The sequence below is a fragment of the Xenopus laevis genome, chromosome 8S, assembly GCF_017654675.1.
Source record: "Xenopus laevis strain J_2021 chromosome 8S, Xenopus_laevis_v10.1, whole genome shotgun sequence".
NCBI classification, from domain to species: Eukaryota; Metazoa; Chordata; class Amphibia; order Anura; family Pipidae; genus Xenopus; species Xenopus laevis.
In genome coordinates, this window is record NC_054386.1 from 75,222,156 (window position 1) to 75,294,244 (window position 72,089).

A 72,089-nucleotide genomic window follows, 5' to 3' on the forward strand; every position below is an offset into this window, starting at 1 on the left:
AAGGGTCAAAAAATAATTGTTTGCCTTCCTCTGGATGAACTAGCAGTTAGGGAGATTTTATTTACTTTATGCAATGTCAGTTTTCTTTATGCAATGTCATTTTTCAACCTCAGTTAATATGATAAAATAAGTACAGTTAAGGAGTCAAAAGAGATTCATTGGTAGGCCTCCAAAAATGGTCAGATTCACTTGTAGCCAAATGTAGTTATTAGTATTAATAATGTACTTACAGGGGAATGTAATAAAAGTCGCAAAGAGCAAAACAATTCGCACCAATAAGACTAAAAATCCACATCACGCAATGTAATATTGTTCCTTAAACTGTTATTGCATTGCGAATTTTAATTGCGCATTGCGAATTTTAATTGCGCACTCATAAGAAGTGCTTGAAGGTGTCGTAATCTTTTGGAGCAAACATAACGACTTTTTCAGTAAGAAGTTTTATTACATTGACTGCGCATTGGCGCAAACTATAAAATTCGCAAACGGTCTTTCACTGTCGGAAGTGGTCGCTAAACCGTTTCCGGGCTCGCAAAAGCTATATTAAATTCGCACAAAGCAAAATTTGTTCGCACAAAGGCATAACTTTTCGCATTGCGAATAGTTTTTCCGTTAGCGATTTTTATTACATTCCCCCGCAAATGTATAATTTACTTGCTATTCAGGAGTCAGAAAGGATTTTTTTTCTTACTCTAAACTAGACATAAAAAAGCATTTTGGGATGTACTAATTGTGTTTATTTGGGGTAAAGCTTATGTGGCAAAATATCTTATAGTTTTTGTTCCGTTACATTTAAGTATTAAAGTTTATAAATGCATTTTTACTTTTTATATAGCTAATCAGAAATGACCTTTAACTTGATAACACAGCCACTAGTATTCAAACGCTCATCTGTCAAATTCGTATATTCCATGTTTTTGCTGTCTTTTTTATTTGTGTCAGCACAAGAATCAGTGAAGAACTTTCCCCCATTCCTTTACTACTTCTTTTCTATTTCCTTACAAATATATATGTTAGGACAAGAATCCAATTACATGAACAGAAAAACTCACTATCAGCAATTCAATTTTTCGCTGCGCCACTACATTAAAGTTTCAGCATACAATCATGCATTGCCATCTAGTGGTTACAATGTGCATTGCCATGTTCACCAAGATGTTATACATTTGTCTCCATTTTTGATTGAGTTTACAGGATAGTGTTTCACATAATGTTTTACAGATACAATATAACAATTGTCAGGCAGCAAGGTTGATATCAGTCAAACTGTATGTCAATTGGGTGTCATTAAGATATTTTAGTTCAGTCATTCCTGCACCACCAACTCACTGTGAACCCTATGCAACATAACAGGATTCATCCAAATCATATAAAAAAACATATATCTTAGCCAAGCTGTAAAGTATTGTATATCCACATCTGCTCTGAAGCCACTTACATAGACAACCATTTCAATCAACTAGACTTTATACATTTTTCTTTTTGACTGTGCTATTGGGCCTTTTTTGCTGCACTGCAGTTATATTATTTAGTTGCTGTGAATGTTGAAAATAGCCGCCAGGAGCATCTTTCTTAATTGTAATTTCTTTGCACAATGTTTAACTGCTCACAGAAGTGGTAGATGGGTGAAGTGGAACATCTCAACCGCAAGGAAGTTTCTGAATTTCAGAATGGTTTTGTGTTTGAAATATTTTATTTGGTTTTCACAATAAACCATAAAAATCAATATGATAAGAAATGGTATGCAGAATAAGAAGATTAATACAATGACATATTATACAGAATGTATCAGAATGGTTTTGATCACTCGCTAAATACCCTAATCCATGCTCCCACTTTTAAGTCTTTCTATTTCTGTGTAAAATAATGAATTTAGAATATACCACTTTATATAGGGCCTCTTGTATTGTAGTCCTGCCTCCCAAGCTTCTCTCCTACACTCAGAGTCAGACTGGGGGGCCCGGGGCTGCTGTCACAGGGCCCCCCTCTGGATCCCCTGCCGGGTCCCCCCTCCAAAATTCCCCCCCACACACACCGCACATGTGCATGTTTGCATGTGCACGCTTTGTATTGCCGGAAGCTGCCCCAAAAAGGTAGGTCGCGGCAGGAAGATTTGTGCAGGGAGCGGGTCTGGCCCGGCCCAGTCCAACCCTGCCAACACTAAACTTTTCCACCCACCAGACAGGCACAAGCAGGCTGTGGGCAGGAGGTATTTTGAACACCAGTCCCCTCCATAGATTTTTTGCAGGGGTCCTGATGGTTTCCAATTATGCCACTGACAAGCACTAAAAAGGTGTACATTTCTGTACACCTGAATTGAAATTCTAGAATTTCATAAAAATCACATTTTCATGTAATAATGTATTATGTCTGTTAAATCAGGAGTTTTGCACATAAAAGGGTTTTTCCGTAAATTGTTATTGTCATGAAAACAGTATGGATATGTGCAGCCTAGTTACCCTCAAGTACTGTTTTATTATTACAGAGAAAAAAAGCTAATAATGTAAAAAGTCAGGTTTCTGGATAGGCATTGAAAGTATTGACTGGAGACTGATTCTACAGCCACTGACAGGATCAAACTGGCCCACCAGGATACCAGAACAAAATCCTGGCGAGTAGTGATGGGCGAAACGGCACCGTTGTCTCGTTTTTGATGCCGGCGTATTTTTTCTACGCCGGAGCCCGTTTTTGACGGCGGCAAATTTTTGACGCGAATTTTCGCGGGCGTTTCGCGAATTTATTCGCTGGCGGCGAATCGCGCGAATTCGCGCCTGGCGAATAAATTCGCCCATCACTACTGGTGAGTCCCCAAGCTAGGTGATGTTTCAATAGTGGAATGTATAGTAAACATTATTCATCACTATTAGCTCCTTACTAGTGGTGTGCATTTTTTCTGAAGACCTGTGAAACATGTTGAGTGGGTTTGGGTTGACTAGCTACGAGAGCAGGTTGTGGGAAGGTTCCTCTCCCTGCTCTCAATATACTTTGTCTCAAAAGCCCTAGCCAAAGATGTAACTGCCAGAAAGCCCATGATCAGCAATGATATCAGAAGGGCAGGTCAATGTGGGTTTCAAAGCTTCTTTTCAATCCAAACCTATATATCCCTACACCTTAATACATTCCTGGTGATGACAACGAAAATATGCAAAAACAGCACACCTTCAAAAAAAATAGAAGAGCTGCCCTACCACAGATCATGGGGATAGACATGCTAGACAGTAGGGGCACTAGACAAATATCTGGGGTCCAATAGGCCCAGCGTTTGGCTCTCAGCCATAACAAGGCAGACAAGTTGGTAGCCCATGGTGAGGGCACATTTCACAGATAACCAATTGGTCCCAATGTACAATTTGTGCTGCACAAATCAGTAACTGACAGCCAGGGTCTCATATATAAACTATAGACATACTATAAGTTCCCCAAAAGCAGCACCAACATGGCAGGTCACAGGGCAGTCATGCTGCCTGCCTTCCTCCTTCCTCTGTTCCGCATGCAAGCAGAGTCAGCTCCTCATTCATTGAAGCAAGGGATGAGGTTTTACAGGCTCACGGCTGGAGGAAGCCCTACATTTCCCCAAAGCTGTACTCCTCTACTGCCCCTGCTCTACCAGAATTCCTACACCCAGTTCCTTGGCCATAACGTACCTCTCTTCCCAAGCCAGCATGGGACTACAATGTCAGAATGGCTGTCCAAGCCCTTCAAATAGCACCAAATATAGTGACTTGTAAAGACTATTTGAAATGAGCCAATCTGTTGCTAAGATTTCTTTAATTTTGACTTCTTATTGCACATAGAAAAAGATAAATTAACAACAGACTCTTCTTACTATAATAAAAATATACTTACTGATGTACAACATAAGACATTTTATTCACCACTACTTGTAGCATCAATCATGCCAATGCCACTACTAGTAAAGGATCTCCTTGCAATTACATTGCTAAGATGTACTTTGGGCTAGTCTGCATGGTAGATTATTGCTTTTAAATGCACATCATTGTAAGTAGCAACTCTTTCAAATTATTAAAGCAGAATTCCCTATAAGTAACCCAGTGATAGCAGAATGACTTAGTGGGAAAAGAAGCATTTCCCGATGCTATTTAAACAGACTGACTCACCCACTCAAATATTTTCTGTTAACACAATCTTACATTTTCTGGTGCCTGCCTGATTCCATGGCACTGTTAATTTTAGCACTAAGATATCATAAGATATGAAATCTTTGTTGCTAATTGTGCCATATCCAATTTGCTTATTGCATGTAAAATAGCCTGTTAATATAACCGCACGTTTCAATGTCCCGCCAAGTTAGCATTACAAGAAAGTTCTTCGGAAAGATGACATCATTCCCAATTCTCCTTAGCACATAGTAATGGGTCATAATTAGCAATGCTGTATTTTTGCATTAGTGATTTTACTAAATGATTTGTTAGGTCTGTATTTAATGTTCCTTCTCCAGCAAGGAAAATGAACTCTACACAGCGGCAACACTTTGGCAGAGCTCAGTTTTCATGAAAGTCTGTTTTTCATTCTCACTTTTAAAACTGCTTACCAGATCCCCTTTAATAAAATGAAAAGTCTGAAATTACGTTTCTGTTTTTTTGAAGGTTGAGGGAATATGTATTTACAGATGCCTGGACTACACCCATAAAGACACATCAGGCCACCAACAAAAACAACAATGGTGTGATCTTACCATATGAAAACATTCATCTAGCAGACCGTACTGGCAGATGGTAAGGATACTCTAGTTAGCTGAGTATGGCCATAGAATGTTTAATGAGGTGGTGTACTTACCAGTAATTCCTAATTATTGTTCACTGTTTGGAGGACAAACAGTGCTCACTTTAAGTATGATTTGTCACTTAATCTCTTTTGTCCACCAACACCCAATTGGAACTCTGGTACTTTTTTTGCAGCTGGATTGACAGAGAACCTATTCACTTTAGAGATTAGAGCCTATGAGGTACAGGCAAGGATAAAGCAGCACCATAGCCAAGAAGAGCAGGCAAATGTAAAAATCATAAAAACAGTCACAAACAGATTTGGGTGCTATTATGTCTGCACCCTGTAGCCATTTTGGGTCAACGAATTAAGCATGGAATAGGATTTTAAATTACAAAAGGAATCCAAAAAAAAATGGGTATTGAGAAATGATGCAGTGTCAAAATGCACAATGGTGTCAAGGTACACACCCTCATGTGCACCACAGCGTCTAACGGGCACACTTGCAGGGAGGCATCAGGGGACCAGTAAGCCAAGAGATAAGGGAGTGTCCCTTCCCCTTCCTGTGCCTTACAGTTATATAATGAAACAGTGATCTACATGTGCATCCTCAGTTACAGCTTGGTACAGGCTCCAGATTTGTGTGGCCAAGGTACACAGCACCATAAGCTCACATTCCTAAGCACTTACGTTGTAAGACAATTTCACAATAGTTGTGCCAGGCCCCCATGTTATTGCACAGTGATATCATTGCACTGAAAATATATTATTATTAATACAGTTTATATTATTATAAAATTTACCAGGGCATATATTGCCTGTTGGGCATTCATAAATTTTGGGCACTACTGTTGCTAGTAATGTTATAATGGGTTATAGCAGGAGTCCAGTGCTCCCCCCTCACAACAGGCAAATGTTTCATGACAGACACATTGTGGTCCCCAGCATTTCAGATGATCCGAGAAATGTACAGGTATGGGACCTGTTATCCAGAATGCTTGGGACCTGGGGACCTGGTCGATCTCCATACCTTAAGTCTACTACAAAAATCATGTAAATAAAACAATTGGTTCAGCTTTCTATAATGATTCATTATATTTTAGTTTGGATCAAGTATATGGTTCTGTTTTATTGTTAAAGGGATCCTGTCATCGGAAAACATGTTTTTTTCAAAATGCATCAGTTAATAGTGCTACTCCAGTAGAATTCTGCACTGAAATCCATTTCTCAAAAGAGCAAACAGATTTTTTTATATTCAATTTTGAAATCTGACATGGGGCTAGACATATTGTCAGTTCCCCAGCTGCCCCAGTCATGTGACTTGTGCCTGTACTTTAGGATGGAACTACTTTCTGGCAGGCTGTTATTTCTCCTACTTAATGTAACTGAATCAGTCTCAGTTGGACTTGGCTTTTACTATTGAGTTTTGTTCTTAGATCTACCAGGCAGCTGTTATCTTGTATTAGGGAGCTGCTCTCTGGTTACTTTCCAATTGTTCTTTTGTTTGGCTGCTGGGGGGGGTGGTGATATCACACCAACTTGCAGTAAAGCAGTAAAGAGGGATTGAAGTTTATCAGAGCACAAGTCACATGACTTGGGGCAGCTGGGAAATTAACAATATGTCTAGCCCCATGTCAGATTTCAAAATTGAATATAAAAAAATCAGTTTGCTCTTTTGAGAAATGGATTTCAGTGCAGAATTCTGCTGGAGCAGCACTATTAACTGATTCATTCTGAAAATTTTTTTTTTCCCATGACAGTATCCCTTTAAAGAGAAAAGGGTAGTCATTTTAAAAAATTTGGATTATTTGGATAAAATAGAATCTATCGGAGACATCCTTTCCATAATTCAGAGCTCTCTGGATAATGGGTTTCTGGATAATGGATCCCATACCTGTACTTTTATATCCTTCCACATACCACTTTGAGGCTCAGTAAATGCAGTCTTTTAAAATTCTTAGAACAGTTTGTAATGTCTTTTTTAACTATACAGAGCACAGATTCCTCCATGAGTAGTAGCAGAGATCCAAAGAAGAAACAGAGATCCTACAGACACTGGAACATCCAAGCCACCAGCAGTAGTGTGTAAAGATTTGCAACTGCACTTGTGGCATTGCTCATAAATGAGCCCTATTTATATTACATATTTCTAAAATTACAACTTCTTCAAATTTGTTGAAAGCTAATGGAACATTTCATTCGAGGAAACATGCATAGGAATAAAGATATAGGATTACAAAAAGTATCGCAGAAATTCATTTAATTAACAATATTTATTAAGTTTAGAATATGTTTAGAATACTTTTAGAAACTATAAAAACAATACAAAAGAATTTTATACTGAAAATGCAACGCTTTCCTTAAAATACATTTATTAAATAATCTGCTTTATATTCTATATCAAACAATAACTGCACTGCAGTAATAACATTAATGTAACAATGTTCCAAAATAATTGACTCTTCTCTTGGGATGTATGCTGACTTAGTGACTATATATATGTTAAAAAAGAAAGAATCCAGGTAATGAAAGCATCAGTTCAGCCTCATAGGTCCATCCATTTCCAATACCAACTCTTTGGCCTTATGCTGCAGCTTCTTTGAAAAATGTCTGCAATGAATCAAATTTCCTATTTTCAGTTTAATGTTTTGAAATACCATGAAATATACAAAATTTTTCATCAAAAAGACAATGTTTTCCTTGTTACAATTGCAATACATGATTTAGGGTTTTTCCCATAAACACCATATTGATTTAACATGATGACTTAAAGTATGTGGCAATGTAATAAACTTTGCTAAAGAAAAAAAAAATATTGTATGTGTAATCCTGCAATTTTTCCTTTGTGATATTTTAGGAACCTCTGTCTCATTATCCATGAGAGAGGAAAACATTGCATTTCATATTTTGTGCACAGTGTAAGTAATACAGCTTTTAAATGCAAAAGTTAAGGTCTAATTTGTCTGAGCCACAAAGCATCAAATGGTTACATAGAGTGCAGTACAAAAATATACAAAATGATGAATTTGTATTACGCATGAATAATATTTAAAATGCTAATTATTTCAAAAGGTTCTGGATCAAAAATCAGTTCATTAAATCAGTTCAAGGTCATAGATAGAAAATGAAAGAAGGCAGTTCTCAGTAGATTTACTTTGTATTAGTCAGGGGACTTTAACTATCAAAGTTAAAGGGATTCTGTCATAAGTCAATAGTGCACCTCCAGTAGAATCCTGCATTGAAATCCATGTTTCAAAAGAGCAAACCGATTTTTTTTTAATTCATTTTGAAATGTGACATTGGGCTAGATATGTTCTCCAGATGACCTCAGTCGTGTGACATGCTATGATAACCATCACTGCACTGAGATGGCTGCCTACACAACAATATTACAACTAAAAAAGAACATGTATTGGTTCAAGAATACAATTTTAATGGTAAAATGAATTATTTGCACAGTGTAATCTAGTAATAAAAACTACGCCATAAAAATAATGACAGAAGTGACTTACTTCCATTAAACTTAAGTAGTTTCTTTGGGCTTTGAATGGTTTCTTTGACACAAGCTATCATGAGGCTTATTAACCAGGAGATCCTTTACCAGATCATTGCATACTAAATGCTTAAAGGACCAGTAACATCAAAAAAAAATTTAAAAAAAATTTGTTAGAATAGATAAAAAAAAACCCCCACAAAGACAAATTAAACTTTTTATTAAGAAATAACTTACCGAAATGCTGCTTGTGCTCCTCTTCAGAATCTGATCGGGCAATCTATCGTGCACGCTCGATTTTTCCTCCCTGCCTTCCTTATAGGAGATAGCCAGGGAGGAGAAATCGAGGGTCGCACAATGGATCGTTGCCATGTCACTTTTTCTGAAGAGGAGTTTCGGTAAATTATTTCTTAATAAAGACTTTGTGATTTGAAAGTTTAATTTGTCTTCGTGGTTTTTTTTCTTTTTATTCTAACATTTTTTTAAAAAAAAATTTCTTATGATACTGGTTCTTAGACCACTTTCTGTAGGAACACTGGGGACACATCAGTGTTTTGGACACGATTGCATGGCTATGATCCAGTTCAGCTGGCATTAGAGTTATGCAAAGAACATTCATTTACTAGGCCACCATGTCAGAGAATTCCACCTGGGAAAGTGTATAACATCTTTTGAAGATATGGGGAGGCACATTTACCAAGGGACGAATTTAAAAGTCATGTGAGTTTTTATATCTCCCATAAACTTCCATTACCTCAAAATTCAACCAGTCTAAATTTATTATAAAAATATAATTTTTCGATTCAGGTTTTTTTCTCCGAAAAATACTTGAATGTCAGGAAGGCGGCAAACAACTCAAAATTGATCCCTGGACATCTCCCATTGACTTAAACAGCAATTTGTCAGGTTTTAGGTGGCAATAGTCGAATTTGAGTTCTCAAAGGGCTAGAGTATGATAAATCTCGAAAATCTAATTGTTTAAAAACTCGAATTGATTTTGAATAACTCCCTAGTTGAATTTGACAGTTTAGACCATTAAAAACTGTAAAATCTGAATTTCGAATTCCAATTTTCAATTCGACCCTTGATAAATCTGCTCCTTAGTCATTCCCTACTATTTTGTATTTATTAGAATGTAATAATGTGAATAATTATTTGAAATGCTAGCCTGACCATATCCATAAACAAAAGTAATGTATCATTGTATCAGAAATGTATCAGAAATTGAGGAATTAAAAATAATTTTAGGATCAGTTGACATTTTTCTAATAATCCTCAAAAGAGAAAGTCTCTCAGACGTAAATACCATAGTTTAATATAATTAAAGGCCTATCAAGGCATTTATTTACCTTTTATTCCTAACAGCTAATGCTGCGGCAATGGTACAAGCTGTCAGTACTGCAATGCAGCCTCCAAAAATATAGAGCCCTTTCTTTGCAAATGTTGCTGAAAAATAAAATTATGTTATGCTTCATATCCTACAGTTTCCTAAAAGCAGTTGTTTGAAATTTGAGTAAAAAGCACAAATATAAAATTGTGTTAATGTGTTTTCTAATGAACCTTTACATGCACCATTTTTACAAATTCTTCTATTTTCTTTACTGGGGACAGGCTGAATAAATATATTATAAAATATAAAATATTCTCTTAAATCAATGTAGTGTTACGTGACATTTCTTCATGTTGTGCATGATTTGTGTTTTTTATTGTTGCAAAGGCTGGGATTTGTGCTCAGTTCTGCCTGCTAGGTACATCTTCCTATCCACCAAAGCATGTAGCCTCTGCAACATTGGAGATCCCACCCCCAGCAATACTACAGAGCACAAATAACAATCTGCTTAAAAATATATATGTAGGGGACAAGAGAAATCCTTCCCCTGTTTTCTGCCTATGTCATCATCCAGCCCAGTTAGAGGCTGGAGAGTGATCCTATTGGCTGGGCACCCCAGTGCATCATTGGGAGAGAGGGTGTGCCTGACTTTGGAGCAAAATGTACCGGGTCTCCCAGAGACTTGAACAGAGCCAGCTCAAGTAGCTGAAAGTAGGGATGTCACGGACTGTTCGCCGGCGAACTTGTTCGTGCGAACATCGACCGTAACGCAACGTTCGCCAATTTGGGTTCGCCTTAGCTGGCGTTTTTTTTTGCCATTTCTCCCCCAGACCAGCAGATACATGGCAGCCAATCAGGAAGCTCTCCCTCCTGGACCACCCCCACACCCCCTGGACCACTCCCCTTCCATATATAAACTGAAGCCCTGCAGCGTTTTTTCATTCTGCCTGTGTGTGTTTGGAAGAGCTAGTGTAGGGAGAGAGCTGTTAGTGATTTGAGGGACAGTTGATAGTAACTTTGCTGGCTAGTAATCTACTTGATACTGCTCTGTATTGTAGGTACAGAACTCTGCAGGGATTTGAGGGACATTTTAGGTTAGGTAGCTTTGCTGGCTAGTAATCTACCTTCTACTGCAGTGCTCTGTATGTAGCTGCTGTGGGCAGCTGTCTGTCCTGCTGCTGATCTCTCATCTGCATCTGTTCTTCAAACCACTGCCACCTAGCTGTGTGAGCTTTTTCACATTCTGTCTAAATATCAATAATAATACCGTCTCCAGAAACACCACCTGAGTGACATAGTGTGATTTCTGCCCTTTACAGCACAAAACGCAGCGCTGTGTCAACAATGGATTTTTTAGAAACATATTTGCCCTTGATCCCCCTCTGGCATGCCACTGTCCAGGTCGCTGCACCCTTTAAACAACTTTAAAATAATTTTTCTGGCCAGAAATGTCTTTTCTAGCTTTTAAAATTCGCCTTCCCATTGAAGTCTATGGGGTTCGCAACGTTCGCGAACCGTTCGCATTTTTGTCCGGACGTTCGCGAACATGTCCGCGAACATTTTTTCCGACGTTCGCTACATCCCTAGCTGTAAGTCTGTCAAGTTCAGAAAAGCTGTTAAATCTGTGCAATCTGTGGAGGTACAGATTGAGCCCAGCCTGTTCCCGGCCAAGCTGCTAGAAACTCAGAAGGAGAAAGGTGCCACTATTCAGATTGATCCTGTTGCAGAGCTGCATATAATCTCCAGTGTGATTGCCTCTGAGAGCACCCCGGTGAGTGAGCCACCCAAGAGAGAATACTGGCATGGATACAAGCGTGTATTTACCTGCTATGTGGGAGCTGCTGCTAAGTTCCAAAGGGAAAGGTACTTTTGGAAAATGGTAGTGCTACCTGGAGAATAAGAGCTCTGGGGAAGGGACATTTCATTTGAACTGTGTGGTTTTTAACCCCTTCAGGAGGATTGAGACTTTGATATTAAAAAGGACTGTGTTGGAGCAACAGTTAAGTACCTAATAGTGATTTAGCTAGTGTCCCATGTTTCACCAGTGTAGGAGTGCATGGTTAATTAGTTTGCCCAAGTTTTGCTGCAGTTTATATAAAGTTTATATTTGTTTTATTTGCAAACTGTGTGTGTTTTATTATTCCTAGTGGAATCCCCCTGTGGTGTGTTCTTCAGTGTTCCCTAGGTGGAGGCACTGCACTGTAATTCCAAGTTCCTGGTACTTTTCATACACAAAAAAGGGACTCAGGGCCCCTGGATTGCCATAGGTAAATTGCTATTTAAAGAGACAGTAACCAAATTGAAGTTAAAAAGTTGAAATCTTGTAAATGATCCTGATTCAAAATAACCGTATTACAATGAATAAATATAATATACACCACCTAATATGGGGAATGGCAGAACAGTGTATAGGGGACCATGTTTATTGGCCCCTACCCTGTAACACATGGCATAACAGAGAAAGATTGGTGTAGCAAGGGATGGTAAAAAAGTATAGTACAAACAAAATGAGGGTATTTTGTTTATATGATTGAATATTTTTCCCCCAGTATATTTCATTTTTCGATGTTAAATCCACCAGCCACTTAACATTTTCTCATGCATTATGCAAGTTCTCCAGAAATGAAACATTAAAAAAGATATGCAGATTGTATACCTTTCCAGCAGATTTCAGGGCTCCAGTCACTCCAAAAGCCATCAGCCGCACAAAACATATTAACTTTTCCTCTAACACGTGCACAAAATATATTGCTGGAGTTTGATTTATCAATGACACTCATTGTTTCTCTTTGCTCGGGCTCTGTCTGCAGTGGAAATACATTTTTAAACAAATGATATAATTATAATGCTGCTAATTTCATTTTGGAAAACCCATAGTATGGATTTCTCTGCTCAGTATATGGAAACAGGAACATGAAAAAGTAGGCATTTCTAAGGAAAACAATGTTATTGCTTTTATTGCAACTTAAGTTGATGTGATCTTGCCCCCTGGCTTTTTCAAATAATTTACGGCTCCTAATAAAAGTTAATTGATTTAAGTATTTAGCACATTTCTACAAAAGAAAAAAACATCTGTGATATTCATCTTTAGAAGTTCAACAGAACAATGTCAAATGCATTTGAATCTTAAGGGTAAGGACACACTGGACGATTTGTCGCCAACGTTTTTAAAAAGCAAATCGCGGCGACATATTGCTCGTTTTGTCTCTGAACAAAACCAAATGAAAGACGCCAGCTCCTGTGCCCACAGCGCGTTTGTGAATCGCCTGTAGCTCCAAAACGCACTGAGACCCTTTTCCGAGCGATTTATCAGAAATAGCATGTACTTAGAAAAGCACTGAAATCTCCTAGACACGCACACACATACAGATAAGTAGCAGCAATTGTATTCAAATCACAATGCGAACGCAATGACGCAAGAACGCAAGCACGTAAAGACGCCAGGTTACAGCGGGAAGCACAAACCGTTTCCGATTTGGGTGGAGCACGTACCGCACAGTAATGGGATACAAATCTCTCTGTGCCAATAGTCGTTGTGAATCGTCTGTTCAAAATAGACGATCGTCTTGTCGCCGCGATTTACTTTTTTTAAACGTTGGCGACAAATCGTCCAGTGTGTCCTTACCCTAAAGGGGAACTCTTGGTTCAGATAAAAATCGCCCAATCTCCTATTTGTAGTTACAGAAATCTTTTATCAATAGCAATGCATTATTTTTTTTCACTTTTTATAGTCAATACACCGTAAGTCTAAAATCTTTGTTCTCGGTCACTCAGCCTTTTCCTTCTGTATCGTCTTGGACTCCTGTTGCGGACATCTTCAGTGAAAGAAGTTGGCATCATTAATCTTCACATCATAACCCTCAGCAGGAAGCACGACCATAACCTCTGATAAACTTTCCTTAATCCCTCCCCTTCTAAGAGGGGACTCCTGTAGGCTGAATCTACTGTGGCTGAAAGTGCTGGCTAACCAGTAAGGATAACTGTGTGAAATAGAATCGGAATAAAGGAAAGGGGGAAGGCAGGCCATATCTCGGTATCACTCGTTCTCTCGTCCCCCCTCCAAGCAACAGTAACGTAACTAGAGGGGACGGGCCATGGCGCGGGATGTGCAGCCGGGCCCCCCGCCCTCCTCTGTACGCCTGGAATCGATTGGAAATGGTTGAGTGCTAGCTGCCAGGGGGACCCAAGGGGGTGCGAGCCCTGGCCCAATCGCACCCCCTGCTCCCCCGATAGTTACGCCACTGCCAAGCAACAATACCTATTTCTTTGAAATCCAACTGAAGAGCAGTGCGGGCTAAAAGTAGAAAGCTAGGAATGCTATCCTTAAAGATAAGTAGAGGCATTATGGGGATGTAGTTTTTGGTCATGTAATTTGAAAAAGTAATGATGATGTCAGAAGCATGATTACCACTCCTACATTGGAGACCTTTTGAAAATAAGCAGATGATCCTGCTAACTTTCTGCATCAGAAAAGAGGTAAAATCATATTTAAAGATTAAGAGGTTGGAATTTATGGATGCTTAATTTTATTTTACGTATTAAGGCCAGTGTATTGAAGATTTTTATCTGAACCCGGAGTTCCCCTTTAATATACTTCTGCTAGAATTTTGTTTCCAAGCATCCAATACCCTTCTTTCATTGCTGTTCATTCACTCCTCAATTGACTATATAACTGGGAGTGCTGGTCTGAAGATAATTGGTGTATATATATATATATATATATATATATATATATATATATATATATCAAACATATGCACTCTGAGCCAGTCTTTTACTAATGCGGGTGCAAAGCATTTATGTAAAGTTCAAAGGACCCGCACTCCAAAATTGGTGAAACAACCGCGATTTATTCTTCAAACTTGTGCATCCAGGATATATATCTCCTCACTTGAAATAAAAACATAGATATATACATATAGCCAATTAATGACAAAAAATTATGTATTTCCCTTATCCTTCCAAAATAAATACATTTAATTGACATTTCAGTTGACTGTAAAGGCAAACAAAACTTAAGACTTCTCTATGTAATGTGTCAACAACTACTACATTATTCCAGCAAAAAGACGTGTGATTCAAGATGAAAAAAGCTTTCTATACATATGCGAGATGTTGCCTATGTTTGTCTCTAGACTGAGTTTTCAATAATGAGTATGAATGATTCCAAATTCCTAGCATTGTTATTGTAAATATCAAAGGAAATGAGCCAAAACAGAAAACACACACATAAACAAAGTGGTTTAGAAAATGAAACTGAGAGCCAAAACACAGACCACAATAGTTCTTGATAATTTCATTTTTGGCTTTTCATTGTTGTGTAAACAGCTGTTGTAATCACTTTTTTATGTGTGCTATACAAGTTTAATGTAGATATGGCTAGAAAATCTGTATAATTATATTTAATATATATAAATAAAAGTAGTAGGCAATCAGAGCTTTACAATGTTCCTCTGAACATTCATTTTTAAGTGTAAAAATGTATGTTGAGGCAGTTTGTATATCATTTATGAGTCAGTGATTTGGAAACTCCAAATGCTAAACAGTAAAACAGTAGCAGCAGAAATAATTTAAGAGAGAGATCAGGTTAATTTGAGATTGTTACATAACCAAATTATCATTGGTAAATGCTAAAAGCAGTCCAGCATCTAATACAAATGGAATAAGCTTGAAAAATAAGTTATGTTGTAATTATGGACAATTCTAATAATTCAGACTATGAGCAGAGTAATTGGCAAATTTAAGAAAAAAGTTTTGTTTTAGTTCTGAAATCAGCTTCAAAAAGTGTTCTTTTGGATTTTTATCAATAATAATGCTAAATTTCTCACCAGCACTAGTCTGGGTAAATATTTAATTAATAGCGATCATAACTCTTGAGATTATGGGCCAGATTTATTATACTTACCCATATGTGGTTGGGTCTATCTCATGTTTTGTATTTTTTTTCTATGTTCGGGTGATTTACAATTTTGTAAAGGGAAGGGGGCTGCTCTTCAGCTGCCAAACCACTTCATATATAAAATTATTCTTGTGCTGAAAAATTGGTGACCTGCCAATATGGTGCATTCATCAAAAGGCAATCACATTATCACCCTGGTAACTATAAGCATGTTAGTTTGTCATCTGTGATAGGAAAGATTTTGAAAGGGGAAGTAAGGTAAAATAAGATACATTTCAAATCACTGTACTATGTGTTTGAGATTTTGTGTAGAGTAGACCTTTCCAGGCACACTTAATTGCCTTCAGATAGAGGCTGATCAGATAGGGGCTGTAGTGGATTGATTTATTATTTATTGTATTTATTTATTGTGTTGCTTATTCACCTTGAAATAAATCACTTAAGAATAATGTTGCCCTGTGATCCAAAGTAGGGAATAAACCAAAACCAGCTGCATAGCAACAGTACAGGAAAACCCTGGAGCTGTAATCGCAGGAGCTGCAAGACAAGGGATCCGAATGACCAGCAGTCAGATTAAACTGGTCTAAGTTAGAGATGGGCAGAATCATATGTACACATGGTTTCATTAAGGTATATAATAATGGGGTTCAGTGGGATGGCTCAAGGCAAAGGGTTAAATTGAGGAGTCCCCTTGTCAAGTATATTTTATCAATATTTGCTATGTTTGCATAGTACTATAATAATGTTGCAATGTAATTAGAGTACTTTGCTCTAACACAACAGCATATTAAAATAATATGCAACGAACTGGACTGCGTTATGTTTTGTTACTGGTTGAGTTCAGAAAGGTCAAATTAAAATATAAAATGTATAAGTTAAAAGTCGCTGATTTGATGATATCCTTCCTTTTCCCTAGTAGTGAAGGTATTTTCTTATAAGGGCAGTTATTGGGTGGAGAAGTGAAATGTTATTGCAGGTAACAGAGCAGGACTAGGAGTAAAAAACAGCCCGGGCAACACGCGCAGACACACACACAGACACACAAACACACACAGACAAACACACAAAGACACAGACACACACACACAGACACACAAACACACATAGACAAACACACAAAGACACAGACACACACACACAGACACACACATATACACACACCCCTCCCTCCCTCTCCCATTCCCTCTGTCGCCACTCTACCTGGAGCTTCTTCTTTGCAGAAACCGGGGGCAGGAACTCTCGCATTTTACTTGTTAATTGGCTGGCACCTCCCAACCCATCTACTGCCCAATGAGAGAGGCCCGGTGTAGCTGATGGCCAATCATAGTAGGAACACAAGACTGCTCAGTGTGTGTGTGTACGAGAAGCAGAGCAGAGGCTGTAATTTGCAAGTGTGTTGTCTACCCCTTTTAGAGAAGGAAGGCAGAAGCGCTCAAACCACCCGCCGTACTTTGATATCACAAATTGGAATCCCTTTCTACATAGCGGTCTGTTATCTCATTCATTACAAATTCGCTCACCGCTGTTTCAAATTGGCTCGGGTGCACTTGCCCCGAGCCCTCCGCTTAAAATATTCCAATATGGTAAAACTGTGGGTCACTCACCGCTCCTGTTTGGTGGTCCGGGTGCTGCGCCCCGAACCCTCAGCATGGGGGAGACATCAAGGTAAGAAATCAACAGCTTGGCACGCACTCCACAGGACTCCAGGTTGCGGTAAAAAACTTTTTACTTTATTGCACAAACATATATTATCCTAACGCGTTTCGTGTGTTACCACACGTAATCATAGGCATTAAATGACAATTACATACACATGGTTTAAAAAGCATTGGAAGCTTTCGTCATTTAAGACGTACTTCCTCCTTAAAATTTCTTAACTCTTTCAAAGCTATTTGTTGTGTTCTAAAGATTCCATTTTCTTTTACATAACGTTCTTATAAGTTATTTTCTATATAACCTCTAAAGTCTATATTTATTTTTGTTTTTCTCAACTTTACCATCATTGTATAGTATATTTTAATGTATCTTTTCCGTATTTTTTCTTAAAGATTAAATTGTTTCAATGAAATTACTTTACTTGTTTCAATTTTTGTTTTACTACTTTATGTGACTTTAAGTTTATAAGTTCTAACAATGTTTGGTAATTCTGAAACTTTTGTTGGAATGGAGGGCTATTATTTTGCGTTATCGTTTCTTTTATGTTTTTTAGAAAATCATTTTTTTCTTTCTCTCTGGTTTATGATTATAGCTTTTTTTCTAATATATTAATCTATTAATCTATTTTTTCTTTTTCTTTTCTTTTTATATTTACGTATGGCAGCTTACATCCCATCTTATGTTTAACCCCTTGGGTTCTCGTGTATCCAGTCAAAAGATCCATCTTACTTCTAGTTCCAAAAGTTTTTTTTGTTTGTTTCTCCCTCTGCTCCAATTTCTCACCTTATCTATTCCTTGGATTTGTAAGTAGGAAACATTTCCTTGATTACATTGGGAAAAATGTCTGGATACTGTGGTGGCGCTGCTTTCTGCCCCTATCTGACTTATATGTTCTCGCATTCTGTTTTTTAGGGGGCGAGTAGTGCATCCTACATACTGGATGCCACAGTGTGTACATGTTAACAGATATACAACATAACTTGTGTTGCAGTTGATAAAGCAATTAATACTATATTCTTTTTGTGTTTTTGTGCTTATAAATGTTTTTGACTTATGCATCTGTACACATGTAACACACCTTGATGCTCCACAGCAGTATGTGCCTTTTATTTCTAACCAGTTGCTTTTATTTTCTTTTCTTTTAAATTCAATTGGGGATAGAATTTGTCCCAATGTTGGTGCTTTTCTACTTACAAAATTATATCCTTGTATTAATACCTCTCTCAATTTACTATCGTTGTAAAGCATTGGTATATGTTTATTAATTATCTGTTTTATCTGAGTAAATTGTCTGCTATATGAGGTAATAAATAGTGGTTTTTCCATTCTTTGATGTCTATTTGAGTTTTTCGTTTTTAGCAAGTCCTCTCTAGTTTTTAATATAGCTGTTTTAAATGCTCTTTCTAGTTCTTGCATTCGGTAACCTCTTTGTAGGAATTGATCCCTTAGATTGCAAGCTTTACTTAAAATTCTGCTTCTGTGCTACAATTTCTCCTGAGCCTACAGAATTGTCCTATTGGTACTCCCTGGAATACATGTCTCGGGTGACACGAGTCTGCATGCAATAACGAATTTCCTGCGCATTTTTTGCGATATACTGTAGTTTGTACTTCACAGTTTTCATGAAACAGTTCTAAGTCTAAAAACTGTATATTTGTGCTGCTGAATGTGCACCCGTTGCTGAGTGCGTGCCAAGCTGTTGATTTCTTACCTTGTTGTCTACCCCTGCATAGCCGGCCACGATAACCATGATCGCTGGTCTGGTGGCCACAATGTGGCCCATTACTCCAGTAAAGGGAGCGGCCCTTCGGGCATTTGCCCGAACGGACAGATTGCCAGTCCAGGCCTGGCAGGTAAAGTACAGGTCATGCTTGAAAATCAATCAGAAGAAAAGTGCAGGTCATACTTGACCCTTGCTGACACCCTAGAAACACTGTGTGCACTGATATATTCAGTATATCAGCAAGTTCTAAGTCCTCGTCTGTTGCGCTGAATAGAAATCTCTTCCACTTCTAAGATTTCTACTTACATTGAGGAAACACACAATGCAGCTTCATCTGTATTGCACATTTTCATCAGGTGGACAAAGATTGTTTAAAAAGAGTAGAGAAGAGAAGAGACAAAGAACCTTGTTTGTGACTGCGAATTGCCTTCAACGGTTAATTTAACCCTCACTTCTATGGACTGTGTATCAGTTAACTTAGTGACCAACTTTTTCCACTTAGTTCATTCATCAATCAGTTAATACATATGTATAAGATTCACACCTTGTGCCAATAAATATAAAGTGCTTGTGCTTAAATAAATACAACCAATAAAATATTGATTGTCACTACACCGGCTCTGTGTATGTTTTATCAATTAATAATTCTATTAAAAAGCTAATAACAATTAATTTTTACAGATTCTTAGTATTATATCAATTACCTAATGAATTATAATTGATTAATTTAAATTATAAAGTGCCTGTGCTGCAGTGGTTGGTAAAAAACCTCTTAGTTTATATTTATCATAGTAATTAAGGTAATGAATATAGAAAGTGACCAGTGCTAATGATTTGTTAGTTTTAAAAAAAATTGAATAAATTGAGTAAAAATAAATTGGTGCTTCTCAATTGCAGATTTACCCAGCCGCTCCTTGAGAATAAGTGAGGAATTAAGAAAATAGATAGTTGGTGGAGTTGCTCCCAAGATTTCTAACTACAATTTTTTCTAGGTCCCTAGGAGCACCACAGTGGGAGAAGGCAGAAACTGAAGGGCTGTGGCTTCGTTTGTTAACCTTTTCTATCTTAGAAGAGAGGCTATTTAACCCTAAAAAACCGCAGACCATTCAGTTCTTGGAGAGAAAACAGATTCAAGGTAAAGTTGCAGGAAAGATACCTGTTTTTTAAAAAATTTCTATTCACCGAGGTGAAGTTATTATTAAAAGAAAATCAAGAGTCGTGTCTTGCCCTAACGCGCGTTTCGTCACAGCTTTCTCAAAAGGCAAGTATGAAAATGGTTTTTATAGCCGCATATTCACTTTCAGGCGGAGTCGCCTCAAAGTGACGTCACATCCGTCTTCTACCGCCGATCGTCACCATTACGTATGTCTTCAATCCAGTTTGGCGTGTGAGGGTATGCAAACCCTGGACGTCACTCTCCAGGTGGAGTCATCTTCAACTGACGTCACGTTTACCTTTTCCACCGGCCATCAGCGGCACTTCCGCCCTCATCCTCCCTCCTTATATTCATTAACTAAGTGGAAAAAGTTGGTCACTAAGTTAACTGATACACGGTCCATAGAAGTGAGGGTTGAATTTAACCATTGAAGGCAATTCGCAGTCACAAACAAGGTTCTTTGTCTCTTCTCTTTTTAAACAATCAATTCTATCCTTGGGTGTACTAAAGTTTTACGAGACACTTTAATAAAGAAAGTTAGTGAAACCCTATTACTACAGGTGGACAAAGATGTCAAAGAGGGTACAAGAAGCTTTGTTGCTCTGTAACTATGGTAGAAATTAATACATCCCCTGCATCTATATCGAGCTAATGATTTCCTTGTCTTGAGGAATTAGTTACCTATACAGGGGTTGTAAAGAGTTAAGCTCTCTTAGTATGTTGGAAATCCTCTGTGCCACATGGGAGGAACGTATTCATTATGATCCAGATGTGTAATAGTCATTCACTACTCTATATTAAAAAATGGATCCTTTCCACTTTTGACTCCTCTCAAAGGAGGTGGTGGATGCTCCTGGAGAACCTGAGCTAGAAGACTTTAGAAGATGCCTGAGACATGATGTAGGGATGGGCAAATTTTTTCTCCTTGTTTTGCCGCATAAATGATGCCAATAAACTTGTATGGCGTTGTGCGTATCAAAAAGATTTCGCAGTGCGACAAAAAAATTTTGACGCCCATAGACTTTAATGGGCGTAAGCGACATTTCGATGGCAGCGAATTTTCCATGAAACTAAACGGGTCAAATTCGCCCATCCCTGCCTGGAAGTGTGTGTGAGATTTAGATCAGGTTGGGGGCCTCTTCCCTATGCTATTCCTGCAACAGATATGTACATTGTTACACATTTTGATCATGTTAATACTATCTAAGGCAGAAAAAATATCAAATGATTAATATAATTGAGAAATTATTTAACAATGTTAAGTTTTGCAAAACTAAACAGTACATAGGCTACTAAAATCTTATATTCTTAAGAATAATAAAGTCAAACCTTCCATATATCATTTTCCTCTTTGTACTGAATTTCAAACTTCAAACATCTCAGAGGCACTGTTCCCTCAGGAAGTTTCCACTCTAGGAGCATCTCATTCGACTCAGTCTTAAAGACAGATAGCTCTTCCGGAGCTGCTGGTTTAACTGTTGGACAAATTTAAAACTATCCTTAATGTCACAGCACAAATAAAATAGTTAGAAACTATGTTCCAATATTTCATTTCAAGATATATATTTTCACACAGTCCACTGAGTGTAACATTAGTGCACTGTCAGGGATATTACAAATCATACTGGGGCAAGTTATGTAAAAAAAAAATTAAATGCTAATACTATGTAATTTAAATAATTAAAAAAGGTATTATATTATAACATGTCAATTACAGGCCACATCTGTTATTATGTTTTAAAGCAGTGCTGTCCAATTTCTCTGGTACCGAGGGCCAGAATGTTTCAGGCCTACATGGTGGAGGGCCGATAATAGAAGCCTGTGTTGAACACTGCCCCTTTTAAACCACACCCATTTAAACCACACCCATGTTTTCTCAATAACTTTTAAGACCATCTCCACATAAATGGTGGTAACACACAAAAAACAAATGGTTGGTGATCACTGCATGGATATCACAAACCCTATCAGGCTCACATCCCACAGGGTATATAGTAGAGCAGGCAGAGTATGGCACACCCAGGGAGCATAGGGCAGGCAGAGTATGGCACACACAGGGAGCATATCGCAGGCAGAGTATGGCACACACAGGGAGCATAGGGCAGACAGAGTATGGTGCACACAGGGAGTATAGGGCAGGGCAGAGTATGGCACACACAGGGAGCATATGGAAGGCAGAATAGAGCCAGAGACAGGCAGACACTTCAGGCAAGATGGACAGTTCATACTGTGCTACATACAGTGAAAAAATACTGGTGCCCCTTTAGCATTTTGTATGAAGTATGAACAGGTGAACAATGGGTCTGAGTGTGAAAAGTAAAGGGCTTCTGGGGTGTGACCAATAGAGGTGTTACAGATGTGAACAATGCAGGGGGATTACAGATGGAAACAATGCAGTGTACTGATAAATAGGGGGGAAAGTCTGTTCGGATTTGGGTGAAGTCGTTTTTAGAAAATAGTGAGAAATTTTCGGATTTTGATAAATAACCCCCATCATGTCAAACAAATTGAATTGCTTTTTATGATAAAGCAGTCGATATGATCTATTTCAATTATGTCAAAGTGTTTGATATAGTGCCACATAAATGTTTGCTTTTTTAACTAAGATCCATTTGTCTTTGTAATGTTGTTTGTACTGTACAGGAAACTGGATAAAGGATTGTGTCCATTCTAGTTCTGGAGTAGAGTTCTTAGTGGGAAGTTCCAGGGTTCTGTATTGAACCTGCTTTTACTTAATCTGTTAATTAATAACTTGCAGGAGGGCAATGGCAGTAGCATTACCTGTGTTACAAAATTATGAAAGCCAATTAAGTCCATCCAGGATTGTCATCCTTAAAGAGGGATGTGGAAAAACTGGTAATCTGGGAAGCTAAGTGTCAGATGAGATTCAGGGATTTTTTTAATGAAGTCCAAATTTTTTTGGTCAGACTTTTAAAGGGGGAAACACTTTTTTCTCTGAAAAAAAATCTAAAATTTTTCATGATTTATTAAACCCTGTCCGAATAAAAAAGTACTCTACCTCAAGCCTGCCGAGGTCATGTTAGAAGTCAGTGGCATATGTCCCATTTAAAATTGGAATATATCCTGATCTGCGCTGGATTTCATACAATAATCCAAACATTTTTGTGGTTTTCGGGTGAAAATCCAAAAAAGTTTTTCGCGTGTTAAATCAGAAAAAAAATGTACAATTTGGATTTTTTTATGATTTTATGGAGTCTTTTCCCGCATCAGATTTTTCATGAAAATGTATTGATAAATGCAGTAAAAAAATGTCTGCGGGAATTCGGTAGGAGGGGTTTTAACAAGATTGTGAGACATTTTGAAGTCTAATAAATAACCCCATCAGTGTTATTGAGTGTGAGGCTATGCATTTAGGTTTAAAATTAATGATTTAATAAATTATACAATTTGATATATTTGATGTTTTCATGTATGATTAAAATAAAAATGAGAGAAAACTTTGCATTAAAAATAGATTTGATGATACAATACCTATGTCTTGGAGCTGAAATACAAAGTATGATGGCCTTATTGGAAGTGACCCCGCAGTTCCAGTAACACAAACAAAGAAGTCTGTGTAATGTTCCAGTTGCTCACTTTGAAAAATACATCCAGTATTGATCCCATTGGTGCTCTGATAAGAGTCACAGATCATTTTGTGACTTAACCCTTTATGCCTAGAAAACAAAAGACAAACCTGTATGTAAAACCCAACTATTGTAAAATATAAGGAAATTATAAGTCACTAAAGCGACCATATAAAGTACTGTATATAAGGAGTGTGTCTGACTCCTCTCTCTCTCTATATTTGTGCATTTAATGACATGTCAGGCATATAGAGAGTTATAGGCCAGGTGAAAATATTTTATGAGAATATGAGCCTGTTTGGGAACTATTCCAAACAAATAGGATGTACACGCCACTATCGCATTAAGGGGGTTATTTATTTTGCTCTGAATATCCAAAATTCAAATACTTTGTGGTTTTCGGACTAAAAATAACTAAGAATTTTTCTGAATTTATTAAAGCCTGATGGTTTTAAAAGTCTGACTACAAAAAAACTGAATCTCAAAGCTCTCAAGGTCCTGTATAAGTCAATGGGGCAGGTCACAGTCTCTGCGCCGCTGTCTGAATAATTTCGGGGATTTTAGACCAAAAAGTCTGAAACCCCCGGAAAATTCATAGTATTTGCAGAAAAGTACGAAAAATCCATACTTTTCGGGCAAAGCTCCGAAGTTATCGGATTTTTGCCCGACCCATTTTTTTCAGGCTTTTTTAATGTTTAATAAGGTCCATTCGGGCAGTAGGAGTTAATCGGATTTCAATGTTAGAAATACTTAGAAAAATTTGGACCTTGTAAAATAACCCCCAAAAAGTTGGAAAAATTTCAAGTGTTGGTGAAATTGCATCAATTTGAATGCACTGGAATCACAAGGAAAATGTGATATGGTGGAGAAAAATTAAGGCTAACTGCACTATATACCACATAATTTCTCCTGATTCTCAAACTTAAAATGATCTCATCCTTAAAAGTCACCTGAGCTGCCTTCAAGCATACTAGTGAATCATTCCCAGATGTAAGTAACAGTAAAAGAATATTACCAGTACTGCAGTTCATAATTACTGGTAAGGTTATGCAGTTTCCCTGGACTCCATGAACACTTAAGCAATTCCCAGTTATAGTAAATGCACTGAAAATGTCCAATTTTTGATTCAGGCGTTCCTGTAAGCAATAACACATCACATTATTAACACATGAAATATTGTAATTTGTTACCCTCCGTTATTAACAAAGGTACAATAATTAGCTTATTACTTTTGTATTTGTATTATAAATAATTTTTTTTGGTTCCTAATTTTGATATATTTGAATAATAAGATTCAATCTAAATTATATTTTGAAAGTTGCCTATTTTTTTTCATGGGTTCAAGCAAGGATGCTGTAGTTATGCAGCCAACCAAAAATTGAATAAACAAATGAGAACTGTCGCCAGCGTTTGCCACTTCGATCCTTTAGTAAATCTGTCCCTAAGGTTTCTAACACAAGCACACCCTAGTCAATTTTTTCAGGAGCCAGTGAAAGGAACAGTAACACCAAAAAAATTAAAGTGCTTTATAGTAATTAAAATATAATGTATGTTTCACTGGTTTATTTCTTTCAGAAAAACGACTATAGTTTATATAAACAAGCTGCTGTGAGGCCCTGGGGGAAGGCTCAGGTTACATAGCAGATAACTGATGCATTCTGCAGAATCACATTGTATTCTACTATACAAGAGCTTATCTGTTATCTGCTAAGTAACCTGTGACTTTTCTCCTTTTTCAGGCTAAATTGCTGCCCCGTGGTTACACAGCAGCCTGCTTATATAAACTATAGCAGTTTTTCTAAATCAACACATGACTTTTACCAATGCAGGACAACAGTACAATATATTTTAATTACTTTAAAACACTTTTATTTTTTGGTGCTACTTTTCTTTAACTCTTCTGTATGTTTTTAAAGCCTAGGACCCCAGGCAGCAATGCTAGCCACCGAGGCACCATATATTGAGAGTTTGTTCTTCCAAACTGATATTTGCATTTATAATCAACACAATATCAAATTCACCTTACACTCAAGTTAGTGAAGCAGTATGTCAGTGATCTGTGTACATTTAATTGTAAACACTAATAAAAGAAAAAAAAAAGTAATTTCTCAAAAGCACCCCAAAATCAATGACCCATCCCATTCTAGGTGGTAGATTTATTGATTTCAAATTAAAGTTTTAATTGTGATTCAAGGTTTTTGCAGCAAAAATCATGAATATGAGTTTTCAAAACTGAACTTCTTGAAATTTTATTAATGGCAGTTATTTATTTGCTAGGCGCATTGAGAGTGAAATGTAGAATGTGATGTCACTGTGTTGTTTTTCACATTTGTAATGGATCAGGGTTTTTTTAATTGTTTTATAAATTGTGCTCATTTGAGGTGTTGCACCTTTAGGGTTTTTTTCAAATTAAAAAAAACATTTGAATTATGATACATCTGCCCCAATTGTACACACATTGAAATTTGCAAGCACCACTTGAAAGCTTTTTCCCAAAACAATTTTGTTGTAATAATTAATTCCAACTGATCTTGTATTTATAATTATAAATGTCAAATACAAAATAATAACATTTAATTTTGAGCAGAATGAGAGCAGATGAAGCAGGCTAAACTGAAGAATTTGGCATGCTGTCTACTTTACGTATACCAGATGGATCAATATTTTCTGCCTTTATATACAACAGTAATACTGAACAATGATATAAGCAAGCATAAGTAATTAATTCTCAGAGGAAAATTGAAGTGTATTACCTGTTACCGGGACAGAATAATTTGCTTCCCTCCAGTCGCTCCAGATCTGAGATCCGTTTATACAGGGTCCTTTTAGTTGGGTCCTGATTTTGACTGAAATTTCATTGCTGAGATTAAATGCAGCTCTGTGCTTAAGATGTTTTGTTCTAATAGACTTTACAAAAGATGGTAGAAGAAAGCATTGTTTAATTACTAAAAACTCTGCACAGTTTAATTTTCATAAAGGATTACTACTTACATTTCTCGCTTTCTTATTTTCAATCTCTGGTTTTACTTGATCCATACTTCTTGATCTATTCGTCCTTACTTACTTATAAGGGAAAAGTAGCTTTTCCCTGCTATCCCTGTTTCTTGCTTAATTCCATACCTCCTCTCAAAAATGTCACAAATACATAAATATATAAATATAGAATTTTTATTCTAATAATGACTAGAAACATTTTGTGTTATATCTTTGGCATGCTATCTTCTCACCAGTGATTCTTTCTTTATGGATTATGGCAAGTTGCAGTATACTGCTACTTCAACATAAGTTTAGTGAGTAGGGCTTCTGATTATAATTTTTGCCTACTGTTTTAAAGGGCATGTAAAGGCAAAAAATAAAATCCCATTTTTACTTTCTTTAATGAAAAAGAAACCTATCTCCAATATACTTTAATTAAAAAATGTGTTCTGTTTTTATAAGAAACCTGACTGTATGCAGTGAAATTCTCCCTTTATTTATTGCTGTGGATAGGAATTGTCAGATGGTCCCTAACTGCTGAGCAGGGAAACAATCATACTTATGAACAGCAGGGGGAGTCCCACCTTACTTCCCAGCCATGCAGAACTCAAGCAGCTTTGTTTATGACGATCCCTAAGCAGCAAAGACTACACTGAGCATGTGCATCGTCTTAGTCTTGCAAAGATGTATAACAAAATTACAAGATGGTGACCCCCTGTAGCCAACTTTGAAAGCATAAATTATTTGTTTGATTAGGCTCGTGGTGCAGTAAGTTCATGTTTATATTTAGTATACAAAATACAGCATTTCTAGCCTTATTCTATTTTAGACTTTACATGCCCTTTAATCACAAAAAAATCTATAATTTTTGAATATTTTGTTTAGCTAAACACGGCAGACCAGAAAATTGACTTAACTTCATGTTTGGTCCTCGCAAGGCAGATAATTAGCTTGCTAGTGCATCGATAATTCCTGGCATAAACTCCAAGCATAACTTGAGCTTTAAAGTACTGATCTGATCTCAGAAAATGTTTGCTTTCAATAATTTTTTAAACTACTAAAAAAAAACAAAAAAAAAACGGACATTATATTTATCGTTTGTGTGATTACATTTAGAGTTTATAAAAGCAGGGTAAAACAGCTTCCTTTCTCATAATTTATTCAGTGAAAAAATGAAGAAATTAGATTTAAAAAACTTTAGAATCTCTCCATGTTGGTTTGAACACTAATCGCCTGAAACTGTGGCTATTTTCAGAATCTGACTTACCTGAGTGCACAAATCTTAACAGTGGGGAGATTAAACAACTGCTCAGTAAGCAAATGGCCCAACATAGGAGGGCTTACACTCAGTAGTCCTTCTACATCAAAAGGGACACTCCTTTGAGCACTTGTTTGAATGGCTGCCCCCATTGTTGCACACCGCTTATTTATATAAACAATAGTAGTGTTTCTGAAGCAAACACGCCAGTTTTACCAGTGCAGGGCAACAGTACATTATATTTGTATCACTTTAAAACACTTTCATTTTTTGATGTTACTGTTATGGGAATTCTCTACCTCTCGAATAAAATGAAGTATCACTGCTTAATTCCATATATCATGATCTGGATGAATGAAAGCCTTCACAGACACATAACACATGATTGTATCTGTGTTGTATCCAAGCAAATTCCCATTTGACCAATAGTGAGCAACTGCCACTGACGTTACCACTCCCTGTATCATTACTTTACTGATAATGTTGGTAACTGACTCACTCTCACATTCAGTAGGGAATACTAAAAGTTACATTTATCAAGAACATGGTAAAGCTTTAGGAAGAATACCCCCCCATTATCAAAAAAATCTGCAATCATCTGCAGATGCTTTCTAGCCTTACACTGTAAACCACTATAGGATAAATGTTAAGTGATCTGCACACAAGCAAGAAACAATATCTTGAAATATAATAATATAATTATAGTTGCATTACTTTCCATCTATTTCCAGCTCCATTCTGGTACTGTAATTCGTATATAACCGCACAGTCTCCTTTTCTGTCAGCAGCATGCCATGAAATATCCAACATTCCCAAATATCCAGGATCATATATTTCCAGGTGCGAAGGTGGGTCAACTAAAAACGACATTCAAAAAAACTATAAGGAAACCACCAAATTTTAATAGCCTCACAAAAGTACAGCTGCTTTAAAGGATTTATACTTACCATAACCTTTACTTTAAATCAGTTTTATCTCAGTTCCAAAGGCAGCACTAACTGATGAGATTGAACTCTTTTTTTGATTGGGAAAAAAAGACATTTTATTTCCTAAAGATTTTTCCCTTCTTCAGAAAAATGTGTTGGCGCAGATGATTTTCTATAGCAGCATCATGCAGCCAAGGCTTACCTTGACCCTTAACCCAGCATACTTAAAGGAGTTAGTAAGGAAGCAAGTAATGCAGTTCCCGTTCTTTGGTATATGTTTAGTTTAAAAAAGTTGCCAAAGACATCTCAAAGTTCCCTTGAGGTCATGATCAAGAAGGATCTGATTTTAGGATAATTTTCTTGGGCATAATCTGTTAGGAATCTAACTAGGATTCTCCTATCTCCTACATGGATGTTGAAGAATCAGAGGCAGTTTAGAAAACATTTTCAAAACCAAGCATTCAGTATATCTCACCTGGAACATGTATTCTAAATAGTGATGGGCGAATTTATTCGCCAGGCGCGAATTCGCGCCGAATTTGCGCGATTCGCCGCCAGCGAATAAATTCGCAAAACTCCCGCGAAAATTCGCGGAAAAAATTCGCTGGCGTCAAAAAAATTTTTCCGAAAAACGGACGCCGGCGTCAAAAATGGGCGCCGGCGTCGGAAAAACGGGCGCCGGCATCAAAAACGAGAGATTCGCGAATTTTCCGGCGAAGCGAAACGGCGCAAATTCGCCCATCACTAATTCTAAACCTTGACTTGAGACTGGATACAGACGCCCCTGAACTGGTGTGAAAAGTAACTCAGAAACTTAACAAGTATGATCTACAACTGGCCATTGATCTTGGTTTTTAGGTCTTTGACATTTTTATTTGAATTTGGTTCCAAACCAGTGTGATTATGGCGCACACAGATGCATAATTACGCTGAAGCCAGAGGCTCTTGGGCTCTTTCTTTGAGGTCTCTGGTTTATGTGTCCCATTGGTGATTAAAATAACAACACAGTCTGTCTGGACTTTTGCAACCATTTACATTTGTTAAAAGTTAAAAAGGCATGGCAAACTGACTCCAACTGAAAAGAAGTGACTGGGAAAGATCTTAACTGTGGCGTCAATTTCCCTGTTTGGACATTCCTTCTGGTTATGTTTCAGAATCTTTCTGTAGTTAAAATACATTAACTGGTTGTTGCAGCTCTAAAGTCTACTCCTTTGGGAGAATGTTGTTTTTTGAGCCAATACATGGATTATGTTCCACTCATCTGAATATCTGCACTAGTTTATTAAAGGAACAGTAACACCAAAAAAATGAAAGTGTCCTAAACGAATTAAAATTTAATGTAGTGTTATCCTGCACTGGTACAACTGGTGTGTTTGCTTCAGAAACTCTACTATAGTTTATATAAACAAGCTGCTGTGTAGCCATGGGGGCAGCCATTCAAAGCTAAAAAGGGAGAAAAGGCACAGGATACACAGCAGATAACAGATAAACTCTGTAGTATACAATGGGATTCTTCAGAACTTATCTACTGGGTATCCTGTGCTTGAATATCTGCCCCGATAGTAGCACTGTCTTGGGGTCATGATTATAAGTGAAATGGTTGTGACCCTTGCAAAACTCTAGCACTTTAATAGTAGTTTTTGGAACATATAGAAATATAAAAAAAGAGAGAGTCTTTTGGTTTCACAAATTTCACAAATGACCAATGTCAGTAACATTTGTATCTGATTCACATGCCAGATTTTGTTGACATTAGATAAATAAGGGCTAAAGGATTTGGCAGCTTTCGCAAAAACATAATAATTACATCCTTTTCCCTTCCTATATTGATACAGATGAAGTCACATTGGTTCGTGTGTTTAATACAGAATATATAAACCCATTAAACCCACTTATTCCATTTTAACACAGAAAATTGCATCACAACATCCCATTTCATTAAAGAGTTCTCCATTTGTGAACAATGGTGCTCTGGTATGCGAATGAAAAGGTTTAATTTAATAAATGAGTTTAGATAACACAGTTCCTTCACATTCTCGAGTCATGACGCATTTAACACATGAATCCAAGAGGCTTCATTTGTATGTGTATAACTGATGTTATTGACTTTTACCACTTACAAAGTATTACACAACTGTTGGCATAAAACAAATCTGATTCAATCTGTTGCTTTATGTGTAACACTGGATCAGTGTTTCTCTTACACATATTCCATCTGCTTAATTGGATCTAGGAATGTACCTTTGGTTGGCCATTCGTTTTTGGTTGGCGTATTTGTCCCATTTCGTTTTGCCGAAAAATTCGAGAATTTCCTGTGAAATTCACAAAACGGCGAAGAATTTGTGAAACGAATTGTCGTCAATGGGCGTCAATTATTTTGACACGTGTCAATTTCAAAGCCCGCAACAATTTTTACACATGTGCCTATTTTGTCCAAATGCGTTAAAGTCAAAGGGCGTCCGAATAATTTTGACATGCGACAATTTTTATGCGCGTGACTATTCTGAATTGTGCCCAAATTTTTTTGACGCAGCATATATAAGTCAGCTGCTAAAACAACTATGCTAGGATAAGGCTCATCTGGATTGGTCGGTTAGGAACATGCTGTGGTGGTTTTGCACTACATTTTCACAAGCATCACATTTTTCATATATTTTTCTACTTAACTAATACACAGATCAAACAAATATATTTACCTGTCACATGAGCTTCAGTGCAACATTTCACAAGCACAGTGGCATGTAAAACAATCCTGCAGATCCAATGAAACGTCTCAAAATTCACAAGGCCAGCACTTTGAGAATATTTAAAATTCTGCATTTTGTTTAGAAGAGGTAGTCTTATTTTTACTTAGCTGGAAAAATAGCAAAATATCGGTCAGAGTGGTAACAATGATATAACATTCTAAATATTAAATAGTGGCGACAATTCATTAATGTTACGAAAACACAGCTTTCCCTGTGCAAGAAGTAGGTTACCGGTAACTGGCTGATTTGGTGAGTCAAGAATGAGTGGCTTTGAGTCACTGTACAAAAATTTACAAGGACCTAATGTAACTGACAAATATACAGAAACATATGCACATTCAGTGTAACATAAGCCCATATTCTGTCCACATGGCACCCACAATTTATGATGTGAGACTTCCCCCTAATCCACAATATATACACATGTACATACACATCATCCATGATAATCCATTAGGTATTCTGGCATCCTGGGTCCTGCCCTACATACCGTACATAATTAGTTTGCCTTCTTCTGTATATTTGTATATTTCTGTATATTTGTTTCCCTCTAGTGATGGGTGAATTTATTCGCCAGGTGCGAATTCGCGGCGAATTTGCTCGATTCACCGCCAGCGAATAAATTCGCGAAACACCCGCGAAAATTCGCCTGAAAAAATTCAACGGCATCGAAAAAAACGGACGCCGGCACAGTTTTGCGAATTCGCCCATCACTACTTCCCTCTTTTCTACCAACACTGAGTAAGGGTACTGGCAGACAAGGAAATGTGTCACTGCATGGTAAATCTACACTACTGCAGGCAACAAATCTCCAGAAACTGCTTTCCCCATTTTTGGGAGATCTGTCAGTAGCACATTTCTACAAATCTCCTTGTCTGCCAGTGCCCTAAATTTACATTTGGCCAGTAAACCATAGCAACTGTTTTAATTATATGTTTTTTTCAGCCACCTGCAGGTAGAACAATTGAAGCATGTTTGACTGGTTGTCATAGATGATTGCCCAGCAGCAAGTTAGTGTTGACAATTGACGTCAATACTGAAAGTGAGCATCAACTGGAATGAGAGGCAGACAGCAGGAGTATCTAATTTCAGATAGTCCTCTCTACTTTTGTTTTCAGTGCAGTAAGAGACCAAACAATGAACATCCAGTGTTCAGATATAGTATATCCTTTCATTACAGCAGAACATAGATTTTTTTTCTAAATATTTAGGTCCACAGACTCCCACATTTCTGCAAAAGTTAAACCTTCTTATTTTCTTGCGTATTCTAAAGCCTCCACCCACGGCACCCCACAGTTTGGCAAACATTGGCCTAAGGAAAAGTTAACTTTTAGATATGTCCTGAGCCCTGACCATAAACATAAATTCATCGATAACTGCTTCCATATAAGACTGCAAGGAATGAGAGATATTGTGAAATCATGAATGGAAAGCATTACGGAACGCATTTTAGGAAATCCTGCGGCGAAATACCCTTCCTTCCTGCTATGTCCTATGCCTTCTGAATGGCGCATCGGTGCTTTTACCGTCAGTCATTGTCCAAATCTGCAGTCTCACATCCATCCTCTACCCTCCCTTCTCAGCCGTCAGTAATGCTAACTCCATATCATTTTAACATATTAGTCTCCACTGACAGGCAGGCTGATAATTACTGTAGACAGAGACACAAATCACACACAGGCAGGGAAACCTTGTGTCTTAAGATATGTCTGTAGGGAGACCAGGATTTAGCGCAGTCAGAGAAAATGGCCATTAGCTTAATTCATTATTGTATCAAAGTGAACCAAGTCTCGTCAGATTTCATAAGAAAATTAAATGTAAAGTCACCAAGGCCAATATTGACAGAAATAAACTGCATAAAAATGAGTGAAGGAAATAAAAACCTCTGCACAAAGAACAGAAAACTCAGGTCAAAAAAACAAAACAAGAGTAGCATTAACATTATATCTTTTAGAGCTAGCTTTTTGCATTTGCCCCCTGTTCCTACAATTAGCGCCTATAGGCACAGGTCTTTGTGAAAAGACCTTTACTTTTCCAGTAAATGCAGTGCTGTCTGTGTTTGGCGTTGCTCTATTTAAAGGAGCAGTAACAACAACAAAAAATTAAAGCTTTTTGAGGAATGACAATAGAATGTAATATCTAATATAAGTAATTTTAAAACAACTGGACTTGCTGAGCAATCATTGAAGACGTTTCACTACTCATCCGAGGCAGCTTTTTCAGTTCAACTGACTGGTTTGGGAAGTCCTAGGCATATAAACGCTTCCACTAATCCAATCACAATGGCACATTGTAACTCTGCAGAGAGGTGACATCTGAAACTCACAGAGGTGTAGATTCTGTGGGTTTACTGTGATAGAATTAGCGATGTGTCATACAACTCCTAGAACCAGGTGCTACTTGAGTTGCATGAATGGATGTGTGAAGTGTTCTGAAACTGCTGGGGTACAGATGTTAGAACAGCATTGTATGTAGTGGACAGATGGTGTTGAAGACCCCTGCCTCTGTTCAGGGATGTTCTGTTCAGGGATGTTCTGTTCAGGGATGTTCTGTTCAGGGATGGTTTCTCCACCTTGTCTTTTAGGTGTAGAAAGACAGCCGAGCCTTACCCTGTAGAGTTCGCCCTCCTATGCTGAGCCATTCACTTGGTGAGCAGTTGTTTTGTCTCCCCAATGTAGTGATGGGCGAATTTGCGCCGTTTCGCTTCGCCGAAAAATTTGCGAATTTCGCGAAACGGCGAAAAATTCGCGAAATGGCGCCGGCGTCTCGTTTTTGACGCCGGCGCCCGTTTTTCCGACGCCGGCTCCGTTTTTGACGCAGGCGTCCGTTTTTCGGGAAAAAAATTTTGACGCCGGCGAATTTTTACCGCGAATTTTCGTGGGCGTTTCGCGAATTTATGGAGTGTGGGAGAAACTCTGAGGATTTTCAATAAACACCACGTCCCTGTGTTTTTCAAACCTAGCAACACACTGAGACAAAAACTGGTCCACCCTAAGGATCCAACCCCTAAAGAAAAACAAAGCAATGTGGTATACGGAGTCCAGTGTAGCGAGCAGTGCACAGATCTATATATTCGGGAGACAAAACAACTGCTCAGCATAGGAGGGCACATTCCTCAGGGCAAGACTCGGTTGTCTTTCTACACATAAAATCTGAGAATGTATATACTATGTATTTTTAATTACAAGCCACACATTAAAACAACATAATTGCTAAGTAATTGCGTCTCTAGATAATTATGACGCTGTTTAAGGAGGAGAATTGTTGACTGCTCTTCTCATCATAGACTGTTGTTAGCTTCAGGGGACATGCATCTACATTTTGCAGCTGTGGTGCTGCAGGGAAAAAAGTGGCAACTTACATCTTACATGAAAATTGCTGTGTCATCTTTAAGCTGCAGAGATGTTACTAGCATGTCCATAAAAATATCACTTGAGGAGTTTTTAGTTATCCTGCAAGTCACTACACAGAAAAGCTACCGGAGAAAAACAAACTAGAGATGCCCAGGGGTGGATGACTAAGAAATGAAATATACCTGAATATTATTCTACGCAGTGAATCAGTCACTATAAACAAGTCACACACAGTAATCGTGAATGTGGCAGTGCAAGTATATACTAAGGTATTAGCTGTTGCCATGGTTAACTAGTACATAGCAACATACTGCAATATGTATCTGATATTACCATAAGTATTTTGATAAAGGTGATAATGATAATATGTATACTGGATATTGCTAGAATTCTTTTTTAAAAGTGTCTATCTGCAGTAGATTACAAGCTAATTCAGATAGGCTATTTTTCTTAGCATTAAGTAACATCCTAGAATTGAATTTGTCTGTGAACAGAATGGCCACAAGTGGACAAAGGCTCAGTTCTGCAGCTTCTTCTTCATTGGAACAAGCTGAATCAGATAAAAGGAAGGACAATATAATATAGTGTTGTCCTGCACTGGTAAAACAGACCTGGTTGCTTCAGAAACACAACTATGGTTTATTAAAACAAGCTGCTGTGCAGCCATTCAAGTACAGGATACACAGCTGATAACAGATACATTCTGAAGAGTTACATTGTATACTATAGAGCTTATCTGTCATCAACTGTGTATCCTTTGCTTGAACGGCTGCTCGCCATGGATACACAGCAGAATGTTTATAGTGGGACCCGTTATCTGGAAAACCATTATCCAGACTCCCATAGATGCCCATTATAATCAAATAATCCACATTTGTAAAAACGATTTGCATTTTCTCTGTGATAATAAAACCGTACCTTGTACTTGATTAGACAAAAATGTAATTAATCCTTATTGGAAGCAAAATCAGCTTATTGGGTTTATCTAGGGGCAGATTTACAAAATTCGAGTGAAGAATTCGAATGAAAAAAAATTCGAATTTCGAAGTATTTTTTGGGTACTTCGACCATCGAATTGGTTAAATTCGATCGAATTCGAACGATTCAAACGATTCGAAGTAAAAATCGTTTGACTATTCGACCATTCGATAATCGAAGTACTGTCTCTTTAAAAAAAAATTCGACCACCTACTTCGGTAGATAAAACCTACCGAAGTCAATGTTAGCCTATGGGGAAGGTCCCCATAGGCTTGCCTGTGATTTTTTGATCGAAGGATTTTCCTTCGATCGTTGGATTAAAATCCTTCGAATCGTTCGATTCAAAGGATTTAATCGTTCGATCGAACGAAAAATCCTTCGATCGATTGATCGCAGGATTTGCGCAAAATTGTTCGACTCCGATATTCGAAGTCGAACGATTTTAGTTCCCAGTCGAATATCGAGGGTTAATTAACCCTCGATATTCGACCCATAGTAAATCTGCCCCCTAATGTTTACATGATTTTCCAATACATTTAAGATATAAAGATCAAAATTACGGAAAGAACGGTTATCCGGAAAACCCCAGGTCCCAAGCATTCTGTATAACAGGTCCCATACCTGTATAAATTATTGTAGAGTTTCTGAAGCAAACACACCAAATGGTCAAAACTGTCAAATTTGACTAGGGAGTTATCCAAACTCGATTCGATTTATCATACTCTGGCCTTTTAAAAATTCAAATTCGACTATTCACCCCCTAAAACCTACCGAATTGCTGTTTAAGTCAATGGGAGAGGTCCAGGGATCAATTTGGAGATGTTTGCAGACATTCCTGACATTCAAGTTTTTCTCGGAGCAGAAACTCGAATGGAGTTTGATCGATTCGAGTTTTCGGGTCATTTAAATTCGTTCAAGTTGGAAAAAACAAGATGAGCGAATGAAATCAGATACGTGTAGACCTGCTGTTTCAACACACACCATCCATCATGTGATAAGCATTCAATTTGAAAATATAAGAAACAGACCAGGAACAGGCAGTACCTTAGTCTGCAAACACCCTTTATTGGTGTATTTTCACTCACCAATATGAGTGAAAATACACCAATAAAGGGTGTTTGCAGACTAAATTACTGCCTGTTCCTGGTCTGTTTCTTATATTTTCAAATTGGAAAAAATGTATTTTATTAATAAATTTAGATTAGTCAAATTTATGGTAGTTTATGGGAGTTTTCAAAAATTTACATGAATTTCGAAATTCGACCCTTGATACATGTGCCTCATCAAGTACAAAACATTATTGTGAACCAATATGTACACTCATATCATAGTAGATATTCTGTAGAAAATGTATGTTACCGTATGTACAAATATAGGCAACCTCAGCTGATTTGGTTGCAGGCCAATAGCTAATTGCTACTATTCTGGATTTTGAAACTATAGAAGAACGAAGAAGAAATTAACATTTTTGGATGCAAATCAGCACTTTTTTAAACAGCAGATTTTCCCACAGGTATTCAGCATTATTGTATGTACAGTATAAGGATGCCTAAATTCAGCTGATAATTTTACAGCGAGGATGACATCACTTCCGTGGGGTTTTAAAAGTTTAGCATAGAAGCATACACAACACAATTGACAAGCCAATAAAAAGAAAGCAAAGCTGCATAGCCACCAGATATATGTTTTTGTAAAGTCTACACAGAAGTCACCTCTATTCAGTCTGCTGGAGAAATGGGCATGGTCTATGAAAAAATTTAGCTGTTTTGTTTCACCATCTGTCCTTTTTGTTTTAAAATTATAGGGGCCCTAATCTAAATGATAAATAAAACAATGCAATTTCAGTTATATATGAGTTTTGTTTTTCTCCAGAACTACAGCTATTCCGCTTTAATTTATTGTTCCCTTCCTTGTCTGACAAGCTATAAATAAGGGATGATTAATGATTGCATCTGACCCCTTGAATTCTAGCATGCATAAGTTTGGACACAGGTTATTCGTTCTTGGTGATACACATGCAAGAATGAAAACACTTCAGTTTCATATTTGTTCAACTCTGCTTGCACACCATATGAGCAGTAGTGAATAGAAATTGAATTATTTTACTGGGACATAAGGAATGGCCTGAAATGTTTTGTGCCTATTGTGGCACTCTTTCCTAGGCTGAGCCCATACCTCCCAACTTTTAGAGGGACAGTCCCTCTTTTGACAGCTCAACCCGCAGTCCCTCGTTTGTACTGTCCTATTTTTCTCTGCACTGAACAGCCAGAAAAAGAAACAATGTTTCTAACTTAATTGGCTTTTGTCAGAGAGCCAAGAATAGCCACAACAGAAGATAAGATACATTTGTAACAATTCAAATATATCTAGATAAGCAAATAATTAATTGTAACAATATAAGATAACAGGTCCCTCGGGAGAGGCAATTCACCTTCATTAGCAAAACTGTAATAACTGGGGGAAAAAAACTCAGAAATATGTTCAAACTTTTATAACCTGCCAAATTTCGTAAAATGAACATGGTAATTAGGGGGTGTGGCCACAAAAATGGGCATGGTCAAAATTTTTCCACGTTACTAGGGATGGGCAAATTTTTTCGCCTTGTTTCGCCGCGGAAATGATGGCCATAGACTTATATAACTTATATATGGTGCGTCAAAAAAAAAAAGACTAAAAAAAATTGTTAGATGCCCATAGACTTTAACTTTTAATTTTTGTCGAAACGAAACGGGTCAAATTCGCCCATCCCTAACGACAACTTTTTTGTCCCTCTTTTAATTTCCAAAATGTTGGGAGGTATGGCTGAGCCTTTGAGTAAGTGTCCCAATAGAGACAAAATGCATTAGGCCATTCCTTATGTCCTAATAAAATAATTACGTTTTTAAAACTATTACTTTTGACTTTTTGCAGGGTCGCTCCTGCCACGAGTAAAGGTGAGAACCTAACATTGAAATTCAGCTCTGCTAATCCAGCAAACGCAATATCGCTCACTGCACTAGCGACCCCTGTGGACCATTTCCGACGCTAAGGGGCATATTTATTAAGAGTCGAATTTTGATTCGAAAAAACTTTGAAATTGTAATTCGAAAAGACCAACCGAAATTAAGTCAAAGTTTTTTCTTGGTCAAATAGGTCCGTGTTCGATCGAATAGGTCCGTATTCATCCAAATTCAAATCATACGAATCGAAGGAATAGCGCATTCGATCAAATTCGATTCGAAATTTCTCCCAAAAAAAACTTAGATTTTTCAAAGTCCACCAATTGACTCCATATAGGTTGTAGGAGGTTCCCTATAGGCTAAAACAGCAATTCGGCAGGTTTTAGATGGCAAATGGTCGACGTCGAATTTTTAAAGAGACAGTACATGATAAATTTCGATATTCGAATTTTCTAATTTTTTTCAAATTCAAATGGAATTTGTACTGTTCCCTAGTCGAAGTACACAAAAAATAGCTTGAAATTCAAATTTTTTTTTAATTTGAAAATTCACCTCGACCTTTGATAAATCTGCCCCTAAAAGTTTAAACAGAGGAGCGGGGGGTAGTATCGGTCAGCGTTTCAGGCGGCATCGTATCCGTGGACTTTTTGAGAGACTTTTTGAGATACATTGCTTTTTATTGCATGATTCCTTACCATATAACCTTGATTGGGGTCACTTGTTAGACACTCTTCCATACTTAGCATACTGGCTATTTTATATTATATTTTGGGGGAGTGCACTTAAAGGCAGTATAAATTGATGCTACCACTTTTTTCTCTAAACCATTGATAATATCCATGGATGGGGAGAGCAGGGCGTTCATGGAAGCTTATAGAAAAAGCAGCATGGCCGGTTTCACCCATGTTATTATATGCCAATATAAAGATACAGAAGGCTATATGCAAAATAACCAATGGTACATACATTAACCAGAAGAAATTACATAGAAAATCGATCTGGATTCAGGAGAATTCAACAGATTAATTAAAATAAGAGATCTTCACCCAAAACAGTTTTTATAAACAAGTTCCAGTAAATGCAGCAAATACATTGCACTGGCTGCACTGTAGTGTTCAGGTAATACTGCATAATCTCCCAGTATACACTAAATAAGACATCAATAGAGAAACTATAACACACTGTAGCGCTATGATTCATATAAAGATATACTGAAGCAACCTTTTACAATGAAAATGAATGAATGAATCAATTAAAACATTCCTGTTCGCAAACTATTTAAAGGAATAGTAACACCAAAAAATGAAGTCGTTTTTAAGTAATACAAATATTATGTAGTGCTGCCCTGCACTGGTAAAACTGATCTGTTTGCTTCACAAACACTACTATAGTTCATATAAACAAGCTGCTGTGTAGCAATGGCGGCAATTGAAAAAAGACTATATAACATTATGTTCTACAGAGCTTATCTGCTGTGTAACTTGAGCCTTATCTCCTTTGAATGGCTGCCCCCGTTGCTGTTTCTGAAGCAAACACAGCCGTTTTACTAGTGCAGGGCAACACTGCACTATATTTTTATTACTTTTAAACAATTTCATTTTTTGATGTGACTGTTCCTTTAAGTCCAAGCAAGACTCACATAAAAGAATATAAGCTTTACTCGTTAACAAGAAACACACAGAGAAAATGTGAAAATTGTGTAAACATGTTCAGAAAAATATATGTACAATATTTGAATAAAGTAATATTACTAACTAAAATATGCTTCTATTCATGCACACTGTGATCAGAACTCTACTTACAAACTTGCATGTGGACGTATCCCCTGAGTGTTAAACCAGCAGCACTGAGCTTGATTTATAAAGTCTAAAGAGTAGGTGTGTCTTGCAGTATCTGCTGTATCATACAGGACTAAGTTCCAAAAGTCCAGGCTTGCAAAATGTTAAAATGTTTTTTTGATGTTAGAAATACATGCAGGGATTTTTTTTGGGGGGGGGTTGTTTTTTTTCAGTTGCTTGTGTAGCAGTTCATACGTTTGCATCTTCGTACTCTTACAGATTCTGCTCTGAGCTTTAATTCTTATCACATTAATCATATTTCTTTAGGGAAGAGACGTGAGAACTAGCGTCAGGGACATCTCTCCTTTTCATTTCATGTTCAGGATGTAAAGGCAGGCGTTATATTACTCATAGAAATATCTCCGATTTTACTTTTTGTAACAAACATTTAACCCTGGAAGTGCAGCATCGCTTAGATATTGGCATCCCAGTAAACACACACAGCATGGCATGGATTAAGAGAATCACGGGGAAGGGTAGATCTATTAAGTATTTTAATTAAGAACAGATAAGCTGTACAATAAAATAGTTTAATGATTCAGAGACAGTAAATACGACCATCAGTTTACTGTGTATTTTATTTATTAATAAGCACCAACATATTCTCCAGTGTTATACATTAGGGAATTGACAACAACGGACATAGACAAACCAAGAAGTGATGTGCTGGTTGGTCTGAAACCTACAGTATCCCACAGAATCTGCAGGTCAGTTGTGCCACTAGCCTGTCCAAGTCCTGACTTCTTTGTGCCTTTTAAAGGAAAACTAAAGCTTAACCAAAGAAGTAGCTAGAAATGTTGTACATTATGTTTTGGGCTTCTATACCAGCCCAAGGCAACCACCACCCTTTAGCAATAAAGATCTGTGTCTCCAAAGATGCCCCAGTAGCTCACCATCTTCTTCTCTGCTGATTAACTACACATTCTCTGTGCTGCTGTCACTTACTTACAGCTTAGTGACCCACTCACAATATACAGTACACATAGAATATAAATGTCACAATATAAGGCTGATTAGTAATTAATACAGATAATTACTACATGGCAGCTCAGGAACCATTGCAATTAGCATCAGAATTTAATAATCAGCCTTGTAGCATCAGCTTATATTACAGACCACCCTCATTTTCTGCCTGATAATTTGCAACAACCCCTAAGCTTTGCTTCTCAACAGCTGCTCAGAGCCCACTGAGCATGTGAGTGTCACAGACACTTTCCAAGATGGTGACCCCTGTGACAAGTCTGAAGTCCTGGATCATTGCTGCTATTAAGAAGCTGAAACTTTAGGCTGGTGCAATAAGTTAAGTATATAAAATATGGCATTTTTAGCCACATTAATTTTTAGGGTTTAGCTCTCCTTTAATGCCCCACATTTGATGGGGTAGCACTTGTTTATATACTTGCACTCACCCCAACCAGTTTGATGACATGAGAAAAAAAAAAAGTTCAGGGCGCAGGTATTTCAGGTGCAGGTTCAGGTTTCTCGGATTGGGTGTAGGCTAAATATTTTACACTAAAACCAAGACAGCAGGTAACTAGGACATTGTCTGCAAGGGCTTAAATTGGCTAATTTAAAGGACCAGCAACCTCAAAAAATGAAATAGTTTTAAAGTAATACAAATATAATGCAGTGTTGCCCTGCACTAGTAAAACTGATGTGTTTGCTTCAGAAACACTACTATTGTTTATATAAATAAGTAGTCACCAGTAGTCACTAATTTCACAAGCTGAACAGAATCAACAAAATACTGAAACTAACCATATGATATTATGCCAATGGTACAGCCATGTCCCTCTTAAAGAAATTATGAGATTTCCCCAAGGCAATATCACTAGGCTCAGGCTGTGCAATTCTCTGCCAGGTGACATCGTTAAGGCACAGGGTATTAATCTGTTTGATTTATTAAATGGAAATTTATTTAATAAGATAAGCCATTTTATTTGCTCAAAATTAAACTGTATTATTTTTATTATTATTATTACATGATAATAATGCCAACCTATTCCATAATGCTTTACTAAGGGTACACAGCAGACATGCATACAAACTGGTATAGTAAGCAATTAGGGCATTGCTCACAAGGGCTTACAATTTATAAGGATGGAGCCTTCAGACGTTCATTGTGTCACATGCCCAAAAAAAAGATAGGGCCCAGGTATCAAATCCCATAGTTGGCTCCGGGCAATACAGGTATGGGACCTGTTATCCAGAATGCTCGGGACCTAGGGTTTTCCGGATAGCGGATCTTTCTGTAATTTGGGTCTTCATGCCTTAAGTCTACTAGAAATTATTTTGCTTCCAATAAGAATTAATTATATCTTAGTTGGGATCAAGTACAAGCTACTGTTTTATTATTACAGAGAAAAAGGAAATCATTTTTAAACATTTGGATTATTTGGATAAAATGGAGTCTATGGGAGACAGCCGTTCTGTAATTCGGAGCTTTCTGGATATCGGGTTTCCGGATAAGGGATCCTATACCTGTACTGTATTTTTTCTTTTGTTTATTCAGTAAAAATCGATTTATTTTTATTGATAAATTTGAATGCTCCCTGTCTGATTGATCAGAATTAGATTGATTCAGAACAATTTGTTCTTATTCAAATGGATTCAGTATCTGACTTGACAAATCCCAAAATTACTTTGGATCAATGTGGACCAATAAATCCAATGTTCAACAAACCGTTAAGTGAATCTGGCTCCCCAGTATAATGTATATATTTGTGTACAGGTATGGGACCTGTTATCCGGAATGGTCGGGACCTGGGGTTTTAGTTTTCAATAACGGAATTTTCTGTAATTTGGAATTTCATACCTTCAGTCTACTAGAAAATCATGTAAACTTTAAATGAACACAATAGGCTGGTTTTGCCTCCAATATGGATTAATTATATCTTATTTTGGATCAAGTACAAGGTACTGTTTTATTATTACAGAGAAAAAGGAAATAATTTTTTTAAAAAATTTGGATTATTTGGACAAAATGGAGTCTATGGGAGACAGCCTTTCCATAATTTGGAGCTTTCTGGATAACAGGTTTCCAGATAATGGATCCTATACCTGTAAATCTATACGTCTATAGATATAGGTATTTAGATTAGTATGTAGTTATATCTGTATGTGTCTGTGCTCCTGTTGAACTTACATAACATTTTTTTTAATACAGAACAAATGAACTAGGTAGGTGTGTTTGTAAGAATTAAATACTTCTGGATTTCCCAGTAGGATCCACAATAATATCAGCCTCTATATCTGTCAGACTGGTTCGGTTGGACACCGGGAAAAAACCCAGTGGGCCCCGGCCCTCGTGGGCCCCTGCCGGCCCAGACCCGCTCCCCGATCAGGCGAAACTGAAACAAATGTGTGGCGCAGTGCATGCTGACCTGGTGGGTCCCAAATATGCCGGTCCGACCCTGAATACAAATATGGGATCTCATCGGGAAACTAGATATCCAAAGCTTTGAAATTATGGTAAGGCCTTTCTCTCTGGAAGAACCTTGTACCCTGTACATTATGGTAACTAAGATGCATAAATCCATATTGGTGGCAAAACAATCCTACTGGGGTTATTTAAATTCATTTTTAGTAGACTAAAAAAAAAAAATTTTGGATAATGGATAATAGATCTTATACCTGTATTACATTTCTTAGCAACCAGCCTATTCTAGGGTTACAGACATTGATAAATATGCCCTAGAGAGAGTAAAGATATGGGGAGTTCCCCATTGGTCAACTAAGGTGAACCCTGTTATCCCTTGTTTGCTAAATAGACCTCCAGATTGTTGCTTTTCCAGTACACAGTTGTAAAAGTTAGTTTTAACACTAACCTTTGCTTTAAAAAAAAAAAAAAAAAAAAAAAAAGAAGATAAATGGCCGGAGACAATTATGGCCCTGTTAAACGAAATGTAAGATCAACTTACTGACACTTAAAGCAGTTGCTACTATGTAATTTTGTATTGGGTAATATTTCTGTCGAATACAGACCTCGGGAGACTAGGTGGAGGTCCTGATTGATCCAAAGCAAAAGCATGTTGTTGTAATTACAGAAAAACTCTTTATATTGGATACAATTACACAAAATTCTAAATATGGGTTTAATTTGCTCCAAGCCTCAGAACGGGATGTGTTTTGCACACATGTTCTGAATCTGTGCATCAGGCAGTTGCAAGGTCTGTTCAACTGTATGTAAAGTATTTAGTTCTTTAGAATTTTCTAGCCACTATAGCTTTCCTGAGAATGGGTGTGCCCGTAGCTTGATGTTTATACTTATTGATATCAAGCAGCACAGCATACAAGCTCAGTACAAGGATTAGATTTGCATTAAAAGAAGAGTGTGTGTAGTAGGGATGCACCAAATCCCAGACCAAATCCAAGAATTTTTTTTTTTTTTTGCAGGATTAGAATTAGGCCAAATCCAGGTGCCTGGTCATGGTCAAACCAAATCCATACTCTTACAATCATGTGACTTGAGACCACTTGATATTGAGTTTGGGATAGAGCCAAATTCTTTGGGCAAAATAAAAAAGAGGATTTGGTTTATCTGTAGCGTGTAGTTGTATAATAACTAAATAGCAAAATATGCTCCAAAGCTTAGGAATCTTCCCCACTCGCTCTATCATCTGTGATGCTATACATTTGGCATTTTTTCCGCTAATTTATTTTTCCCCATATGCAATACTGCTATTTTAAGAAATGCCATATTTGCTATCCACATTGTAAACATTTTTTATCTTATCCATAGTGTAAACATTTTTTAGCTTTGATATATTATTATTGACCTGGGCCAGTGTTAAATGCTTTGTTAAAAAGCTGGCTTGTTGAAAATGTTTTATTAAATAAATCAGAGGAACTGAGAGAAAGCACACAGAGCAGGTTAACTGCTAAGTGATTTATTTTTCACAACATGTTTCGGACTACTCGCCCTTTACACTTGATAAAGGGCGAGCAGCCCGAAACATGTTGTGAAAAATAAATCACTGAGCAGTTAACCTGCTCTGTGTGCTTTCTCTCAGTTCCTCTGATTTATTGGACTACTGTGTCACACCTGGAGCGGGGGTGTTTTACTGAGATAGAGAGCCAGAAATAACCCCAATACTCGGTCATCCCTACGTTATGTTTTATTAAATGTTATATGTAATCTTGTATTTATTGCCATGCTTCATTGTACATGATGTTTGCACATGTTCTACATGTCAGTGCCCTCTACTGGACATTACAGAGTTGTAACTGTGCGAATTAAACTGTGTGCTGATTTCACTTGCCTTCACATGTTCAGCTGAACCTTCACAGTACAACCCAAAATGCCTGGCATAAAAGGTTAAACTAACAAATACCTTGCATATTTCCCTATATATCTGAAACCTGTTCAGATTTATTAGATTAAAATTCAGCTGATGTTTCAAATCTGCACTTTGTGTGCCGTCTCTCTGTCTTGATGCATGTTTTAATATTTTTCTGTGTTCCAAAGTTGCATCCTTTCTTAAGAAATCCTATTTTTCTCCAATAGGAAGGCCCCCTGCTTGTGCCTCATTTGCAGTCTGTTATAGCAATACCTTTGCTCTGTTATTCCTGTAATAAACACAAACACATTGCTTGAAAAACACAAAACAAATCATTTATGGAATGCTACAAGAAGAGCTACGCCAATTTATATTCAGTATGAGTATAACTTGTATGATGAAATCTATTTGATTGTTCCTGGGTGCTTTAATCTTCGTGATTCCAATTGATCCTCTGTGTATTGACCCTTGCCTGCCTGTGACTACTCGAATCTCTCCTATCCTGACCCTTGCCTGCTGTGGCCACGCTGATCTTTCCAATCCTGACCAATTGCCTGTCCACTGACTATTCTTCACTCTCCAATTCTGATTCCGGCCTGTCTGACGTTTCTACTGTGCTTGGGTTGGCCTGGCATGCCTGTTCCACGCTGTGTTATCTGGCATCTTCCATCCAGTATCCTTGGTGAGACGATCGTGCCCCTTTGCTCGTCCAGAACCGTTAGCTTTGCTCCTCTCTTAATAAGACCTGGCGGCATCCAATTAGCCTAGGGCTCCTACTGAGGTGAAAGGCGGCAGTTATAGGCAGAAGTGAGAGCCGAGACCAGGGAGCTTAGCTTGGGTTCTGGATTTAGGGTGCCGATTCGTGACACAAGTTACAGCAATGTTTGCATGCATAATTCTGATTAATAACACTCATCATCTGAACACAGCTTAGTATAATATTGCTGGGCAATTATCAGCTCAATATTCATTAGAAATGTTGGCAGTTTAATTGCTACAAGTTCTAACTCATAACAGATGGATGGCTGCGTCCTGTGTATTTGGCACCCCTAGTTTACACATGGAGTCCATTGTATGCATTTTTCTTTTGATATTTAACATTCTCCATGAAAAGTGATCCCATGGCAATGTTTGATCTTCTGGCAAAATAACATGGAAAGCGCAATGTTCTGCTGTCAATATATTTTCCATCTATATCCAGAAAACATTTGCTGAATATGGGGGTAGCAGTGTACAATGTAAACAAAACTACTGTACGTAGACTGGCAATCCAGAAACGAAATTGGCAGATTTTTCAATGGTCAGCGCAATTGTTTAATTTGGAATTATACGTATAAAATAATTAACTTCTGGGTTAATGCACAGAAGATGGAAGTAATGCGCGAAGACAGAAGAAAATGAGTACTTGCTTAAATTAGCTTTATTATGGATTTTTTTTAACTGTTAAATCATAGTGGTTTCAATTATATTGGATAATATATTTTAATTCACTTTACCATGTGCATTTAACTAGTTTCTTCTTTCATTGGCTTTCACCAAAAATCTCAAAGAGTTTCCATTTTTTTTGCAAGTTTTCAGTGAAGCAAAACTGCATACATTTCATCCTTTTATACTTTTTGCACTTTTTATTTAAAGTTGATACAATATTCATGGAAATCATGGTTAGATCATGATGGGCACTTAATCATTTCTACTGTTCTAGGCATAGGATGCCCTCCATAACTCAACCACAGAAAGCTCTATTGTTGAATATTTTATAGCTACTGATGGCTGCAGAGGTATGCATAAGTAAACATGTAAAGACCAATAGAAGTAAAATGTTACCAAGAAACAGAATGGGGAAGTAGGCTGAATATGTAAGATAGCCCATGGGCAATCGCAATATGCAGAATGAGAAACACTGAACTAAAAAAAAACAGGACAGACCCTTGATAATCCACAACACTGGTCCAGTTTGAAAATATTCGCCAGTCTTTGTAATTTATCCTTTAGCCAATTCTATAGTCAAGTGCAAATATTAAGTTCCAGGCCAAAATTGTTTAATTTAATCATTAAACTTCTGTTTGGTACTGTTTTAAATGCTTTAACAAAATCTAAGTAGATGACATCCACCACCACAACAGAGTCTAGGTTTCTGCTCACGTCCTCCTAGAAGGCAATCAGTTTAGTCTGACAAGATCTGTTACACATAAAACCATGTTGGTTTGAACTCATATTTTTGTGATTTACAATGTATGCAAGTATCTTATAGAGTATAGAAGTAGTACAACTACAAGGAAGATCACATTAAATAAAAACTATATAATGTAGTAAGTTGATACTTGAAATTGTGTATATACAAATTAATGTATGCAAATGACCAATAAAATTCACTTAAAGTGACTTGTACACTTGTGTAATCTCTCCTTTACCGCACACCCAGTGAGTCAGCCTACTCAGCAGATATAGACAAGTATTAAGCCAATGGTGCATATGGTAGTGCAGCAGATCTTCAAATGCCCCAGTGGTGAAAAAATGTTCCAATACTCAACAGATTGGATTTAAACATAGAAACTAGTATATAGTGTAGCAAGTTTTAATATGTGAATAAAACACAAAAAATTGGCTACTTACCAAAACATTCAATATAGGTACAGTTCGTAGAAAAACAGATGAATACAATTCAGTCCAGTACCTTTCACCTGGTTAACCACCACACTTCCTCATAAACATGTCATTTGTTAACTTCACCCCTTTTAGAGGTACTTGCTTATTGCCTATGATGACATCCCCCAAGATTTGTGCATGTTCAAGTGACATGTGACATGTTCAGCACAAGCACATTGGCATCATCTGAACCGCCATACTGGCACATGTTTACTAAAGGGAAGCGCTCCCAGTACAAACTTGATAATACCTTGATAAAAAATGTGTTTCAAAACCACCCTGTTTGTGTATTCTTGTAAACCCTATATAACAGATCATTGTGCAATTCAAAATGAGGAAAAAGATTAACAATTTCAGGTACCAATACTTTGTCCCCAATTTAGTCCCATTTTTAGAAACACAGTCCTGTTTGTCCAGTCCTCTCTGTTTGCTGGACTTTTTCAGGCTATGGGGGAAATTTACTTACCTCCGAAGATCCACCAGCGCTGGCTTCGCTCACATCCACAACACTTCGCCAGGCGTAGATTTGACAGGACATTGCAAATTCACGGAGATCCAAAGTTGCACTAGCGATAATACGATAAGCAGTCCCAAGTTACGATAGCGATGCCTAATTAGCATATGCCCGGTGTGCAGTTAAAGTACAATGGACGTGTATACTGCAGCAACTACATTACACTACACAAGGCCAGGGAAACTTAATAGAATTAAATAGAGGTCTTATATTGCCCTACGCATGTGCCCACTGTATAGTTTAGGTGCCAAATGTAAGGGGGAAGGAGGGTACCCCAAAAAAAAATTTGATCTTTTTCAGCCTATCACCCAGTAAAAAGTAAAAAACGCCAGCGTTTTTTGGGACTTAGAAAAATGTTCAACTATTTTTAGAGAAACTCCTATCTACTCTATTGCACTTCGCCTGGTCTGAGCTGACAAAGTAACATCTGGCACAAAGAAGTAACGTTTAGTAAAATCTGCAACTTAGTGAATTAGCGTAGTTACGTCCCTTTGCCAGAGCGCAGCTTCGCCTGGCGTAAGGGTGCGAAGTACCGCTAAAGTCTGTCTACTTCGCTAGCGAATGTATGCCAGGGACTGTTAGTAAATCGCCGAAGTGCCAAAATGACGTCATGCTGGCGAAGGTGTTAGAGAGCCAGGGCGCAACTGCAACCCAAAGGAAAACTGGCTGGTCATTAACTCTTAGGGGCATATTTATTATGCTGTGTAAAAAACAGGGGGATAATACACCACATATCACCAGGCTTCACCATGTAAAAAAGTGAATTCTTTTTACAAGTTTTCTTCTTAGAGTGACTTCCACCGGAAGCAATGTAAAATAACAGCGTCAAATCTGGCGTTCGCATGGGGTAAAATTACACACACCTTGATAAATTTGCCATTTATTTTGCACAACTTTTTACACCATTTATTGGGTGAACTTAGTTTAACACAGCATAATAAATATGCCTTTTAGTGTTACCTGGATTGTAGGGTATTTCTTTACATCTCCATGAATACACTCAATATTAAAATTAGCAGTGTAGTTAATGAGCTCTGGGGGAATTGCATCTTTAAGCTTCTGGAACCTGTTACCATCCTGGTAACCTGTTTCCCATATATCTCCACCCTTACCACAGGGAAACAAAGATTTTCCTTGAGACCTGCTCTTGCTGTAGTTGTAGCAAATGTGCAGTCCATATCGGAACAATAACATGGAGAGGAAACAATATAATGGTCAAATGGAGGAAAAGTAATTTCCTCTGGCAAAACTGTACCTTGCCATGGCAGTACAGACAATTCCGATTGCCTTGAGGTTTACCTGGTTACATTGTCCCCTATCCTTGGCCTTGTCCCTTTAACAAGTGTGAATCCCCTTTCCATAAGGGAGACTGTGCAGCAGTTTGCCCCTATTCTTGGCCTTGTCCCGTTAACAAGCGTGAAGCCCCTTTCCATAAGGGAGACTGTACTGCAGTTTAAGGGGACGGCTGTTGGTGGAGGGAGGACGCTAGCTCTGTGGACGCCTATCGCAGAACTTTCCCTTGACCACATTCCTCTTCTGCTGATCCACTCATTTCCACTAGTTGTACAGCTAGAAGGAAGGTCGTAGCTTGGTGTCTTTGGACCCACTTGCAAACATCAACAGGCAGGACAAGCAGGAACTATTTAAAGACCACAGTCTATATTGCTTAATTCATAGTCTTTATTGCAGGCTGAGTCCACCTGGTGCAAAATCCATCAGCCGCTGGGATAAAACTCTGGGCCGGACCTGTATGGAATATGGCTCAGAGCAGAATTGCTGGCGGTATACCTCTCGAATGAGGCCCAACTTGTCCATGATGGCAGACTTTCCTTCTTGGTAGACATTATTAGACAAATTTAAGTTATTACATTAAAATCTACATTGACCACTCTGAATCACCCTACTTTGGAGAGTGATAGAGGGGAGGGAAGCAGAGAGGAGGGAGTAGAGAGCTGCAGGGGGAGCGAACCCAGACTAGGGGTAGGCAGAAGACCTTTGAACAGGTACCTGCCTAGCGCCCCACATGGCTGCACCTTAGGCAGGTGCCTCTTCTGCCTACCCCTAGTTCTGGCCCTGTCCATACCTTAGGTCTAATGAAAAATCACCTAAACATTAAAGAGATACTGACACCAGAAAATAAAATGTTTTAATGTGTATCATAACATTATCTTTGAATGCTATTTATAATTTTGCCATAAAAGTATTTGCAGATTATTTTACATTACCCATCTGTTCCCCCATGTTCTTCTATGAGGGGGCTGTCATATCTGTGCAGCAGGTGTCTTCAAGTAACAATTCTGTACCAAAGCAGAACTATTAGCGAAAAACGATCAACATGACCTATAGGTAACTTTTCATGTAGATTCATATTTTAAAATAAAATTTTTAGTGTCAGTATCACTTTAAACACATTAAACATAATAGTATTGCAGTCCTTCAATAAGGATTAATTATATCTTAGTTGGGATCAAGTACAAGGTACTGATTTACATTGAAAAAGGAAATCTATTTTAAAAATTTGAATTGATTAAAATGGAGATTGTCTTCCCATAATTCAGAGCTTTCTGGATAACGGGTTTCCAGATAACATAACCACACCTATAATTTACCTTCATCAAGGCTTTAATTTAATAGAACATTGATTGTTAGAAGCGAAGATGATGAAAACTTATTTGTTTCTTTTACTGTCTTCCAACAGTGCCCGCAGCACAACAAAATCCACAGATAATACGTTTAAATGTTCAAACATGCTCTTAAATAGGCTGCATCAGCTACACCTACAAGCTCACAAACTGAACAATATGTTCATGGCATACATTTACAGATATTAAGATATAAGAATAAACACTGAAGATTGTTTTTAACTTCAGGTACATGTTAAAACAGTGTTCAGTTAAACCTCTTGAAAACTATGTGTGGCACAAAATACCAATGCTCTACCAATGTTTCAAGGGGAACCTCTTGAATACTGATAATCAGTGCTGGGCCAAGGCGGCCGGGCGCCCTAGGCAACCCAGTGACTACGTCGCCCCTCCACAGTTTGTGCAAAAGAAGCGCGAGTGCGCTCTGACTTCAGCAGAGAAATACATGAATTTACATTTTTGTGCAGAAATCAGCCATGTGTGCTTGAACCCAAGCAGACATAATTGTTCCTGGTGACAGGACAGGATGCTAATACCATTGTAGGGGCTGCTTCTCGGCCTGTGTATTTCAGCAGGCCAATTTTAAGCCCCATCTGGAATTAGCCTAAGCTTTGCACATTCTGCTGAATCCATAGTGTAGGTGATTAGTACAAGCCCAGCAGAGCCACAATTCTGTGAGCACTCCCTCACTAACTTTGAATGCCCACCGCTCATAAATGCTACATTTTTCATGGCAAAATAACATGTAGCTGAGAGCATGAGACTGGGTGCAAAGTATGAAAAACATAGCAGCTTGCATCTGTTTTTCATACCTGCCTCATCGTGTAAACGGCCCCTTTATTTTGCAGGATAAACAGTCCTCATATTATCTTTAAGGATGGAAGTTTTGGTAATGGCTACTGGACACAAACTCATGAGGCACCTTGAGGTTAGAGGGGATATTAATGGAACCCACGGCATTCAAAATGTGGTTTGTGCATTAGCAATCTGTATGTAAACAAAAGCACATTATTACATTCTCTTAAAAAAAACGGGTTAATATATTTCTTTTTTAACTAGTACAAAGAATTATTAGCATGTGCTGGCACAAATAAAAGTCTATACTCTGCAGAAATAATATCTTTTGAAACAAAAAGCTAATTGTTGGACAAAAAGTTCTACACAGTTCTGCAAAGTTCACTGCACAGAAGCATGTTTCTTGAAAATGAAGCTCAGTAACTTAAGGACAGATGTGTGAACAAAACTTGTATGCAGGAAAACAATATCCCACTTGGCAAATTGCTTTTTTCAAGATACTTTAATTCACTTGCAAAAGAATTCAAAGCAATCAGCCAAGCAAAAAGCATGTAACTTTGGGTTACAAATAATAACTGTAATTAGTTTGTCTGTAGACTGGGAGTATTAACACAAGCTATAATAAGTATAGAAGCCCCAGTCAGGCATATTATGCAAATCGATGTATTTGTCATGTATAAACCACTTGCAGAAGTTAAGGATCATCATTTATGGGGCATGTGAAATATCTGCAGAAGGCACAACATGACATTGGTGTAAAGACTGGGAAACATGGTACTTTATAGTACCTTGAGAATCCTAGATCATCGCAGCACGATACTTCTTTAAAATCTCATATCGTTATTATTTAACATTAAAGAACATGCAGCATTGGTACACCTAACATGTTTCTGATGCTTCCACCCTTAATCATAGGCTTATGACTTTTCAATTTGTTAACATGGTACAAAACCTTTAACTAGAATTAATATACCAACCCACAGGTATAGCTGAAAGTGAACTTTTTATAGGTAACAGAATATGCCATCTAATCCAACAAAATAACTATAGCACATCAGGACACTTGAGCAGGCTCTCTGTCTCCAGATCTTGCCATTTAATGTTTCCTTTCTTAAAAATCAAGAGGCAACATTCCATACCTTGTTGAATATAACGTGCTTCATTTCTGAGCAGCTTCCTTGGGTTGATGCTAAAGGCATGTATTCATATAATCAAATCTTTTCCTGCCAATAATGTGGAATCACACTCAACTAGGCTGTGCTGGTGTGCTCCAGGTTCTTACTGTGCACCAGCATGTAATCATGCCACAGAGTCTCCTTGTCAAGAGTATGCACATGCCGGCATTTTGGCTTCTCTAAATATGTATTGTGTCCACAAAGATGGATTTTCTCTATTCTCTAATTTATACCAACTTCCTCCATAGGCATTTGGTCAAGCTTGGGCCGGTGTTGCTAATGAACCTGCTAAAAAACTTTTTGTCTGTCAATAACTATCCTTCTGACTTCTTGATTTTTTGACCCTTGCTACTTCACCACCATCAAATAAACTTTGGTGTGGATTATGACTATACTACCCACTGTCTGTCTTGTGCCTGTCTGGCCCTATGGTATGTGGTTTCTGGTCCTCCTCTGTTTCATATGGCTAGCTTCTGGAAATAAGTCAAATCTGCATAGGTGTTGTTAAAAAAAGTCCAGGGCTACAAAGGGTAAAAGTAAACCACAGTTCTTCAAGAGGTATTAGACTATATCAGTGTAGCACACCCATAAGTTGGCCTGAGATACAGTATGTGTTTGGTATTGTGATTTGCTGCCAATGTGACCTGGAACTCGTAAGCTTTGTGCAACTCCCTGTGAGGTAATATGTTACCTTACTGCTTCTCAGGCCAGCAGATCACTGATTATTTCTGAACATGGCCCAACCAAATTGAAATGAATTGCAGCTTGAAACAATGAATTTCTTTATTGAACAGAGCAGTGAATCTTGGTCACAGCATTCAAATAGTGAAGTATTCATATACAGTAGATTCAGTGCAATCAGTGTAAAATCACACTTTGAGATTATTACAAATATGTTCCTCTTAGGGGGCAGTGCAACCTTGTGATGCTCCCCAGCACTAGGGATCCCACAGAGTATTGTTCCTTGCTCCTGAGCTCACCCACTCGTGTCCCTGTCTGGCAGCTTGATCACCGCAAGGGTTCTAACCCCAACTACTCTTCTTGTTGGAGCCAGATAGCTGCTCACTAAATACACTGCCTCTAACTCTCAATCCTAAAGTGACAAAAACATAACTTCTGTCACTAAGTAAACTTTCCCTAAACAGTGCCTGTCACTGGCCAGTCCTGCACCCACCTCACCTTAAGGTGGGATTCAGGAAAAGAGCCCTAAGCACAGGTGTGTTCTCCTTTTTTTTTACCTACTGGGCAAACATAGAACCAGATCAGATTACTGATAAAATTCAGAATTTTTTTTCACCTAGGGGTCAATAAGGACCACCTTAGGTGTCCAAAATATAGGGGAAACTATAAAACATCTATAAACCTCAGGGTGTAAGGTCTATGTCACTGCCCACTCTCCACATATGGCAATTTTGTATGCTTTACCTCTTTGTTAAATGTATTATCACCCTTGTATCGTCTTACATACGTTGCCTCTCTTTATAACAAATATGGAGATTGAAGTTGCCGATTTAGCAAATGATTTGTGACTTAACAAAAAAAATAAAGCAGAACACTGGAAGCTTAACTGCAGTGTACTGGTTTTCCACAGAAAGTAATAACTTTATTACTGCTGCTTGTCTGACCCTGCTTGAACTCTGCCTGTACCGACCCCGGACTGCCTGACTACACTTTTCATCTATTTCCTGAACTGTCGCATTCCGTCCAAAACATTGGTAATGACCATGCCCCTTTGCCTGTCTAGAACTCTTACTCTAGTCCTGCAGCAGGTCGGGTACACGCAAAAACCTGCGGTACCCTGCGGGTTGCGGGTGTGGGTATAGACGCAGGTCAGCTGTTCTGCGGGTCTTCTCAATAGCAACTTTTACTCCTTTTTTCTGATCACGTCTTCTTCTGATGATGTCACTTCCAGTTTACAATGACAGCACTTCCTGTTATACTCCTTTTTTTCTGATCACGCCTACTTCAAATGATGTCACTTACAGTTTACAATGACAGCACTTCCTGATTCTTGATGGTCAGCAGGTCGCGGGCCCGGGTTGCGGATAAGGCACTCACGGGTCGGGTCGGGTAGCGGGTCCAAATGGGTAAGAATGCGGGTTGAGGGTCTGGGTTGCGGATACTGGTCTGATATGGGTTCCAAAAAATGGACCAATGCAGGACTCTACTCTACTCCTCTCTTATTAAGACTTGCCGGCATCTGAGTAGCTGAGGGCTCCTCCCGAAGCCAAAGACGGCTGCTACAGGTGGAAGCATAGCCGTGACCAGGGAATTTAGCACTTGTTCTGGATTTAGGGATTTGTGACAGTTTACATACAGATTCATACTACTAAACTATGTATGAGATAAGTAGCACACCTAGCCCTTACAAAGGTCTCTACAATTGTATCGTTTACTTGATACTTTGAGCATATGCTATTGAATCTGAAAAAGCAAACTTACTGAACATGTATGTGCCATGTGGCCCTGCTTCAAGTTGCTGACTAAAGCTGGCTATAGACACAAAGATCTGATTTTATAAATCGAGGATTCATACGATTTTCGGCTGCCGATAATATCTTTGCATGTAGTGACGATCGTACGATTTTCAGAGGGAGACTGTCACTAGCGCTTGTCGGACATAACTTTTGTACGATTGCTGTCAGGGGCAGAATATCAGCTGATCTGTTCTTTTGTACTTTATTTGATCTGAATGGTTAGTGGCAGGTCGGGAGATGGGAAAGTCCGATCGTACGATGATTCATACGATCGGATCTTTGCGTCTTTGGCCAGCTTAACTGTGAGTTAGAGAGCTGCAAAAAAGTTGGGTTCTGGCTATTATGTTAGACATCCAGTCACTCCAGCCTTTATAAATTTCATTTTTGACTAACTATATTAGTAACATTTTTTATTTTGCACAGCCTATCTATTTACCTGTTTTTATTTTAACACTGAACCGTTCCTTTAATAGATTGAAATTATGATAAGTCATTCAATGTAATGGCACAAGTTCATAGAGACTGGGTTAAAAGTTCAGTTGGTTTCCTAGAAAAGCTGTTATGTATTAAGTAGTAGATATGCAGGAAATGTATATTGTTTTAAACAAAGTCATTCAGCAGTGTTTTGAACATAGCAATTCTTCTCCTTGCCATTGTTCTGGAACAAATTCTGATGTATTATCTGTTACATGATACAACACTTCATAAAAGTAAATAAAAGTAAAGGCGAGAGTTTTAAGTCATTAAGTAGTGTTTTAAATATGTAGCAATTCTTCTCCTTGCCATTGTTCTGTAACAAATCCTGATGTATTATCTGTTACATGATTCTTCATAAAAATAAATAAAAATAAAGGCGGCAATGTAAGCCACAGATTAGTAGCTCAGAAGAGCACTGGGTAGAGTCCCGTGCCCAAGTCGTGCCCAACGTGGACCACTGGCCCTCTCTAAATCCCTCTCTTCCCACTGCCGGAACCTAACAGCAGTGCCCCAATCTTAGGCCCAACCCAGCACCAGTGAAAACTGGACATGATGTCACTGTGGGCGGACGTGACGTCACTCTGGAGTGCACATTAACCAGGTCAGGGGGAAATCCTTATATTTAGCCCTTTATATTAGCCAGTGCTGTGCTGCTCTGCATTCTGAAGGGCAGGGAAGCAGTGTGGGCTTATTTGTTTGTTTATATATCATTGAGATTAATGTCAATGAGAAACAGCCCCCTTCCCTGCCCTTCCTGTACAAGCTGAGGAAATCCCATCTCCCACCATCCATACTCAAAACCTTCTACAGATGGACTATCGAGAGCATCCTGAGCAGCTGCGTCACTGTCTGGCCTGGGAACTGCACTGTCATAGCGCGCAAGACCCTACAGAGGATAGTGAAGACAGCAGAGAAGATCATAGGTTCTCTCTTCCTTCCATCACAGACATTTACATCACTCGCTGCATCCGTAAAGCCACCAGCATTGTGGCTGATCCAACACACCCTTAACACTCACTATTCACACTCCTGCCATCTGGAAAAAGGTACCGAAGCATTAGGGCCCTCACTACCAGACTGTGCAACAGTTTCTTGCCCCAAGCTATAAGGCTCCTGAATACTCAGGGACTGGAGAGATCTTTCTCACGCACATACTCTATCTGACCTTACTATATACCACAACGTTACACAGCCACTGTACGCCATTGTATGGATGAATAGCCATTGGATACAGTTGTTCCCTATGAGCACATCTGCACTTTGTCATGTTCTTTATCATGTTCTTACTACTATCGTGTGCACTGTCTTGTCCTGTCTTGTCCTGTCCCTGCACTATGCTGTCCTTGCATGATTTGCATATTTTTGCACTTGCACTTTTTGTCTGTTGTCCGGTACATCTATGTTGTGTTGTGTAGCACCATGGTCCTAGAGGAATGTTGTTTTGTTTCACTGTGTACTGTACAAACGCATATGGATGAAATGACAATAAACTCACTCTTGACTCTCTGACTTGACAATGGAGACAGGTGGCTGGTCAGGAAAGGATTCCTGTGTGCAGGTTCAAGAGGAGGCAGAGAAATGGTTATTTAAAAGAAACTGTACAAAATTTACATTTACATTTACAAAAAAGTACATTGCAAATATGCATTTTTTTAGGTTTATGAGCAGTGCCTTCAGTATTGTTTTTTCGCATTTACATTCCCTTATACAGTTAGAGAACTTTTTGGGGCATATTTGTTAAGCTGTGTAAAGCAAAATTCTCAGACAGAAAAAGTGTAAAAAGTTGTGTAAAATGAATGGCAGATTTATCAAGGTGTGTGTAATTTTATAGCGTGCGAATGCCAGATTTGACACCGTTATTTTAACATTGCTCTCGGCAGAAGTCACTATAAATAAAAACAAGCAAAAAATTGATGCTGTGATACCTGGTGTAGTGTGGTGTATTTAGTGCTGGATTTGCCCTGAGGGCACCCGGAGGCCGGTGTCATCAGTAGCCCCTCCCTCTCAAAGGATAGTGCACATGCGCATTCCTACTTCTTGTCGGAGCACTAGCACCTAGTGGCTAGTGTTCGGGAATCAAACGAATTGCCATGCGGCTGTATACTGCCCTAGGCTCAGGCTTTTGTGGCCTCGCCGCAAATCCGGACCTGGGTGTATTATTCCGGGGTATTATTACTCATCACAATAAATATGCCCCTTTACGTTGACTGAAGACACAATGGCAAATTTGCACTTGGGCAGTAACCCATAGCAATTTATTATCTTTTATCAGTCAGCTGCATGTTGAATACTTAAAGCAATTAAGTTGATTGGTTGCCATGGATTACTGCCCAGTAACTGTTTATAAACAAGCCAGAGTAAGCCATATTTACGCTATGCAGGTTAGGGTGCAAAGTACAAAATGGAATCAAACTGGCATGTGTCTTGCACTTTGCATCTTGTGCCTCATCCATAGATACAGGACCTATCCCTGGTAACATGAATTTGTACCAGAAAGAAAGGAACTGCAAAGAAGAGCTAACGAGGTCACACAGCCTTGTTGATAAATATAATTAGATTGTATGTGTAACTTGGAAACCATAAAAGGAATAATTATTGCCTTAAAAAAATTTTTTTTGATGAGTGCAAATAAATTCATTCAACATAAGATCATTGTGTCCACACTTTGATGTATTGTCATTATTATACCTTGTGATAAACAATTAAGAGTTAATAAAGTGCAATAGTGTAAGGCGTGCTAATTACGTAAGCAACAGTTCGCATTCCACTAGTCTGTAGAAGAAGGAATCACTCAATACAACATAACATTTAATAGTTCATTTAAAATCAAAATATGGAATTAATGAAATATAAAAACACTTAAAATTATGATGTATCCCGATCTGGTTTCACTGTTGTAAGGATTGCAGTATATCTAAGTAATGAAAATACTGGTCCCACCTAGATCATTACATCAGCCTATATGCCCTCTGGTAGTAGTATGAGTTGGGGTGGGGAGCAGGAGGGTGTGCATAGTGTGGCCTATTCCGTATCGCTAGTGTAAATGCACTCTCTAATGAGAAGTTTAGGATACCTAGACTATTGAAACCTTGCCAACTGGCCTTCCACACACCTACGGTAGTTTTCCCTACTTATAGTCTATATTACTTTTTTTTTTTTTAAATCACTCTGCTAACAGCTCCTCTGCTGTTTTTTTGTGTTAAAGGAGAGGCTGGCAGCACTTGGGGGTGCCAAATGTTAGGCACCCCCAAGTGATCTTATTGATCTACCTGAAACCCCGGCTGGTGCTCCTATCGGCAGAAAACTGCACCGGCTTGGGGTTATACCAGTGAGCACCACAGAGCTTTGGTCTTCCTCCGTTAGGGCAATGCATTCCAGTTACATCACAACGTGTGCGTCGTGATGCAGGCGGAGGGGATTTGGTTGGCGCAGCGTGTTGACGCAGATGACCTTACTACTTCCGGCAGAGTTTCTCCCAGTGCTCGGACATCGTTTTTCCAAACTACACTTGAGTAAGTACTTTCTGATTCTACCTGAACTTTGTTTTTTGACTTTCTATTGCTTAATTGACTACTCTCCTGTATTAACCCACGGAACCCTGTTTGAACTTGATTTACTGTTGACAAACTCTGCTTGCCATATTGATTACGCTTCCTTTGTTAACCCTTGGAACCCTGCTTGAACTTGATTTACTGTTGCCAAACTCTGCTTGCCACTGATTATGCCTTTGCCTTAACCCCTGATACTTCGCATGGACTTTTAATTACCGCTGCTTGCCTAATTGACTACGCCCCAGATTAAGCCTTGGGATCCTTCTTCCTGTGATCTTCCATTTGTCAACTTGGACGCCTGTCTGACCTTCCTGTGTTGCTGAGTTAAGGCCAATCTTATCACCTGCGCTGCTCTTCATATCTGCCAGCCCACGCTCCAAGATCTGTCCGCGGCTGACACTAAGGTGCTTGCTGAAACCGGTACCCTGTGACTCCCTTCTCTGCTCACGGCTACTTCAACAGCTAATCCTACTTCTCCCTGTATTCCTTACAGCCACAAGACCCGCTACTCCACAGGCCGGCGTATCCTTCCAGGACTTTCAGACTCCCATACCTCACCTTCACTAGCCTCCCTCTGTACATAAGGGTTGTCTCCCTCAATGCCAGTGGTCCTTCCCGGTTCAGTAAGTCTGACAGCAGTAGAACGAAAAGCCGAACTTTGACTAAAAAGTCAGCTATTTTGGTCAACTGCACATGCATTTGCCCCAGGAAATTTGAAGACAGAAGAAGATTGAAGTCCTTGGAGAAGTTTTTGAATCTCAAATTAAAGCTCCCTATTGAATTGAATCCAAAATTTGCACTACTACATCTGGATTCTCCAAGACTCGTTCCAAGGGGCGACCCAAACCCCTAAGTGATTTATTGCTCAACCTAATTTTGTTGTTTACAGCCGCTACTAAGAAATTATTGTTCTTAAATTGGCTGTCTGAATCCACTCCTTGTTTACCAGATATACAGTCCCTTTTAAATCAACTCTGCTGGCAAGAAGCGATAAGGATTAAATCAGCAGAACCCCATCTAAAAAAAAGATTTACTGAAACTTGGTCAATATTCTGGGACCAAATTGATTCTAGTTTTAAACCACATATTCTGGGCTTGTTACAGTTTTCTTATAGTGGTTAATCTGATGTGTTCATAAAAAGTAGTTTTCATTCCTTGTATGATTGTAACAGTTAAAGTGATACTGACACTAAAAATGTTCTTTTCAAAATATTAACCGACATTAAAAGTTACCTATAGGTCATGTTGATCGTTTTTCGCTGATAGTTCTGTTTTTGTAAGTAATTGTCACTTGAAGTTCATAAACCTGACTGTTTTGTCTACCTGACTGTCCCTTCTTAACCGGTCAGTTAGAGTTTCTAATGCAAATGGACTCCTGCTGCACAAATATGGCAGCCCCCTCATAGAGGAACATGGGGGTCAGAAAGGTAACATAAAAGCATCAGTCAAATACTTCTATGGCAAAATTATAAATAGCATTCAATGATAATGTTATGAGGGATATTAAAAAAAGGTTATTTTCTGTTGTCAGTATCTCTTTAAGAATCTTAGATAAAGTCACTGAGCATAATTAGTAGGTTTTGGTTTAATTTACTTGTCTATCTTTAGTAAATTGTTTAGGTGGCATCACCAATTAAAAACTATATTTTATTTTTCTTTCTGTGCATTTAGCCACAACAAGTTGTATAGGTGTGCCTCATTGTATAGCTTTGTTCTTTTATCTTTGTTTGAAATCCTGCTTGTTTAATATGAAAAACAATAAAAACATTTAAAGATAAGAAGATGGAAAAGGATCGCTCTATGGTGCTCACGGGTATAACCCCCGGGCCGGTGCAGTTTTCTGCTGATAGGAGCACTGGCCCGGGGGTTCAGGTAAGTACTGTAAATACAATCACTTGGGGTGCCTATCATTTGGCACCCTCAAGTGCTGCACCCCCCAAAATTAATACTTAAACAACATTATATTAAGTGGCACATTTAAGAATCTTTCCAAACTGGAATATATATTACCCAATTATGTTTTTTCTTTTAAGCCCCCATTTTATGATATTCTCTGTGCTGCCTCAGAGATCACCTGACCAGAAATACTACAACTCTAACTGTAACAGGGAGAAGTGTGGAAGCAAAAGACAGAACTGTGTTAATTGGCTCATGTGACCTAACATGTATGGATTGTTTGTGTGCACCGTGAATTGTAGGATCCCAGGGGGTGGCCCTTGTTTCTTAAAATGGCTATTCGCGATTTGGGAATACCCAATGGCACATATTATTAAAAAAAGTATATTATTATGAAAATGGTTTATTTACATAAAGCAAGGCTTTAGATCATGTATGCACTTTATTATGCAGTATATTTTTATAGAAACCTACATTGTTCGGGAGTATAGTTTCCTTTGGGTGTCCAGCATTATGCTTCTCTAACTGTTACTACAGTATCTGTAAAAATAGCGGTGGCTATTAAGGAGAATCACTGCGAGGAAAAAAAACATAGATGGAATGGATTGCAGTTACCCACATGTTTGGCCTATACATTCCTGTACTGAAAGAAAATATGTAAACCTAATCAAATATGAGGACATTGTGGCTCAATCACTGTATTTCAGTGGCTAAGCCTCAGTGATTATTGATTATTTTTACATTATTCATTTTAATGGAAACTTGATAAACATTAGGACCCAGAGCAGTTGCTTCACCTTGAAAAATCAGCACAAAAAATAATGCAATTTTACTTGTCCTGCTCATGTTAATGTTTGAGGAAGAATATGTTAATTAAAGGTTACAGACTGCATTCTTGGGAAGGACCACACTACACCCTTGTGCCTGCTGCACAGAGGCAAATGACTGCTGGTTTGTACATTTTTATATTATAATCTAAATACAGTATAACTCTACTTTTTGTAGGAGCAGGATCTTTCGTTCACATCAGACATTAAGGGGCAGATTTATCAAGGGTCGAATTTCGAGTTCATGGGCTTTGTAAAAACTCCCATAAACTCCCATGAACTTGAAATTTGAAAAAAATGGCCTATCGAAAATATTAAAAAAATGTAAATTTTTCAAATTTAGTTGAATGGAATCAACCCGCAAACTCGAATCAAATTCAATTCGGGTTTTTTCTCCGAAAAAACTACATTTTCAGGAAGGCTGCAAACAACTCCAAATTGATCCCAGTACATGATAAATTTCGAAAATCGAATTTGAATTTTTTGAAAAACTCGAATCGAGTTTTAACTATTCCCTAGTTGAATTCCACTAAAAAAAACCTCAGAAATTTGAATTCTAATTTTCACTTCGACCCTTGATAAATCTGCCCCTAAGTGCAGTATGCTCAGGTGCAAGAGAGCCCTATGCTTATGCCTGCCTGGAGCATTTCTTGCATTTCTAGGATCATAGGAATTTTATAAATACCAGCCTTATAAGATTCTGCTTCTTTATAGGTTCCCCTGCTTTTACAGGGAAAGATGACGGGGTCCAAGCATGCTATACTTCTCCCTGATTATGAGGCCATTTCCTCTATGAGAAATACAAAAAATATACTGTATGTTTCCTTTAGATTTTTCTCTAGTTGTCCATCCTGATCCAGGTTGCAGTTTCACATGTGCTTGTAAACTGGGGGGATTATGAAAGAATCTTTAGACAAGACATTACATATTAAAAAGGAGAAGCAAGGTTGCAGGCACAGTTTGGCTTTTAAATATAATTGTTACAAAAAATGAGGTGTTAGTAGCACACTTTGGCCAAAATATGAACCCTCACATGCCACATTAAGGCTCCCCATTATATGTGAGTCCTACACTGCCCAACAAGACATTATCTAACTTGTTACTCCGAGGATATATTAAGTCAAATCCTGTAAATATAGCCTCACGGGTCTATTTCCATGCAATTTGCAGGAGTGACACTTTTGTTTCTTGGTTCACCCAAGATCATCCTGCTATGACACACAGTTGTTCATTTATTAACATTGAACACATTTGGCAACCAATCAGATATTTGCTTTCATTATCCTACCTGGAACAACCTTATTAGTTGCTATGGGGTAATGCCCATGCAGAGTTTTTTATAGATGAGTTGAGAAATTATTTTATTTTTAGAACTGGCTGGGATTACAAGACATCATCTAGAGTTTGCAAAGAGCACTGTTTAGGTGATCTTAAGCAGCTGTTGTCTTTGAATCATTTGAAGATTGACGCACTCAATGCAGTATGTGGTACTTAACAAGAAAGGAATGGTTGGCATGTTTTTTTATTTACACAAATAGTATTGTGAATACACACACTACAATAGTTTATAAGCAGCTGCTGATCTAACAGACCTTTGCACACTTATCTGCGTCATCGGGGAACATCTTCTTTTATGTTTGTCTTTGCTGTTTGGTACAAAACCATGAACACGACAAACACATATGGAACATTATCCTACACATTATTTATGCAAACCTATTTGCAACACTTTTTGCTTTTAAACAGGTGACCAGTAAATGCTACCAGCTGATTAGATGCTATAGGTTACTGCACCTATGCAAACATAATGGGGCTCCTTTATTAACACTGGGCAAATTTGCACCTGGGCAGTAACCCAGAGCGTCCAATCACTGATTATCTTGTATCTTTCTGCAGATAGAACAGTGAAAGCTAAATATTGGTTGCTATGGGTTGCTGCCCAGGTGCAAATATGCACAATGTTACTATATGACCCAGTGTCTTATTACATAACCCAAATAATCCATTCAAGGAACAGGAACACCAAAAAAATATATTTTTATACATTTAACAATTCACCTGACAAAAGATTTCCTATTTTGTATGAGAAAAGTTTTCATTCTATTGTTTGTAGAGAACTATGAATGAATTTACATTTGACTATATCCAAGTACTAAAGCTATTATATTCTGCATATTTTATTTGTAATTTTCAACCAGAATCAGGGTCGGACTGGGGGGCCCAGGGCTACTGTCCAGGGCCCCCTCTGTCCCCCCGCCGCCCTATTGTGATATGCCGCCCGGAGCTCCTGCTTGAAAGGTGCCACTCGCGCGCCTGCATGAATGGCCCTGCGCACATGCACACATGTCGCTGCTCGGCGCCTAAGGAAAACTTTCTTTTTGTAAAAGCTGATAGGGAGATGGGTCTGGCCCGGTTGGGGCTCATTAAGGGTCGGGCCTACCGGGTTTTTTCCCGGTATCCTGCCGGCCAGTCCGACACTGACCAGAATAGCTGTCCCAAGGCTAAACAGCTTATTTATTCAATTTTAACTATATTCATGCCTCTGAAGTAAATACACAGTTAGTACCCATGGTCGGTCTGAGGGGCTGGGACCCACCTGGGCTACTGTCACAGGACCCCTCCATATCCCCTGAGGGGTTCCCCCACGAGCCCCCCCGCGTTGCACTGTGCATGTGTGCTCTTTGTATTTGCCGCGCCCTGCGGGGATTTGTGCAGGGAGCGATCTGGGCCAACATGGCCCACAATAGCAGGGGGCCTACCGGATTTTTCCCAGTGTCCCCGGCCCAGTCTGCCCCTGTTTATACCAGTGCAGGCAAACAGTACATTATATAAAATGTATTGAATTTAGGTGTTACTAGTGCTTTAAAGAGAAGAGTTTATTTCTTAATTTTCATACTGTATGTATAGTATACATCAAAATACTCAGTCCTTCAAGTGTATTGAGCTCCTCCTGAAAATACAGGAATCAGGGACATGGGAAAATAGAAATGTACAGATGAGACAATACAAGGAAAGGGAAAAAGTTAGAAAAAAATCAGTCATCTCACATTAAATGTCTGTGTATGTGTATATATATATATATATATATATATATATATATATATATATATATATATATATATATATATATATATATATATGCATATATATATATATATATATATGCATATATATATATATATATATATATATATATATATATATACACATACACATATATATATATATATACACATATATATATATAATTCTCAATGTGGACCAGCACTCCAGAATCATGTGATTTTATTGAAACATAACTTGTGTATCCAACGTTGGCCCGATACATTGGATACATGAGTGATGTTTCAATAAAATTATTTTTCACATGATTCATGATTTTTTTTGTGTATGAAATCTGTATGATTAATGTATACACATTTATTATTGTACAGTGCTGCAAAATATTTTGGCACTTTTTAAATACGTTATTAATAATAATAATAATAATAATAATAATAAAAATTAATAATGGATCAAGTATACGGTTGTGTTCTGAATAATAGCAGTGTGTTTGAAAATTAAAATTGTGTTTTTCCTTTACAAAGAGTGAAGAAAAGGGAATATTAGGCTGTTCCAAAAAATAGCAGTGTCTGCATTCTTCAAACAAACCCAAACATTCACTGTATAAACTGAAAAATGTTTCAAAATGTTGCTTTGAATCACTGAACTAATATTTAGTTGTATAACTGCTGTTTCTGAGAACTGCTGCACATCTGTGTTGCATGGAGTCCACCAACTTCTGGCACCTGTTACATTGCACGATTCTTCTGAATGTTTTGGTTTTGCCTCAAAAACAGCATTTTTGATGTCACCCCACAAGTTTTCTATTGGATTAAGGTCCAGGGATTTGGCTGGCCACTCCATCATGTAAATCGTGTTGGTCTGGAACCAAGATGTTGATTGTTTACTGGTGTGTTTGGGGTCGTTGTTTTGTTGAAACAGCCATTTCAAGGGCATTTACTTTTCGGCATAAGGCAACTTGACCTCTTCAACACCCGAATGCAATAAAAGGCACTAAGTTTGCCCAGGAACAGTAACCTATAGCAACCAATAAGATGGTTACTTTTAAACAGGTGACCAGTAAATGCTACCTTGGTTGCTATGGGTTACTGCCCATGGGCAAACTTAGTGCCTTTTATTACATACCCCCATTGTTCTGATGTATTGAAAGCGATAGAGGCCCAACACCATAGTATGAGAAACATCCCCATATCATGATACTTGTGCCACCATGCTTCACTGTCTTCACACTGTACTGTGTCTTGAATTCAGTGTTTGGGGGTCGTCTGACAAACTGTCTGTGGCCCCTAGACCCAAAAAGAACTATCTCGCTATTTCGCTTTAGGCCAGTCAATGTGTTCTTTGGCAAACTATCTGTTCTTTTTTCAACAATAGGACTTTGCAGGAGCTTTTTGACTAGTGATGGGCGAATTTCTAAAAAACGGATGCAGGCGTCAAAAAAAAAAACGCCGGCATCAAAAACGGATTCCAGTGTAAAAAAAATTAGACGCCGGTGCCGTTTCGCATTTTTTTCGCTGTTTTCTCGAATTTGGCGGGAAATTTTTTTGGCGAAAGCGAAACGCCCCAAATTCGCCTATCACTATTCTTGACAATAGCTTGGCTTCACATAGGAGTCTTCCAATTGTAACTTTAGACCTTGTTTAATCTTCCTGGAGCTGATCATTTGCTGAGTATTTGCCGTTTTGGCTATTTATCTATCCATGGTAGTTTAATGTTTTCTTCCACGTCTTTCAGGTTTTGGTTGCCATTTTAAAGCACCTGAGATCATTTTAGTGGAGCAGTCTATCATTTTCTGCACTTCTTTATATGTTTTCATCTCTCTAATCACCTTATTGATCAAAGTACGCTGTTCTTCTGAACAATGACTGGAACGACCCATACACACTGCCATGATACCTACAGAACCTGGTCTAGTCACATCGCTGCTCCAGCTTATTGGGAGCAGGGTGGGAAACAAGGTTTTAGTTTTTTGAGAGTTTCAGAAAGCTTTTTAAAGTTATAAGAATACGCTGTTGTAAAAAATCTGGAAAATGCAGCTATTTTAACCTGATTCAGACTGGAGATAATTGTAAACATTTCCTAAGCACCCTTTCTACTATTAGTCTTTTATCTAGCATGTGTTACCATTTGGAATTTGTGTTACATTATATTACCTGTATTTTTCATCATTTTGTCATTAGACTTGTACTCTAGGGGGCAATATGGCTTATATTTCATAATATATATATTTAGAGGGCCTTAGCTGTTATTATTATTATATATAATTGGAAGGTGTACTTGTAGCACCAAAAGGTTACAGCAGTAAAAATAGAGGAGCTTGTACACTGGGTAGATTTTTCTCTATTGCAGTGATCCAATAATAAGTCATTCTCTGAGTGGAGGCTGAGTTTTAGCCCTGGTGCAAATTGGCCACCTGCTAGTAAATGAACCTTTATGTCTATATTCAGGCTAGTGTACACCTTCACTTTAGTATGAGAGGATTACAATTAATATTAACTAAATGCAAAGTGTGAGCTGAAAGAGAGAAATAGTTACTGGCATGTTCATATTGGAATTAAGTAAACAAATGTTTTGCACTTAGTAAAATAAGAGCTAAGTACAAGCACAGTCTGACCCTACCCTTTCTAAGTATTTCTCAATAAAATATTTTCAGAGAATTTCACATTCATTAAATATGCTGTCACATACTGCAGATGCATGCACCCCTCTTGTGTAGCCTTGTTCTTTTAACAATACTTGGATCTGGATCACAAAACTGCGAGGATAACTTTCTCTTTTATTGAATAACATTTAAAATTAAACTAGGGTGGAGGGGCATAAACTAATTTAAAGCATGTATCTCCACTCCCAGCATCTCCAACCCCAAGAGCAGGACTCTGTATCTGGTTAACACTTGCTAGTGTAATAGACAGACAACGGAGGATGACGCAAAGGTCTCCAGCCTGCAGATGGCAGTGTTAGGTAATCCAGAAACAGTAAGGCTGAGGCCATGTGACTGTGTGAGGAATGCTGGGAAAGGAGAAGACAAGACAGGAAAGCAAGGAGAGAGTTGGGGCAGATCTGGCAGCAGCAGGGAGAGATCCCCTGTGAGGTGAAGTTGGTAAAGTGCAGGGAAAGCTGCATCAACTGTAGATTCCACTTAGTGTGTCAGTGAGTGTCAGTCAGGGAAGGACTTCACTCTCCATTTAGGCCCCTCAGGTTCGTGTTGCAATAGGCCCTCACTGTAGCTATTGACGATCTAGGGCCCAGGTAGGGACTCAGGGAATTGTTCCATAAGAACCAGAAGGTTCATTAGTCAGGTCCCTTCTCTGATCAGAGTAGGTTAGACCCAAGGTTCCAGTGCCCGTTAGGATCAGTCACCCCGGCTTAGTTACTGAAGCAAACCAATTAAACTGTACTTACTCTCTCTCAGCCCAAATTTCTTTAAGGGTGCACGTTCACAAGCCTGTTCACAACGGCTCCTTTCACAGTAGTATATATCCAGTAACAGCACTCCAAGATTTTTCAATAAAACCGCCTTTAATGTTTGCAAAGTTTTGCATGGCAATACAGCAACTTTGTACAGTCACCCCGGCTTAGTTACTGGCCCAGTTCTATCCAAAGGAGAGCCAGGACTAACTATTGGACACTGCACTCTCTGGGAATACCGTATGAATTACAAATGTACTGGAATTCATGGAGGCAACACCAGGGATTAGAGATAAGCGCCCACCAACGTAAAGTGTAGACAACAAACAGGCCTGAATTGTCAGTTATATGTGGTGCACCACAGGGGTTAATAAATAGTTAATAACAGTATTACCTTGCTCTTTACTGATATTGTTTGTAATTGTTTGTTTATGCTTCTGATTTACGTGTTCTAGTAAAACAGAGTTCCATATTCACTCTTATTATAAATATGTAGGGATGTGAAAATCTTAGACACCCTTACACATTACAGACAGGCACATCCCTAGTAATATGGACACCTCAGTGGGTCCTTATGGGGACCTTGTGCTTATGTAACCCCTGTAGTTCTCACAGTGTACACCAGATGGCACTGTGCCAGAGTATAAAAGGTTTAGGAACCATGAGGTCTAGGTCCATTGCTTTAGCCCAACCAAGCAGACAGGAAGGGAATGTGTAATGTCGACCCTAGGCACCTTGGCCCTAGTAATTAGACAGCTATACTCAATTATAGATCACTCTAGGAGTGATAGAGAGGCTAAATAGTTGAGCAGCTCAAGGCTCTGCTGAGGAGATTAGAGGGATTAAGATCCCAGGGTATTACTTACCCGGAGTAAGTGTTGAGATTAGGGATGATAGGAGTTCCCCTAGTCTGCCACTGGAAGATATCCTGAAGACTGGGCAATACCCCTCACACGCTGCCAACATACTCTCTGCTGTGTATTCCCTAGCCTGTAGGGATTCAGCCTATACGTGCTGTGAGTATATGCTTCCTTTATGCTGCTGTGTTATTCTATGCTCCATTGTGGATCAATGTGCTGAATGATCTAAGTGCTATTGTTTAATAAATACAGTTCTATGTTCAACCGTTAAAGAACTAATGGCGCCCATCATTGTGCTATTCCATCTAGTTACAGTTACACTACACTCCACCCTGCTGCGAGGGCTTGCCCCTGAGAAAGAGAGCTCATCTGTGGTATCAGCCCACAAAAGAAAGTAGCTAAAACTGCTAAATATAAAGCAGTTTACTATAGCGCTACAAATACATCAAGTGTGTCATGTTTACTTTGTACCAGGCTGTTAAAGGAACCCATAACTTGCCAAGCTACCCAGAAGGTAACAGGTAAATTGGTACAAATTAAACATGATACACTTGATGTATTTATAATAAGAGTGAATATGGAACTCTCTGTTTTACTAGAACATGTAAATCAGAAGCATTGGTAACAAGTACATATTAGTGATTGGTGATTATTTCCTACTCTGATCAGAATTTGTACCAATTTACCAGAATGCTCGGGACCAGGGGTTTTCCGGATAACAGATCTTTCCGTAATTTTCATGCCTTAAGTCTACTAGAAAATGATGTAAACATTAAAGAAAGCCAATAGGCTGGTTCTGCTTCCAATAAGGAATAATTATATATTAGTTGGGATCAAGTACAAATTCACATTGATTATAATTGCATTCTTCAAACGTTTTTGTTAGCTCCATTGGTAATGAAAGTAGACTATCTAGATTCCATACTGTTTGAAAAAGAACTGATTCAGCAACTCACCCTGCATTTTTACATTTCAATTCATAACAATTCACAAGAATTGTTTCTTAATTCCTTATCTCAGAGACATGGTTACTGTCTGGGGAAAGTTGCACCAATAAGGCAATCCATATATTGCTATTTACTGGCAGGAATTTGAGGATATCAAGTTAAACAAGATAATTCCACATGGCCACAGTGCATTTTCTGCATTGATCCCTGGGGATGGTAATTTGAATCTCTAATTCTGGAAGTCCTGTGGCTGTAGCCTTGATGCAATCGTTTTAGATTTGGTTTACAGGGACTAGTTCTCAATAAATATTTATTCTAGCATGCTTCTGAATGATTCCAGTAAAAGCTTAAATGCTTTTATTACACATAGCATTTTATTCTCCCCACACCGATATTTATTTGCAATGACTGGAATGATGACTCAGTGGTGAATTTCTTAATGTATCCTACTGGAATTTGGGAATGTGGAATTTCTTTTATTGATGGGGCTTTGGATTAGGTTACTAGGGTTCAAGCTAAATTTTACTATTGCTGTTTAGTAACAAAGTAGACAATGAAGGCCGTCCTGCTTGGGTAATATGAATATACTCTTCAAGCTAAAGTCTACATGCTGTAGCCACAGTCAACCTTAATGAGGACAAGATCTAGGTAAACTAGAAACTATTTGCTATGACAATGCTATCATTTATCTGTAATCATGTGATTATGTTAGAGTGGATCTGAACCTCAAAAGCCTGAAAAACGCTGTTGTACAGACATTTTTTACTAGAGCTTTTACAGATGCTGCCCTGCTTTCACAGTCCAAGGGGGTAAATTATTTCTTCAAACAAGAGCTTCTCCAAACTCTCTACCTACAAGTGAAACTTTCCAGAGAAATTGTGGTGTACAATTGTCCATGGACACTAAAGATGGTCTGATTGAGATATAGGTTAAAAAGTAACGTAAGGA

General features: G+C 38.2%; 1 protein-coding gene across 3 annotated transcripts; it reads right to left on the minus strand.

Moving 5' to 3' along the window:
* Positions 1-6,987: 6,987 nt before the first annotated feature.
* il13ra2.S (interleukin 13 receptor subunit alpha 2 S homeolog) lies at positions 6,988-40,580 on the minus strand. Of its 3 annotated transcripts, NM_001095057.1 has the most exon segments (11): positions 6,988-7,282; positions 7,284-7,335; positions 9,568-9,664; positions 12,205-12,352; positions 21,312-21,457; positions 23,475-23,659; positions 24,585-24,705; positions 26,323-26,476; positions 28,518-28,660; positions 31,426-31,583; positions 40,549-40,580. In NM_001095057.1, coding segments are annotated over 10 exon segments (1,182 nt in total). In that variant the 5' UTR covers positions 31,550-31,583; positions 40,549-40,580; the 3' UTR covers positions 6,988-7,270.
* Between the last annotated feature and the right edge of the window lie 31,509 nt (positions 40,581-72,089).

Excerpts from the sequence above, each read along its gene's own strand:
- il13ra2.S (XM_018232079.1), bottom strand. The coding sequence starts at position 31,549 with ATGCAGAATTTTAAATATTCTCAAAGTGCTGGCCTTGTGAATTTTGAG. Across the intron at positions 12,353-21,311 it reads AGGAAAATGATATATGGAAG|ACAGAGCCCGAGCAAAGAGA; the intron begins GTTTGACTTTAT and ends TTTCCACTGCAG. Across the intron at positions 7,336-9,567 it reads TTAGCTGTTAGGAATAAAAG|ACATTTTTCAAAGAAGCTGC; the intron begins GTAAATAAATGC and ends GATTCATTGCAG.